Here is a 52,911-nt window from a genome sequence, read left to right on the forward strand (position 1 = left end):
GTAACCCATCTCAATCTACAGCCTGACTTTGACTTTCACTGATAATCAGCAGATATTTTTGTCAGACAAATGCTATGTGATGATTATCTCCAGTATGAAAACCCATTGAGCTTCAATGTCTGAGAAACAAAGGACTGCAGATGCTGGAATCTAGATGAAAAACACTGATGCTGGACGAACTCAGCAGGCCAGGCAGCATCCGTGGGGAAAAGCAGGCAGTCAACGTTTTGGGTCAGTGCTTATTGCTCATCCCTAAGATATGTATTGCTGCCTTAATACATTCCCAATGAGATGCCATCATTGTAGAATTATTCCAATTTAGTGGACAGTGTTCAAGTGGTCAAAATTTGGTCTCGTCTACATTGGAGAAACCAAATGCTAATTGAGTTTGAAAAACACCTCTATTCAGTTCACAAGAGTGATCCTAATCTTTCAGTTACCGGTCATCTTAATTTCAATCCCACTTCCACTCTGAACTCTCTGTCTTTAGCCTCTTCCACTGTTTCAGTGAAGTCTATTGTAAGGTCAAGGAAGATCATGCTTTTCTTTCCAGTTGTCTACAGGACTCAACATTAAGTTCAACAATTTCAGAAATATTCCCCTTACCCCATCCATCCCTTCTCCACCATCTCTGCAACTTAAGACCAACCAGTTTTCACTCATTCTCAATTCTGCTAACTTTTTCTTTCCACGGATGCTGCCTGACCTGCAGTGCATTTTGTTTTCTCAATAGCATCAGTATGAATCTCTGGGTCTTTACGTTATTGAGGTATTACCCTTGTTCTAGATGACCTGAAACTCCAACTATCCATCTCCCTCCACAGATGCTGCCCGACCCACTGAGTTCCTCCTCCATCTAATTAGTTGCTCCAGATTCCAGCATCTGTAGTCTCGTGTCACAAACCTTGTTCTCTCCCCGCTCTCACTTTTCCCTGCAATTTAAAACATGCATGTTTTCTAACTTCACCTAATTCTGATGAAAGGTCATCAACCTGAAATGTTATATCTGGTTTCTCTCCTCAGAGATGCTGTTGGACCTAGTGAGCACTCCCAGCATTTTCTGTTTGTAATGTAGACCGATACAATTGTAATGAAATTAGGACATAGAACAGTTCAGCACACGACCAGTGGCTCTGACATCCACCATCATAAAGTGCTTCAAGAGGCTGGTCATGGCATGCATTAACTCCAGCCTCCCAGACAACCTCGACCCACTGCAATTCGCCTATCGCCGAAACAGGTCTACAGTGGACGCCATCTCCCTGGCCCTACACTCATCTCTAGAATATCTGGACAGTAAAGACACCTACATTAGGCTATTGTTTATTGACTACAGCCCTGACTTCAATACTATAATTCCAAGCAAACTCATCACCAAACTCCAAGACCTGGGACTCAACATCTCCCTCTGCAACTGGATCCTTGACTTCCTGACCAACAGACCGCAGTGAGGATAGGCAGCAACACCTCCAGCACAATTATTTTTAACACTGGTGCCCCACAGGGCTGTGTCCTCAGCCCTCCCTATATACTCATGAATGTGTGGCCAGATTCTGCTCTAACTTCATCTACAAGTTTGCAGATGATATCACCGTACTAGACCGTATCTCAGATAATGATGAGTTGGAGTACAGAAAGGAGATAGAGAGCTTAGTAATATGGTGTCATGACAACAACCTTTCCCTCAATGTCAACAAAAGAGCTGGTCATTGACTTCAGGAAAGGGGGCGGTGTACATGCACCTGTTTACATCAATGGTGCTGAGGTCAAGAGGGTTGAGAGCTTCAAGTTCCTAGGAGTGAACATCACCAATAGTTTGTCCTGGTCCAAACCCCGTAGATGCCACGGCCAAGAAAGCTCATCAGTGCCTCTACTTCCTCAGGAGGCTGAAGAAATTTGGCATGTCCCCTTGACCCTCACCAACTTTTATCGATGCACCACAAAAAGCATCCTATCTGGATGCATCATGGCTTGGTATGGCAACTGCTCTGCCCGGGACTGCAAGAAACTGCAGAAAGTTGTGGACACAGCTCGGCACATCATGGAAACCAACATCCCCTCCATGGACTCTGTTTATACCTCTCACTGCCTTGGTGAAGCAGCCAGCATAATCAAAGACCCCACCCACCCAGGTTATTCTCCCTTCTCCCCTCTCCCATCAGGCAGAAGATACAGGAGCCTGAGGGCACGTACCACCAGGCTCAAGGACAGCTTCCACCCCACGGTGATAAGACTATTGAGCGGTTCCCTTATATGATGAGATGGACTCTTGACCTCATAATCTACCTTGTTTGACCTTGCAGTTTATTGTCTACCTGCAATGCACTTCCCTGTAGCTGTGACACTTTACTCTGTCTTCTGTTATTGTTTTTACCCTGTACTACCTCAATGCACTGTGTAATGAATTGATCTGTACAAATGGTACGCAAGACAAGTTTTTCACTGTACCTCGGTACAAGTGACAAATAACCAATACAAGCCCTTCGGCCCACGATGTACTGATTGGATTTAACAGCAATTTATGAACCGGGCATACCTGAAAAAAGTTCCATGTTAACAAGTAGATGATAGTGTTGAAGCTTTATTGGAATGGATTGGTTAGAGGCACAGTGAGATCTGCATCACATATATTCAGTACAACATCTGAGAAGTCAACTGGTTTCACAACTCTTGCTGTTATCTAGTACTCTCAGCTTCTCTAATGTGAAGTTATGCGAAGAGAATCTCTTGAAGATTGGTTTCTGTGGTTGTGGGGACTGAATGAGCAGACCAAGTTGGATTATCTGCTTGGAAACACAAGAGACTGCAGATGCTGGAATCTAGAGCAAAAAACAAACTGCTGGGGGAATTCAACGGGTCGAGCAGCATCTGTGGAGGGAAATGGACAGTCAATGTTTTAGGTCAAGACCCTTCATCTGCTTGATATTTCTGGATAAGATCATTAGAAATTTAACACACAGAAGGTAGCCATTCAGTATGTTGTATCCATGCTGGCCTAATAGACCAGTTTAATCCTAGGTCTCAGGCTGTAGTTTATAGTTCTCTAACTTCTTTTTAAATATATGAGAATTTTTTTTCTCCAGTACTGTTTGAAGACTGAATTCCAGACCCATGCTTCTCATTGAGTGAAAAAAATATCCCTCCTCTTATCCTTCTATCAACTAACTAAAGAGGGCGGAGAGAGTGTATTCTGCCTGGAGGTTGGTCACCAGTGGTGTTCTTCAGGGACCCCTGCTCTTTGTGATTTTTTTTATAAATGACTTGGATGAGGGTGTGAAAGGGTGGGTTAGTAAGTTTACAGATTAAGGTTGCTGTAGGTTACAACAGGATATAGATAGGATGCAGAGCTGGGCTGAAAAGTGGCAGATGGAGTTCAACCTGGGAAAGTGTGAAGTGATACACTTTGGAAGGTTGAATTTGAAGGCAGAATACACAGGGATAATGGCAGGACTCTAACCAGTGTGGAGGATCTTGGGGTCCACGTCCATAGATCCCTCAAGGTTGCCGTGCAGTTTGGTAGGGTTGTTAAGAAGGCGTACGGTATGTTGACCTTCATTAGTAGGGGTATTGAGTTCAAGAGCTGTGAGGTAATGTTGCAGCTCTATCAAACTAGGTTAGACCACATTTGGAGTATTGTGTTCAGTTCTGATCGCCCCATTATAGGAAGGATGTGGAAGCTTTAGAGAGGGTGCAGAGATTTACCAGGATGCTGCCTGGATTGGAGAGCATGTCTTATGAGGACAGGTTGAGTGTGCTAGGGCTTTTCTCTTTGGAGTGAAGGAGGATGAGAGGAGACTTGACAGAGGTGTACAAGATGATAAGAGGCATAGGTCGAGTGGACAGTCAGAGACTTTTTCCCCAGTGCAACAATGGCCAACATGAGGGGACATAATTTTTAAGGTGATTGGAGGAAGGTATAAGGGGGATGTCAGGGGTAAGTTTTTTTTTTACACAGAGAGTGGCGGGTGCGTGGAACGCACTGCCGGCAGAGGTGGTAGAGGCAGATACATTAGGGACATTTACGAGATTCTTAGATAGGCACATGAATGATAGAAAAAGGAAGGGCTATGTAGGAGGGAGGGGTTAGATAGATCTTAGAGCAGGATAACATGTTGGGACAACATCATGGACTGAAGGGCCTGTACTGTGCTGTTATGTTCTATGTTCTTAAATCCATGCCCTTTAGCGTTGTCCTCTACACTGAGGAAAATAGATTCCTGTTCAACCTGTTTAGGTATTTCATTGTCTAATACACTATAACCAAATCTCTGCTGTCTCCAAAGTAGACAATATCTCCCCATAACCATAGTTCTCCAGTTCTTTGTAAAACTCTGCACCCTCTCTACTGTTATGACATCCTTCTTGTTGTTTGGGGACAGTTGTGCCTAACTATTAGAATATAGAACAGTACAGTATGGACCCTTTGGCCCAAGATGTTGTGCCGTCCTATATAATCTAGTCCATGATCAATTTAACCCTTCCCTCCGACACAGCCCATAATCCTCCATTTTTCTTATATCCATGTGCCTATCCAAGCGTCTTTTAAATGTCAGCCATACCACCACCCCCAGCAGTGTGTTCCAGGCACCCAACACTCTGTGTAAAAAAAACCTACCTCTGACATTCCCCCTAAACTTTCCTCCACTCACCTTAAATGGATGTCCTCTGGTATTGGCCATTGCCAGCCTGGGAAAAAAGTGCTGGCTGTCCACTCTATCTATCCCTCTCAAACTTATACACATCTATCAAGTCACCTCTCAGCCTCCGTTGCTCCAAAGAGAAAAGCCCTAACTCGCTCAACCTTTCATTGTAGGACATGTTCTCTTATCCAGCTAACATCCTGGTAAATCTCCTCTGCACCCTCTCTAAAGCTTCCACATCCTTCCTATAATGAGGTGACCAGAACTAAACACAATACTCCAAGTGTGGTCTAACCAGAGTTTTGCAGAGCTGCAACATCACTCTACAAAACTCGTGGCTCTTTAACACAATCCCCCGACTAATGAAGGCCAGCACAGCATACACCTTCTTAACCACTCTATCAACTTGTGGGGCAACTTTAAGCGATCTATAGACTTGGACCACAGAGTCTCTCCGCTCCTCCACACTGCTAAGAATTCTGCCATTAACCTTGTACTCTGCCTTCGTTTGATCTTCCAAAGTGTTTCACTTCACATTTTTCCAGATTGAACTCCATCTGCCACTTCTCCAACCAACTCTGCATCCTGTCTATATCCTGTTGTAACCTATGACAACCTTCTACACTATCCACAACACCTCCAACCTTTGTGTCATCTGCAAACTTACTAACCCACCCTTCCACTTCCTCATCCAAGTCATTTATAAAAAATCAAAAAGTGCAGAGGTCCCAGAACACATCCCTGCGGAACACCACTAATCAGCGTCCTCCAGGCAGAATACTCTCCATCTACTACCACCCTCTGCCTTCTGTGAGCAAGCCAACTCCAAATCCATGCAGCCAAGTCTCCATGGATCCCATGCCTCATGACATTATGGATGGGCCTACCTTGGGGAACCTCGTCAAACGCCTTTCTTAAATCCATATAAACCACATCCACCGCTCTACCTTCATCAATTTGTTTTGTCACCTCCTCAAAAAACTCAATTAGGCTCATGAGGCATGGCCTGCCGCTCACAAAGCCACATTGACATCCCTTATAAGACTATGCTTCTCCAGATGTATATCTGTCCCTAAGAATCCTCTCCAATAGTTTACTCACCACTGACATAAAACTCACTGGTCTATAATTCCCAGGATTATCCCTATTACCTTTCTTGAACAACATTTGCCATCCACCAATCCTCTGGTACCACTCCTGTGGTCAGGGAGGACACAAAGATCATCGTCAACGCCCCAGCAATCTCTTCCCTCACTTCCCGTGGTAACCTGGGGTACATCCCATCTGGCGCCAGGATTTATCTATCCTAATGTTTTTCAGAAGTTCCAACACTACTTCTTTCTTAACCTCAACATGCTCCAGCACATTAGCCTGTTCTACTCTGACCTCACATTTGTCAAAGTCCCTCTTCCAGGTGAACACTGAAGTAAAGCATTCATTAAGGACCTCCCCTACAAATAGATTGTTTTATACATTCTCCCATAATCTGTTTTAAATTCTTTGGCACATGATTTAGTGCTAAACTAATTAAGCTAATAACATTTAATCCCTTCTGCCTGCACCTGGTCCACATCCCTCCATTCTCTGCATATTCATGTGTCTAATATATGCCTCTATTGTACCCACCTCCACCACTACCCCTAGTAGTACATTCCAGGCACCCACCACTCTGTGTAAAAAAAATGCCCTGCACATCTCCTTTGAACTTTACCTCTCTCACCTAAATGTATGCCCTCTAGCATAAGACATTTAGACTCTAGGAGAAAGATACTGTCTACTTTATCTATGCCTCTCATAGTCTTAATCAGGTCCCCCCTCAGCCTCCACTGCCCCAGAGAAAACAACCCAAGTTGGTCCATCCTCTCCTTACAGCACCTGCCCTCTAATCCAGGCAGCATCCTGGTGAACCTCTTCTGCACCCTCTCCAAAGCCTCCACATCCTTCCTATAATGAAATGACCAGAACTGAATGCAATGCTCCAGATGTGGCCTAACCAGAGTTTTATAAAGTTGCAGCACAACTTCCTGACTCTTGAACTCAGTGCCCCGGCTAATAAAGGCAAACATGCCGTACTCCTCCTTTACCACCCTATCCACCTGCGCAGCAACTTTCAGAGACCTATGGACTTGGACCCCCAGATCCCTCTGTACTTAACACCGCCCTGTCCCCGCCACTGACGGTGCCCTGTCCCCGTACACCTGCTCCCCCAGCGAGCGGCACCCAGCACCGCCCGAGGTGTGAGGGACACTCACTTCCGGCATCTCCGCCCGTGTGGGAGCAGGTTGATGACGTGACCGAACACGAGTGAGCACGTGGGACACGCGTGCTGGCGCGGACTCTGACGCGTGTCCGGTGGTGGCAGCGGGACCCGTCGGGCCGATGGAGCCGCGACCCCCGCCGGCCAAGAGGCTGAGGCTGAGGGCGGCGGCGGGGGGCGGTCGGAGCGGGAACTATGTGTTCGCTCACAACATGGAGCAGCAGCGCAGGGATCTGCCCATTTATCGGGCTCGGGCCAAGCTGATCGGACAGCTCCGTCACCTGGACACCGCCATCATCATCGGTGGGTCAGCGCTGTCCACCCCCCCCCCCGGGCCGCCCCACCCCCCCTCCACCCCCCCCCCCGGGCCGCCCCACCCCCCCACCCCCCCCCCGGGCCGACCCACCCCCCCCCCGGGCCGCCCCACCCCCCTCCACCCCCCCCCCGGGCCGCCCCACCCCCTCCACCCCCCCCTCCACCCCCCCCCCCCGGGCCGACCCACCCCCCCCCCCCGGGCAGACCCACCCCCCTCCACCCCCCCTCCCCCGGGCCGCCCCACCCCCCCTCCACCCCCCCCCCCGGGCCGCCCCACCCCCCCCCCCCGGGCAGACCCACCCCCCTCCACCCCCCCTCCCCCGGGCCGCCCCACCCCCCCTCCACCCCCCCCCCCGGGCCGCCCCACCCCCCCACCCCCCCCCGGGCCGCCCCACCCCCCTCCACCCCCCCCCCCGGGCAGACCCCCCCCCTCCAGCCCCCCCCCCGGGCAGACCCACCCCCCTCCACCCCCCCCCCCCCCGGGCCGACCCACCCCCCTCCACCCCCCCCCCCGGGCCGACCCACCCCCCTCCACCTCACCCCGGGCCGACCCACCCCCCTCCACCCCCCCCCCCGGGCAGACCCATCCCCCTCCACCTCACCCCCGGGCCGACCCACCCCCCCTCCACCTCACCCCCGGGCCGACATCCCCCCCCCCCCCCCCCCCCCCCCGGGCCGGTCCGCCCTCAACCCCACACACCCCCCCCCCCTTCACAGGCCGACTGCACGCCACCCCCACCCCACCGCACCATGAGAGCTGACCTCACGACACCCCCTCCCCACAGGGCCAGGCCAAATCCCACCCGGGGCAGGGCATCACCCTGACATTCTCCACCCCCACCCCCCACCTCTGGGCCAGCATCGTCTCCAACACCTCCACCCCGGCCGGAGCAGGCTGCTCTCTCCCAGCCCACATGGCTTAAACGTGTGGCACTCGCCTGTTCCCAGCTCACCACCCACCCCTCCTGCCACCGCTGATTCCCACCGGCTGCCTGCTCCACCATCGGTACCAGAGCTACCTCTAACTTGGTTTCTCTCTTTCCCAGTTGTGATGAAGAGTCTTGCACTTGAAACATTGACTGTTTTCTCTACACAGATGCTGCCTGACCTGCAGAGTGTTTCCAGCATTTTCTGTTTTTATTCTAGCCCGTGACATAAGAAATAGGAGCAGGTGTCGGCTATCTGGCCTGTTGATCCTGCTCCGCCATTCAGTTAAATCATGGCTGACCTGGCCGTGAATGCAGCTCCTGGGATGCATCCCATCAGGACCAGGTCTACCTTTAGGCCCACTAGTTTGCTCATCACTACCTCTTTAGTGACAGCGATTGTATCGAGGTTCTCACCTCCCATCGCATCCACAGCATCTCTATTTGACATGTTAGATGTGTCCTCCACTGTGAAAATTGACACAAAATAGTCGTTCAAGGCATTGACCTATTTCCACATGACCCAATATTAATTGCCCCTTCTCATCTTCCAAGGGACCTACATTCACTTTAGCCACCCTTTTCCGCTTTATATAATTATGAAAGCTTTTACTATCTGTTTTTATATTTTGTGCTAGTTTACTTTCATAGTCTATCTTCTCTTTCCTTATTGGTTAGTGGTTCTTTGTTGCTTTGTAAAGCTTTCCCAATCTCCCAGTTTCCCGCTACTCTTGGCGACTTTGTATGCATGAGCTTTTAGCTTGATGCTTTCTTTTATTCCCTTAGTTATCCGCGGCTGGCTCTCCCCACCCTTACTGTCCCTGCTTTTAACTGGAATATATTTGTGAGCACTGTGAAAAATTTCTTTGAAAGTCTTCCACTGTTCCTCAACTGTCCCACCATATGGCCCGTGTTCCCACTCTGCTAGCCAACTCCTCCTTCATCCCATTGTGGTCTCCCTTGTTTAGGCATGATACACTGGTTTTAGATCAAACTATTGCACCCTCCATTTGTGTGAGAAATTCATTTGTACTGTGATCGCTCTTTCCAAGAGGATCCCTAACTACGAGATCGTTAATTTTACCTGTCTCATTGCACAGGACCAGATCTAAGATAGCATTTTCTCTTGTAGGTTCACTAACCTGCTGTTCAAGAAAGCTATCATGGATGCATTCTATGAAGTCCTCCTCAAGACTGCGTCGACCAGCTTGATTCGCCCAATCTATGTGCAAGTTAAAGTTCCCCGTGACAACTGCTGTTCCCTTCTTACATGCATCAGATATTCCTTGGTTTATTGCCTGTGCCACTGTAATGTTATTATTTGGTGGCCTATAGACAACTCCCACCAGTAATATTTTTTTTCCCTTTACTGTTCCTAATCTCTATCCGGATGGACTCAACATTCTGCACCTTGGATCTTGTATCATCTCTCACCATCACCCTGATCTCATTCTTAATTAAGGGCACTACTCCACCTCCCTTACTTTCCTATCCTTCCGTATTACCTGATATCCCTGGATATATAATTCCCTCTCGTCTCCACCCTGCAACCACATTTCTGTAATGGCCACTAAATCACACCCCTTTATACTGATTTGTGCCACAAGTTCACTGACCTTGTTTCAAATACTATGGACATTCAAATAAAATGCCCTTACATACATTATCCTTTTAGCATCTAAGAACCTTTGTGTCCTTTGCATTTGACTTTTCTGTACTCCACTCTTACTTTTCTAACTTTTGCTCTGGTGTCTGCTTAGCTTCCCTCTGTCTTTCTACATGGATTCCCATTAGCTTAAACCCTCCCCAGCAGCACTAGCAAACAATCCGTCTTGGACTTTGCTCCACCTTTGGTATTTGTTCCATGTTCCATCCTATGGCTTAACTCCCAGCACATCCCATTTCCAGATGCCAAGATTACCAGATTCCAGCCCACTCGCTAATCTATCCACTCCAATCTGCCATGAGTTCTGGGCCCCCACCATTCCACTCTGCCATTGGGTTGCTTTGCTAACAGCCCTACATATCCAGAGACACAAGAGACTGCAGATACTGGAACCTGGAGCAACAAACAAGATGCTGGAGGATCTCAGCGGGTCAGGTAGCATCTGTAGAGGGAAATGGATACGATCCCTTGGTTGAAGGGTCTTGATCTGAAACGTTGAGTTGTCCATTTCCCTCTACGGATGCTGCCTGGCCTACTGAGTTTCTTCAGGATCTTGTTGCCCTACATATTGCTGTTACTGGAATAAATTTCCCTCCTCCGGACTCTCAGAGCTGCCTTCTTCACCCCATTGCTTATTAGAGAGTCCCTCAGGATCGACATGCTTCCACTCACGTTCTGAAGTTAGTGTGGGAATCGCAAATTCTTCCACAAACGGGACGGGGTGCCTGACTGGTCAGGTGGGTGGATAGTTTGTGAGGTGGTGCACTCCTATTTATTTGGCACTCCTGTGTGCTCCCGATGCATGGACCAGATGTATCTAATACCATCCTGAATGTTCCTTCACTCTGAGTGGTCATGGGCCAAGGATTCCCAGGATTCAGTGGGGATGTTGCACTTTTTTGGGGAGGTTTGGAGATCACCCTTAAATCTTTTGTATACCTGAAGATCTCTTTCTGCGACAATGTTTGGAATAGTGCACTTCGGGAGTCTGGTGACAGGCAAACAAATGGTGTAGCCTCCCAAATAGAATCAGAATCGGGTTTATTGTCACTGATGTATTGTGAAATTTGTTGTTTTGCAGCAGCAGTACAGTGTAAGACGTAAAAATTACTGTAAGTTACCCCAACAAAAAGTTAGTGCAAAAGAGGAATACTGAGGTAGAATTCACGGGTTCATGGACTGTTCAGAAATCTGATGGTGAAGGGGAAGAAGCTGTTTCTGAAACATTGACTGTGGGTCTTCAGGCTCCCGTACCTCCTCCCCAATGGTAGTAATGTGAAGGGGGCATGTCCTGGATGGTGATGCCGCCTTCTTGAGGCATGGCCTCTTGAAGATGTCCTTGATGGTGGGGAGGGTTATGTCTATGATGGAGCTGGCTCTGCAGCCTCCTCTGATCCTGCCTTTGGAGCCTCCATACCAGGCGGCGATGCAACCAGTCAGAATGCTCTCCACTGTACATCTGTAGAAACTTTCAGGAGTCTTCAGTGACATACCAACTCTCCTCAAGCACCTAATGAAGTAGAGCCACTGGTGTGCCTTCTTCATGATTGCATCAATGTGTTGGGCCCAGGATAGATCCTCTGAGGTGCTGATGTTCAGGAACTTAAAGCTGCTCACCCTTTCCACCGCTGACCTCTTAATGAGGACTGGTGTGTGTTCTCCCGACTTCCCCTTCCTGAAGTGAGCTGTAATAAGGACCTTGGTACTTGGGATTTTGGCCTAGGAGAGGACACAGATGTTGGTCCACTTAATCCTTTCAGCCAATTTGGAGGATTTTGTAAAGACAGCCTTGGTGGCAGGGATCACTGCTGCCTGACAGACCATGAGTTTAGTAACAGGGTTAAGGTCTTTATCTTCAGCATTCTTTCCTCAATTGGCCAAATGCTGGCATAGTAAAGGTGATGGTGAACTCTTCATTGATGTTTTCCTTTGGAAAGATGTGGCTCCTGAGATATGGGAAGTGATCCACAGGATGACAGTGGTCCTTTACTTGACTCCACTATACCACACCACTATTCTATCTCTCCACTACTCATGGGACAAGAACCCACACCCGAACCCATCTTACCCTCCTTATCACGTCAGCCTCGTGCCTTCCAGCTGACCCTCCTGTAGCTCAGTGCTCACTTGGAGGACTTTGAATTCTCAACCCTAGGCTACTGCAGGTGTTTGGTCCTGCAGCACGTCAGGACAGAGATTGTTAACTTTGTTTTCCAAGATTGTGTTTGGGACCTAACTTCCACCTATTTTGGACTTCTGAGAAAATGGCATTAAATTTGCTACCAAAATATCCATTTTAGACACAGCATCAAATATGTCAAAAGTGGGCAGATGGGAAAAGTGTGCCTTTGGATATTGTACTGGATGTTTCTGTGACCGTGGTTGATCTGTCAGTGTTAATGTTCCAATGTCATTGTTACCGCACTGACCCTTTTGGTGACCATACATTTCTGCAGATTGGTTGAAAACGCCGCCAGGGTCTCGACTCGTATCCAGGCTGTTCCATTTGGAGGAGATTTTCCCCTCTGTTTCAGACGGTCATTTGTGAAAGAATTTTAATGAGAATGCTTAATCAGAGTAGGTCCTCCTAATTGTTTTGTATTGTTCTAATACTAGGTGAAACGGGCTCTGGGAAGACGACACAGATACCTCAGTATCTTTATGAAGCTAGCATCGGAGGGCATGGTGTCATCGCCGTTACACAGCCAAGGCGAGTAGCAGCAATATCGCTTGCAGCAAGAGTCTCGGAAGAAAAGAAAACAGAATTAGGCACATTGGTAAGGATTGATTTATTTATTAACTTTGAATGTGAGTGTCAGTAGCAAGACAGCATTTATTGTCCATTCCTACCTGCCCTTGACAAGGTAGTGCTGGGTAGTCCTGAAGCACAGTGTTATATGTCGACATTTCTCAGATGTTGTACTCAGCAACTATAAACCAATGGTGATTTTTGTCCAAGCCAGAATGGAATGTGATGTCAAAGTTGTTCTTGGGCTGTGCTTTTCTTTGCAGGTTTAGAATCGTATAAAATTTACAGCTCCGAAGGAAACCATTCTTCACATATTATTTAAGTGTGATTAGGATTTCTGACTCCACCACCCTGTGAGGATGTTAGTCTTTAGGTACAAACACTGTTGATGAATTGGTAAGGTAGGCAGGACATGGCAGATGAAATGTAATCGATGAAGGTGAGATATTGCATTTTGAGAGCACTACAAAGGCTAGGATGTACGCAATGAATAGTAGGATCCTAGGAAGTACTGAGAAACAGAAGGCCTTTGTTGTATATGACCAAAGATCTTTGAAGGTGGCAGCACTGGTAGATAAGGTGTACTTGCCTTCATTAACTGGGGCAGAGACTATTAGAGCAGGGAGGTTGTGATACAATTTTACAACACCCGTCTGAACTACTGTGTCCAGTTCTGGGGAGGATATGGAGGAGTGCGGAGGAGATTGACCTGGATGTTGCCTGGAATGGAGTTCTTCAGGCTGTGAGGAGGGACTGCATGGTAGGTTTGTTTTCCTTTAGGTGGAAGAGACAGAACAGAAAACACAGAACAGTACAGCACAGGGACAGGCGCTTTGGCCCACAGAGTCTGTGCTGACTGAAAAGGGGACCTGATGAGGGGAATAGGTAGTGAGAAACGTTTCCCCTTAGAAGACGTGTCTATAACTAGTGGGTTTAGTTTTAAGATAAGAGTAGAAAATTTAGAGGGGATTTGAGGAATAATTTATTCACCCAGAGCATGGTTGAAATCTGGAATATACTGCTTGTTTTATTACTCATATGTGATACGGAGGCTATCCCAAATTTGCCCAGAATTGGGTTATCTTTGGTGTGATACCCATTAAATTTAAGTATAGTGAATCCACCAGTTCCCCTTTATCCACAGCATGTTGTTTTTGTCAAAGAAGAATAAAATAGTCAAGCATGATTTTTCTTTCATGAAACCATATCAACTTGATCTGCTTGCCATGAATTTTGCATAGTGCCTTGTTGTAACATCTTTAATAATAACTTCTAACATTTGTCATCCCTGTGACAAATGTTAAGCTGATCTGTGGTTTCCTGCTTTGTCTTTCTCCCTTTTTGAATAAAAGAGCTATTTTCCAATCTAACAGAATCTTTCCTGAATCTGGGGTATTTTGGAGAATTAAAACTACGTCACCAGCCACTTCATTTAAGACCAGGGAAGAAGTCTGTCAGGACCTGGGCACTTGTCAGACTGTAACTGCAGGAATTTACTCATGTGAGGGTAATTTTCCTGAGTTTCTCCCTCCCTTCTAATTCCCAGCTTTTAGCTTTTCTGGAATGTTACTTCTGTCCACTATTATGAAGACTGATGCAAAAGACTTGTTTAATTCATCTCTTTATTTCCATTATTAATTCTCCAGGCTCACTTTTTTTTTGGACTGAGTTTCTGTAGAAATTCTTCTTCCTTTTACAATTCTGGCTAGCTTTATATTGTACTCTAGTTTTTACTTTCTTAAACCTGTATTTTAGATTTCCAGCAACTGCAGAGTTCTGTAGCTCACAGTTTCTTTGTTCATCTCTAGACGATCAGCTGTGGTTAGCGAGCCTTCACCACCCTCTGTAGTCTAGTTCCACCAGATTTTATGTCACTCACTCACCATATCATAAACATTGTCTTTGTTTTCACCGTTCTTTGTTTGTGCTCTTCTTCCTCCTCTGCAACTTATGTTTGATTTTTAACTTCTCACTCTGACTTGTTTAATGAAACTGATGTGGTTTAGCAAAAATGTTTTGGAATTGCAAGGTGAGTCTGTATCAGAGCAGAGGGAAGAGACTAGATTACAAGTGAAGGAAGTGGGGTGAGATTCCCAAAGTCTAGGATTCCCTGGAAGTCGAGCATACAGGAAAAGACCAGGCAGGAAAAGAGAGATGACATCAGATGACAAAGGCTCAAAAGTGCAGATAGTCAAGGGGAGCGTAGGTAACAAAATGAGAGCATGAAAATAAAATCTAGAGAAACCCAAAGCTGTTTGCCCTTCTGTATTGACAAGTGGATAACAAAGGAAAAGGTACCATTAACTCAGAAAGGTAACGTGTAGTTGGAAGATGGGTATGATTCCTAATGAGTACCCTGGTTCTATCTTTGCGTAATGGGATGATGCAGAATCTGTAGTTGTGCAGGTGTGTGAAATACTGAGTGGGGAATTAGAATGATTTTGTATTAGTAGTTAACTTGCCAGTCTAAAGGAATTGTATCATGGGCAGGGAAAGTAAAGGAAGAAATAAGAATAATGATTGTTTTCCAATTCTTGACGATAACAGAAGGTAATGGAGTTCTACTGACGTTATCTTAAAATATAAGGATGTAGTCCTAGGTAATTACTGACCAATCGGCCGAACTTTGGTGGTGAACAAACTATTGCAAAAAGGTTAATGAGCACAGGATTAATTTTCATTTAAAAAGGCATAGGTTAATCATGTGCAGTCAACATTAAGGGAAGATATGTAACCGATTTGGCCTTTTTCTTATATGGTTAAAAGGAGGAGGATATTGATGTTCTCTCCCTGGGTCTTTGGTAAGGCTTTGATAAAATTTCACAAGTCAGACTGGTTAGAAAAGTAAAAAACCCATGAGATCCAAAATCAGTGGTAGGAAATATCCATCAGTCAGGTGGTTGTACGACTGAAAAGCTATTTCTTTTCAGTTCTTCATGGCCGGGTACCAGGCCTCCTATTTTCTGGTGTGTGTTAATTATTTACATCTGAGGAGTAATTTAAGAAATGTGCAGCTAATTAAGGAAGTTGCCCATGAGGAAGCAAGTTGTGCTGAATGATGCCTGCAGTGAACTGGGCAGAATAGAACTGTGAGGGAATACTGGTCAAATTCATCTTTCATGATGTGGTCATTGCTGACCGAGGCAGCATTTATTACCAGTCTCTAATTGAGAAGGTGATGGTGAGGTGCTGTCTTAAACTGCCAAGCTGCTCCCATGGTGCTTTTGGGTGGGAAGCTCCAGAATGTGCAGATGGCAGAAATGAAAGGCTGGCAATATATTTGCAAGTCCCAGTAGTGTGTGGTTTGGAGGGGAGCATGCAGGTGATGGTGTTCCTGCATATATGTTGCACTTGCCCTTATTGTTCGGCATCGTGACCTGGGGAGCATTTTGGACTAACCTTGGTAAGTAACTGCAGTGTGTTTTGCCGATGGCCCACACTGCAACCGCAGTGCACTTGTGGATGGGGTGGCAAATCTAACAGGCTGTTCTGTCATGGATGGTGTCAAGCTGGCTCTGTGTCATCGGAGTGCATTCATCCAGGCCAGTGGTGAGTTTTCCACCCCATCCATGACTTGTGCCTTGTAGATGGTGCTTTTGGGTTGACAGCAGCTGAGTCACTGACTGCAGAATACCCTGCCTATGGCCTGCTCTTATAGTTATAGCATTTATGTCAGTGGTCCAGTTGAGTTTCTGGTCAATGGCGACGCTCTGATTTTTGATGGCTGGGGAGTTAACAAAGGTAATACCATTGAATGGGAAGAGCAGGTGGTTAGACTCTCTTGTTGGACGTAGTCATTGCCTGGCTCTTTTGTGACACGTTTTTTTGCCACTTATCAGCCTGAATGTTGTCTGGGTTTAACTTGGAATTCTTCTTTAGTGGAGGAATGTTGTGCTATCATCTGTGAATGTTCCTCTGTCAACAGCTCTCTAAACCACACGAGGCAGGTGGTTAAGAAGATGGACAAAATGTTTTTTTTTACTGAGGCCTAGCATTTAAAAGGAAAATCAGTGACGTTATTATAGAACAGTATAATGTTAACAGTATAAGATTTTATTTTGACTATAGCTAGAGTCACCACATTGTAGAAAGGATTTGATAACACTTGGGAGACTGATGAGGATTTTGCAAGGGGGAGAATTGTAGGTTTGAGGAGACTAGAGTAAACTTGGGAAGATGAGAGGAGATTTAATGAAAATGTATTCAAAGATGGATTAAAGATCGGAACTAGAGGAGTGCGGAGTTCTCAGGAATGACAGGCTAAATAAAGGAGGTTACAGACATGAGTGATTTGAAAACAAAGATGAACGATGTTCACTATCTGCCTGTGACTTCAATCCTTCACCTCTTCCCACCAGTTTCCCAATCTCTTGGTTTTCAGTTTTAATGAAGGATGAATTTCTAAAGCAGGAACTTCATTTTGCTTTTACAGGTACTGACCAACCTTTGCATTCCCAACATTTACACCTTGCCTTCTGATTTACGCGAGTTATTTTTTATTATTGTAAATTGTCCGACAGATTGGATACACCGTGCGTTTTGAAGATCTCACGTCACACAAGAGTAAAATCAAGTTTTTAACAGACGGGATGCTGCTTCGCGAGGCCATGGTAGATCCACTTCTCCGCCGTTACAGTGTTGTGATTCTGGATGAGGCCCATGAAAGGACTGTACAGACAGATGTTCTCTTTGGCATTGTGAAAAGTGCCCAGAAAAAACGGAAGGAACTCGGTAAAATGCCATTGAAGGTACAAAGGCTTGTGGTCTGACCACAAAAAACCTCTGGAAAAACTGAAGTGTCCTCATTATCCACTGTTCTGCCCATCCTCATCCCCATCCCGTATTTCTTGTTGAGGTTTCATGGAATCTTAGGATAGTACTGTACATAGTGGGGCCATTTTCCAGTCAAGTCTGCCAGTTCTTTCAAAAAATACTTAAATTAATCCCAGCCCCTGTAGTTTCCCCATATTGCTACACTTGCTTTCCTGCAATTAGTTATTTACCTCCCATTTTAAAAAGCTATTGTCTAATCTGTATCAGCTCTCTGCATTGCAGATCCAAATCACCTGACATCCCTACCCTCTGGTCATTGATGCTTCTGCCACTGGAAATAATTTCCTCTTTACTTTAAATCATTTAAGCTGTTGAATCTCCTCTCATCCCCTTTGCTTGAAGGAGAACAATCCCAGTTTATAAACTTGATTATAATCCTTCATCCCTTGAATCATCCTTGAAGTCTTTTTGCAGCTTCTGAAAATATTATCACATTCCTAAAGTGTGTTATCCAGAACTGGGTACATAATGCTATCTGGGACCACGACAGCATTTTGTGTTCAGTGCAACCTTCCTTTTTGTGTTTTATGCCTGTTTCTAAACCGTGAAATGCTATGTGCTTTACTAATTGTTTATTCACCCTTTCTGCCACTTTCAAGGATAAGTGTGCATTCACCCTGAAAGTTGTACTATTTAGCTTGACTTTGCTCAGTTTTCTTACCAAAATTTATCACTTTACAGTTTTCAATATTATAGTGTATCTATCATGTTGTTGACTCATAAGTGGCCTCTAATGGCCTAGCTTTGCTGCTACATTTAAACTGAAGGAATAAAAGCAAGTAGAACATCTGGCATTGACCTAGGCACCTTATTCGGACACGGCAAAGTAATTCCAAGCCTCTCAAAAGTAGTAATTGTTTCTTAAATGTCAACCATCTCCTTAAACTTCCCCCTCCACCCCCCTGTCCCACACACCCATACTAAATGCTGTTGTGTCACTAAGACATTTTGACAGTTTCAAGTTTATCTCGCAAACCATAAACATAAGGAAAAGAAGCAAGAGTGGGCTGTTTGGTCTAAAGTATTCTGCAATTCATGGCTGAACATGTACATCACTTTCTGGGCCTTTCCCAATCGTCTTGGGAGGGTTTAAACTAGGCTGGCAAGGGGATGGGAAGATTAGAAGATAGATCAGTTGGTGTAGAAGTAGGTGTGATGTGTACAGAGAAGGTGAGGAAGAATAGGCAGGGGATAGGGCATAAATGCAGTCAGATGGGTTGAAATGTATTTACTTTAATGCAAGAAGTGTTAAGAATAAGGGTGATGAACCTGGAGCACGGATCAGTGCGTGGAATTACAGTTTTGTGGCCATTACAAAGGCTTGGCTGTCGCAAGGGCAGGAGTGGCTGCTTGGGGTTCTGGGGTTTAAAAAGGGATAGGGAAGGGGGTGGGAGGGTGGCATTGCTAATCAGGGATAGTATCACAGCTGTAGGCAGGGAGGTTTGTCTATTGAGTCAGTGTGGGTGGAAGTCAGAAATAGGACGGGAGCGATCACTCTATTGGGAGTATTCCATAGGCCCCCAAATAGCCATCTGGACACTGAGGAGTAGATGAGTAGGCAGGTGTGTACAGGAAGTATTCCTGACACAATATGTAGACAGGCTGACTAGAGAAGAGGCCATTCTGGATCTGGTATTATGCAATGAACCTGGTCAGGTGACAGACCTCTCAGTGGGCGAGCATTTCGGGGATGGTGACCACAACTCCCTGACCTTTACCGTAGCCATGGACAAAGATAGCACCAGACATTGGAAAGTTTTTAATTGGGAGAGGGCAAATTACGATGGTATTAGACAGGAACTTGGGAGCGTAAACTGGGAATAGATGTTCTCTGGTAAGTGCACCACAGAAATGTAGAGATTGTCGAGGGACCACTTACATGGGGTTCTAGATAGGTTTGTCCCGCTGAGGCCAGGAAAGGATGGTAGGATGAAGGAACGATGGTTAACAAGAGAGGTGGAAGATTTAGTCAAGAGGAAGAAGGAAGCATATTTAAGGTTTAGGAAGCAAAAATCAGACAGGGTTCCTGAGAGTTGTAAGGTAGCCAGGAAGGAGCTTAAGACAGGACATGAGAAAGCCTTGGCGAGTAGGGTTAAGGAAACCCTTAAGGTGTTCTATACGTATGTGAGGAACAAGAGGATGACTAGGGTGAGGGTAGGATTGCTCAGGGATAAGTGGGGAGAAATGTGTCTGGAGGCAAAGGAGGTAGGTGAGGTCCAGGAAGAGGGACTTGGACGAATGTGAGGTCAGCGTCGAACAGGCAAGTGTGTTGGAGCATGTTGAGGTTAAGAAAGAAGCAGTGTTGGAACTACTGAAAAGCATTAGGATAGATGAGTCCTGGGATCAGACAGGATATACCCCAGGTTACTGTGAGGTAAGAGATTGCTGGAGGTTAATGATAATATTTGCGTCCTCCCTGGCCACAGGAGTGGTACCGGAGGATTGCAAATGTTCCATTGTTCAAAAAAGGTAAAAGGGATAATGCCGGGAATTGTAGGCCAGTGAGTCTTACATCAGTGGTGGGCAAACTATTGGAGAGGATTCTTAGGGACAGGACTTATGAACATTTGGAGAAGCATAGTCTTATCAGGAACAGTCAACAAGGCTTTGTGAAGTGCAGATTGTGCCTCACGAGCCTCATAGAATTTTTTTGAGGAAGTGACAAGACAAATTGATGAAGGTAGTGCAGTGTATGTGGTATATATGGATTTTAGCAAGGTATTTGACAAGATTCCGCATAGGCTCATTCAGAAGGTCATGAGGTATGGGATCCATGGATAATTGGCTGTGTGGATTCGAAATTGGCTTGCCCACAGAAGGCAGAGAGTGGTTGTAGAAGGGGAGTATTCAACCTGAAGGTCGGTGACCAGTGGTGTTCCTCAGGGATCTGTTCTGGGACACCTGCTCTTTGTGATTTTTATAAATGACTTGGATGAGGATGCGGAAGGGTGGGTTAGTAAGTTTGCCGATGAGACGAAGGTTGGAGGTGTGTATAGTGTAGAAGGTTGTCATAGGTTGCAATGGGATATAGACAGGATGCAGAGCTAGGCGGAGTCATGGCAGATAGAGTTCAATCCAGAGAAGTGTGAAGTGATATATTTTGGAAGAATGAACTTGAAGGCAGAGTACATGGTTAATGGCAGGATTTTTAGCAGTCTGAAGGAACAGAGAGGTGTTGGGGTCCAAGTACATAGACCCCTCAAAGTTGCCGCACAAGTGGATAGGGCGGTTAAGAAGGTGTGTGGTGTGCTGGCCTTCCTGAGTTCAAGAGCTGAGAGGTAACGTTGCAGCTCTATAAGACTCTAGTTAGACCACACTTGAAATATTGTGCTCAGTTCTGGTCACCACATTATAGGAAGGATGTTGAAGCTTTGGAAAGGGTGCAGAGTAGATTTACAAGGATGCTGCCTGGATTGGAGTGGAGTGGTTGAGCGAGCTAGGGCTTGAGCTCTTTGAAGGGAGACAGGATGAGAGGAGACTTGATAGAGTTATATAAGACAATGAGAGGCATGGACAGTGGACAGCCAGCATCTTTTCTCCAGGGTGGCAATGGCCAATACCAGAGGTCACCCGTTTAAGGTGCATGGTGAAAAGTTCAGGGGAGATGTCGGGTAGGTTTTTTGCGCAGAGAGTGGTGGACGCCTGGAATGCACTGCCGGGGGAGGGGTGGGGGGATTGTTTGGGGTCAATACGATAGGGTCATTTAAGAAACTATTAGGTAGGCACATGGATGAAAGAAAAATAAAGGGTTTTGGGAGGTGAAGTAGAGATAGATTGAGTGGGGATAAGGTTTATGGAGGTACAACATCATGGGCTGAAGGGCCCGTACTGTTCTGTCTTTATTCCCTCTTTGTTCAAAAATCTGTTGGTCTCAGTGTGGAATATTCTCAATGATTGAGCATCCCAACACTGTTGGTCAGGGAGGCAGAAAGATTCACAATTCCCTAAGTAAAGAATTGTCTCCTCCGGGTGGTTTCTTTTTAACCTGAGACCAGGACCCCGGTCCACCCAGAGAAGCAACCTCTCAAATCAGTCCTGTCAAACCTTTCAAGAATTTTATGGATTTCAATGAGATCACATTTCAATTTTCTAAACTCCAGAGCAAATGGGCCTAATCTAATCTTCTAGTATAGCATTCTCGTGCAGAAAACAATCAACTTAACTGCTGCTCAAGCATGTGGTTTGTCTCCATAGATAAGATCAAAAATGTACATTGTGTGTCGCTTCAAAATCCTGCATAATTGCAAGACTTCCTTATTCCACTCCAGCATACTTGCACTTGTCTATAAGGCCAGTCCTCAGCTGTGACCCTGATCTTTCCTACGTGTGGTTTCTGACACTCATAATTGGTTGCTTCCCTCTTCACAACATCCTCATATCCTCTCTCTCATCTAAGAAATACACCCACTTTTCCAATCATTTCCTTTCCACAGCCTTTCTCCTGCTTGTCCGTGCCATCTGATTTGTTGTTTTGCTGGGTAGGATTGCACTTGTCCAGTTCTATTGTTCTCAAACAGAGGGTGTTGGCAATATTCAGCCAATTAGACTGTGTGGAGGGAGAAACGCTCAACATTTTGGGTTGTTACCTTCAGTTCTTACTTATCCATTTGTACCCAACTCATCTCCAGGAATGACTCCACACCCTTCTTTTGTATTACCTTGGGGCTCACTTTTCTTCATTTTGCCCTTTGACTTCATGTCAACAGATATCGTCACCGACTTCAACATGTATGTGACACCGTTCTCTCCACCCATCCACTGCTTCTCTGCTGTCAGTTTTTCAGTCTTGCTTAAGTGGTTATTTCTGTCAGTTAAACATTATACACATTAGCTGTAGAACAAGCTCAGCCAGCTGATCTGTGTCAAATAAGTAACTTATTTGGTCTATTCATGTCTGTCTTGTTGTTATACCCACATTTTACTCTAGTTGTCTGCAGGTGGGAACAATTTCTCCACATCCATCCCTCCTTCATGCAAGTGCTATCTTTTTTAATAGTGCAGTTTCTAATTTCCTACACTATTGAAAAGGATCTCTCTCACGACCTCTCTGGCTTCCTTTATTCACCTTGGCTGCCAAACTCTGGCCTACCACAGCCCTCTCCTTTATCCTCTGTTGGTCCTGGTCCTGAATTTACTCGAGGCCTGAGTAGCCCATTAGGCAGGAAGTGCTGCAACCCCTTGATGAAGATTGTTCCATAACTTCCAAGGGGCAATATTTCCCAGTTAAGTTGGGCCTCTTCATTATTAACACAGAACTTGTCCAATTAGGATTTTTTGTTTCTCTTTTCTGACTGTTTATTAGAAGAAAAACCTCGGACCAATTAAAACAGTCTCTAAGTGAATCTTTCTTTATTACAAGGTAATTGTCATGTCTGCCACAATGGATGTAGATCTCTTCTCGCAGTACTTCAACCAAGCACCAGTTTTGTATCTGGAAGGGAGACAACATTCCATTCAGATCTTTTACACAAAGGAACCTCAGACTGACTACCTTCATGCCTCGCTGGTGTCAATTTTTCAGATCCACCAGGTGAGTGGACGTGCGGTAACTGTTCTTCAGTTCACAATGGCCAAATAATTCGTTATTGTTTTTATTATTCAACAGGATTTAAGGTGCAAATGGTTCTTTAGAGCCTTCATTTCTGCAGGTGCATTGACTATGTTAAATGGAATTTTTGCTGGAGATACCTGGGACAGTGAGTGAGGGTGATGGCATGTACCTGGATCTTAGTCCCACATTGACCAGGAAAGGGAAAGACCATGGACTCCAAGGAGGTAGAAGGTTGGATCTAAAGTGGCCTCTGATGGGAATACTGGAAACTGGAGTTGTTGACGTTCCACTGGGCTCAGCGTTAGGTCCCTTGCTCTTTGTAGATCACTGACTGGGTGTTCGTCAAGGCCTTTAAAGTCTGCAGGTGATATCAATATTTAATATGATTGCTATTGAGGAAGACCATTCTAAGCTGCAAGAAGATAGCGATGGATTGATTGTGAGGGCAACAAAGTGGTAAATGTTCAGTCTGGACAACTGCGGGGCTTTGCATTTAGGTTAAGGGTAGAGAATCAAATGAAGAAAGGAAATACACAATCGGTGGTAACTCGTGAAGAAATGCCGACAGGGGTCTTGGAATGAACATTCATAGTGGTGGATCAATAGTTAAGAAAATAAGAAATGGGAACAGGGGCAGGAAGTCTTGGTGGTGGCGGTGGGACTACACATGGAGTACTGTGTACACTCTGGATCTCCCTTCCTACAATAGGATGGACCTGCCAGAGAGGGAATGCAGCAAAGATTCACTAGACTGGTTCCAGGGATGGTGGGTTTGATGCATGAGGAGAGGTGGTGTAGACTGGCACTCTCTCGAGCTTAGAGGAGTGAGAGGAATACCAGGTTAGATGCGGGATACAGGGAGGATGGTTCCCCTGAAGAGGCTGAGCCCAAGAGGACAGTTTTAGAATAATGGTAGCCTGTTTAGAACAGACGAGGAGAATTTTTTCCCCCACTTTAATGTTGGGCCTTTGGAATTCTTCACCCTGGAGGGCTGTGAGGGCTGAATTGTTGCATTCATCCAAAACAAGATTGATAGATTTCTGAATATTGAGGGAATCAAGTGGTAGTGCTGGTAAATGGCTCTGAGGTAGAAAGTCGACCATGATTTGATGAATGACGGAGCAGGCAAGGAGGGCCAGGTTGCTTACTCCTATTTCATGGAGCCATACGGCACAGAATCAGCCCCTTTGGCACACCGTGTCCATGCTGACCATCAACTACCCATCTATATTCATAGCTTGATCCATAGCCTTCTATACCCCGGCAAGTCGAGTGTTGACCTAAGACGTTGCAAGGACTCCTGCCTCTGTCACCCATTCAGGTAGTGTGTTCCAGATTGCAACCACCCTCTGGATAAAGAAATTCTTCCTCAAATCCTCTTCAAATCTCTTGCCCCTTATCATAAGCCTATGTTCTCTAGTTTTATATCCCTCTGCCATGGGGCAAAGTTTCCTACTATCTACTTATCTGTCCCCTCTAAAAGGTCCCCCTTGGCTTTCTCTGCTCCAAAGAAATCAAACCCAGCCTATCGAGTCTCTCCTCATAACTGAAGTGCTCCATCCCTGGCAATATGCTGGTGAATCTCTTCTACAGCCTCTCTAGTGCACCCACATCCCTTCTATAGTATTGCAACTAGAACTGTACATAATACTCACACTATTATATAAAGTTGTACCATCACCTTCCTGCTCTTGTATTCTGTTCCTGGCTGATGAACGAGAGTATCTTGTATGTTGCCTTCACCACCTCGCCTACCTGTGCTCCCACCTTCAGGAACACTTTACACTGAGGTCCCTCTGTTCCTCAATACACACTGGGGCCCCACCATTCATGTGTATATCCAACCCTTATTAGTCCTCCCAAAGTGCATCACTTTCAAGTTGCCAAGATTCTATCTGCCATTGCTCTCCCTATTTTACCACCTAATCAATATCATTCTGTAGCTTAAGACTATCATCCTCATTATCAACACCATCAATTTCCATGTCATCTGCAGACTTACTAATCATACTTCCTTCATTTATATCCAAATTGTTAATGTATATAGCAGTAAGGGTCCCATCAACAATTCCTGTGGTACACCACTGGTCAGAGGCATTCAATCACAAAAACAACCCTCCACCATCATCTTCTGCCTTCTAATACTGAGCCAATTTTTGATTTATTTCCCAACTTGCCTTGGATCCAATGTGCTCTAACTGTTTGGGCCAGTTTTTCATTGGGCCTTATCAAAGGCCTTACCGGTCCATGTAGACTGCGTCAACTACAATGCCCACATCAATTCTTTTTGGTTCCTCTTCCATTAAATTGGTTAACTAGGATCTACCCCTAACAGAACCGTTCTAACTATCTGATTAATCCTGCCCCTCAAAATATTTTCCAACAACTTCCTTATTACTGAAGTTAGACTATAATTACTTGACCTACCCTTCTTGAATAAAGGTATGTTATATTCTTATCAAGGCCCTCTTCATCCTTCTGTAATCAAACCCTCTAGAAATAAAGGCTAACAAATCATTTGCCCTCTTAATTGCGTACTGCACCTTTATCTTGGCCTTCAGTGACTAATGTACAAGTACACCCAGGTCCCTTTGAACATCAACACTACCTGGTCTCTCACCATTTAACAAAACCTCTGCTTTTCTGTTATGTTCACCAAAATGAATAATCTCCCGTTATGTTCCATCTGTCATGATCTTGCCCATTCACCCAATTTGTCCTAATCTCACCTAGTTTGGTATCGTCAGCAAACTTGGCGATATGACATTTGACATCGAACAGTCCAGCACTGGACAGGCCATTTGGCCTACAATGTTGTGCTGATCTTGATGCCAATTTATAACTAAATGTCCTCTTCCTGTGTATCATCCATATCCCTCCATTCCCTTCATATTCATGTGTCCATCTAAAAGCCTCTTAAACTCCTCCAGACTGCCTTCTTCCACTACTACCCCTGGTAACACATTCCAGGCACCTACCACTCTCTGTGTAAACAAAAAGAAAGCTTGCCCCTAAACTTTTCCCCTCTGGTATTTGACATTTTGGCCCTGAGGAAAAGATTCTGACTGTCTACCCTATCTATGCCTCTCACTATCTTTAAAAACCTCTATCAGGTCTCTCCTCAACCTCCAACGCTCTAGGGAGAACAACCCAAGTTTGTCCAACCTCTCCTTAGCTCATGCCCTCTGATCCAGGCAGCATCCTGGTAACCTCTTCTGCACCCATTCAACAGTCCCCACATCCTCCCTATAATGGGGTGACCAGAACTGCTCACAATACTCTGTAGTCTGACTAAAGTTTTACATAGCTGCAGCATGACTGACTTACTCTTATACTCAACACCCCTATCAATGAAGGCAAGTATGCCATATGCTGCCTTTACCACCTTATCTGCTTGCATAGCCACTGTCAATGAACTATGGACCTGGACCCCAAGATCCCTCTGTACCTCAATGCTATTAAGGAGCCTACCATTAACTGTTTACTTTCTCCTTTCATTTGACCTCCCAAAGTGCAACACCTCACACGCCTGAATTAATCTCCATCTGCCACTTCTCTGCCCACATCTGTAACTGATCTATATCCCGCTGTATTGTATGACAATATCGTCCATCTACATTGCCCATTTACTTAACCTGTCCATGCCCACGAAGCCACCCAGCTTTGTATTAGCCAACTTGGAGAAATGACACAATCCTCTCATCCAAACCATTGATGTCAATCGTTAGTAGCTTGGACACCACCACTGATCCCTGCAGCACCCACAAGTCATCACCTCCTAACCTGCTTTGTTTTCTGTCTGTTAACCAATCCTCAATTCACAACAGTGCACCCAATACCTGTGCACTCAAATTTGGTTTAAGAATCTTCTGTGTGGTACTTCATTGAAGAAACTCTTGCTGCAGTTATTTATTCCATCTGAACTGGTTTTGGCATACTCACCTATGGAACAATAAACTTGGATAAGAATGTTGCAGAGGAAGTTCATTAAATTTCTGAGAGGTTGGAACAAGCTGAGGGGAAATTGTGTAGAATGCTTTTTAATTCTGTGACCTCCTAAGAACTGATTTCAATGAAATGCATAATGTTCTGTGATTAGCTGATAATGAAGATAGTGAGAGGGTCATTCCCCTGCTTTGAGAATGAATCATTACCTCAGGATAGAGGGTTGGCTATTTATGACTTGTGTGGAGAAATGTCTTCGCTCAAAGGAATATTTGTCTTTGGAATTCTGCATCACAGAGGCATGTAAATGCTCATTTGTTGAATTATTCAAGTTTGAGATTGATACATTTTTGAGTATGAAGAGATAAAGGCAGGGAGAACAGAAGGGGAATTAACTGTAGAAATTCAACCACTATCTAATTAAATAATGTAGGGATCAAAGGGCCTGCTCCAGTTTATTTTCTGACTGTTGAAACAGTGTTCATTACATTTCCTCTGAGAAGAAGGTTCCATAAGCACCTCTTCTGTTTTCATAAAAACGTCAGTGTCGATATCCAGATGGCCTGTGCTTTCCCACAGAAAACTGAATGGAAGGTAGTAGGGGGAAGAAGGAAGGAAACCCACGAGGGCATCTGAGACAACATTTGCTAATGAATAAATGGTGATTGTTATTCTTCCAACAGGAAGCACAGCCCTCACACAATGTCCTAGTCTTTCTGACGGGTCAGGAGGAGATTGAGGCCATGAGCAGGACATGCAAGCAAATTGCAAAGAACCTTCCACAGGGCTCCTGCCAGATGTCAGTGTTTCCTCTTTATGCATCGCTCCCTCACTTGCAGCAGCTTCGTGTTTTTCAACCAGGACAGAAGGTACTTCTTTTAAAAAAAAGGTTTTAATCTGTTTTTTTTTCCTTTTAAGTTTTTTATAAATTGTAGAAATGTTCAGTCAACATTATGCATGTTAATAAGCAATTTGCATATTTAAATTTTAACCTGGACGCTAGCTTTCTTGCAAAAGATGGCAAGAAACCATGTGGAAAACACGAGAGAAGGAAAAACCAGGCAACAATGTCCACCGTTATTAATAGGGCCCTAGGGAATGTTGAAGAACAAAGGGACCTTGGTGCACAAGTATAAGGATGCCTAAAGGCGGCAGCACAGGTAGATAAGGTGGTGAAAAAGATGCTGGTCTTCATTAGACAGGGTAAGAGCAGGGAGGTCATGGTAGATAAGGACAACAAAATTGCACACAGTACTACAGGTGGTCTCGCTAAAGCCTGTCGTATTGTAATAAAGCATCCCTGCTCCTATATTTAAAACTTCTTGTAATGGCTGCTTGATGCACCTGAATACTTGACTGGTGCACAAGGACCCCAGCTTCCTTTGTACAGTAAGTTTGCCAATAACATGAACATGGGAGTGTGAGCTCTGAGGAAGTTGCAATGACACTGTGAGGTGATTTAGACAGGTTCAGTCTAAATCAAATGCAGATAATCAGACCCTGGAGATTTATTGACTATCAGTCCCATTGATTTCTCCAGTATTTTTTTAAATAATACTTTTTTCCTTTAATTCATCCTTTTCATTTGAATCTTGCATTTCTGGCAAGTTGTGTCCTTTTCCTTGAGGACAGAATTGCTCTGCAATTTCCTTGTTCCCCATCATACATTCTGTTTCTGACTATAAAGAACCTGTATTTGTTCCCACATATCCCTTTTACAATCCTTGTTAAAAACTTTTACAGTCTGCTTTTACGTTCCTTACTCTCGTACATTATTTTTGCTCTCCTAATCTTGGTCTACTTTTGCTGAATTCAAAATTGCTCCTTATTGTCGGGTTTGCCGCCTTTTCTGCCAAATTTATTTGATTTCTTTTTGGTTCTGACTATCCTTAACTTCTATCATCCATGGTTGGGTTGCCTTTCCTTTTGTGTGTGTGTGAAAGGAATGTATAACTGTCACAGTTCCTGCATTCATTCCTTTAGTGTTAGCTATTGCCTGTCCACTGTCATTACCCTTCACTGAAGCTCCCCAATCTACATCGGGTCGCTCCTCCTACCTCGGTTTCCTTTGTTTACATCTGGGAGTGTAGTTTCAGATTAATCTAATACACTTTCTATCTTAGTGAAGCATTCCATCAAGTTACAGTCACTGTAAAGGATCCCCACACAAGATTATTAACTAACTCCTTCTCATTGCACAGTACCCGGTCTGGGATAACCTTTTTCCCTAGGTGCTCCTCAGTGTTGCTCCCAGCACACTAATCCCTTCAGTCCCATTCCCTCTTGCTTATTTCCCTGGATGCCTTCTCTCTCTCATACCCATCATCTTCCTCTTTGATCCTTTTGCCACATACCTACACTAAAGGGTATTTCACAGCAGCCGATTAACCTGCCAGCATATTCCTGGGATTTGGGAGGAAATGGAAGTACCAGGTGGAAACCCAAGCCAGTACTGGGAGAATGTGCAGACTTCACACAGGTTGCTGGAACTGAGAGTGAGTAGTGCTTCATGCATTCAGATACAGCACCTTTATACTTTAGCATTTAGTTTATACCCACACCAATCTTTGAGCCACATACTTATCTCCCTGATGCCATTAACCCTGGTAGATGGAATATAAAGTAGAAAAATGTGAGCTCATCCACTTTGACAGGAAAAGTAGAAAAACAATGTATTTAAATTGTGGGAGATTAAAAACTGTTAATCTTGACGGAACTGGGTGTCCTTCCATACAAATCACTGAAAGTTAACTTGTGTACAGCAAATAATTAGAAAAGCAACCAGTATGTAGGCCTGTAATGCAAGAGGAATGACTGTAAAAACACAGGAACCTCTTCAGATGGCATCTTGAACACTGTTTACAGATCTGGTCTCCCTCATCAAGGGTCATGCTTGCATTGAGAAAGTGCAGTGAAGGTCGACCAGATGGTTTCCTGGGTGGGTGGGATTGGACAAGTGGAGATTGAGTAGACAGGGCCGTACTTGATTTGAGAAAAATGATAGGTGATCTCATTTGAAATGCACAAAATTCTTACAGAAACGGGGTAGGTGTAGGGAGACTGTTTTCCCCCAGCTGGGCAGCTAGAACCAAGTATCACTACCTCAGAGGCTCAGATTCTTGGGACAGAGATGAAAAGAGATATCAACTAAGTATGTTTATTTAAATTCTGGATGAGGGCAGTTCTAATATCCAGAACTAAATGGCTTCTCCAAACTCTTCATCAAAGCTTGTCAATTCATTGTGCCTGTGGCACAGTGACAGGCAAGGAGTTTGTGAAAAAATTGGTTTCTTACGGTTTGTGTTTTATTCTTGTAGGACCGTCGCAAAGTGATTCTTTCAACAAACATTGCAGAAACATCTGTCACCATTCCAGGCATCAAGTATGTTGTGGATACAGGAATGGTTAAAGCTAAACGTTACACCCCTGGTGGGTAATACATAATTTTCCCCCTTTCACCTCCCTCCACGCTCTCTCCTGCTTGCTCTTCTCCTTCACCCTGCTCCCACTGTTCCAGCACTTGGTCAGTAGCCCATTTACAGGGTGCGGGAAGAACCATCAGTCCTTCTGCCAGGTCACAGTGCAAAATAGAAGCCTGGATCCCTCTGCCAGTGGACAGGCAGTGTGATATAATGTGAACCTCAATACCTCTGGCCATAGAGACTTGCAAGCCAGAGATCTCAAACCCTCTGCCCATCAGCAGGGTGAGATGCCAAGCCTCAGTCCCCTGCCCATGGAGCAATCCGGGAGGCTGGAATCCCCTGCGCATCGAATGCGAGACTGTAAAAGCTTCTCTCCCAGCCCATTGGCAGAGAGAGATTGTTGCTCCCTTCACTCATCTACAATGTGAGACAGCGGCTTTAATCCCTCTGTTCAATGACACGATGTGGAACAATAATATTGTTTGGCAGTAGGACCCAATTTTTCCTGCCTAATGGCAGACTTTGAGATAATGGGCCTCAATCCCTTTGCTGCTCAATGTATATGAGACAGTAACTCCGGAACCCACTCCCATCGAGTGTGCAAGATGGTTAATCATGATCCCCAATGTGGGGCAGTAAACCTGGACTCCAGCTCACCCATTTATCTCCGTTCCCTTTCCTTCATGTCCTAGTATTCAAGTTAATTCATGAACACTTCAATGTGAGGGATATTTCACTGGTGTCATCAAGCACACTGTACTGTTTGCTAAGAACTTCAGTGTATCAGTAAATTTTTATCATGCTTTACTTTTGTATTGCATCCTAGTATTCAAAGCTAACGTTAATGCTCTTACTTTTGTCTTGCTGCACTTGCTGTTTCAGGCTCTAGATCATTGAGGAAAGGAGAGCTTGAAACTTTAAGATGGGAGGTTTTCACAATTCTCTTTGGTAGATCAGTGTGCAAAGGGCTAACTGAGCTCCTCATTATCCATGACAATAACTTCCTTCGTGAAGACTGAGTATTTACTATAAAACAAGTCTGAGCCTACCTAATGGAAACGGGTAAAATGGAGTCAGAGAAATCCAGTAAATGTTGTTTTCTAGAGAGTGGATTGGAGGTTCTCGCTGTGCAGCAAGTGTCCAAAGCCCAGGCGTGGCAGCGAGCAGGGCGCGCAGGAAGGCAACACTCGGGAATCTGTTACCGCCTTTACACAGAGGAAGAATTTGAAAAATTCCTCAACATGACTGTCCCAGAGATACAAAGGTAATCTCTTGTGGTGCATCTGTTTAGTAGAATTTGTTGTTTTATTGCTGTCGGTTACTGGGGCCTAGTTTGGTAAATTGTCCAAGACTGATTTAATTCTGTCATTGTCCAATGCTGCCTGTGACCCAGCCTTGCCATTCATGTTGTGTTCCTGTCCACAGGTGTAACCTGTCAAGTGTGATGCTGCAGCTCCTGGCACTCGGCATTCCCAACATTCTCACGTTTGACTTTATCTCCAAACCATCTCCAGGTAAGAGGAACCAAGGGCGGTTTACCAGCCTCTGACAGGCAACTTTTCTGCGGTAGGTTCTAACTGGTGTGACTCTGTTTTCACTTCCCTGAATAATAGCCAAATGAATACATAGTTGGAAAACTGCTGTTTAACACAAAATATTGCTTGTAATGGACTTCAGAAATGTAAACAGAAAATGCTGGATATTCTTTGCACACCAGACAACATCTGTGGAGAGAGAAATGTTGATCTTTTATAGAAGTGGAAAAATTGGAGATGTTATCTATTTTAAGCAAGTTACATGGACAGGGAAAGCTGTAGAGGGTGGTTTGGAATAGAAGGAAAAGGCAAAATGGAGGGTTTTTCCTAAGGTGGGAGTGATCAGCAAACAAAGGAGATACATTGATGGAGCAAGGCAGAGGGTCTGGCAACAGGACACGTGGGTTTGGAGAATCTGTGGAGTGTGACAACAGAATCCATACTGTATAATACTGGACAGGTAATCCCAAAGACACAAGAAGACAACCCGTTGAGGAAACTAGGGAATTCAAATCAATTAATTAAACATGGATTTTTAAGTAAGAAGTTAGTCTCAGTGTGAATAACGTGAGGTAGTCTGGAGGAGATGCAAGCAGGAGAAATCGCCAGCAGAGAGTGCAGGAGGAAAACTACATTGTGGATCGTGCAGAAGATTGCCAAAGGATACAGCGGGATATCGATCACTTGCAGATACAGGCGAAGAAATGGCAGATGGAGTTTAATCCGGCCAACTATGGGGTTGCACTTTGGGAAATCAAAAGTAAAGGGAAAGTACACAGTTAGTGATCAGGCAGAAGATGCAAAAGCCTGAAAGCACACACCACCAGGCTCAAGGACAGCTTCTACCCTGCTGTTATAAGATAAGATGATAAAACTATTGAACGGTTCTTTAGTATGATAAGATGGACTATTGACCTCACAATCTACCTCATTATGACCTTGCACCTTATTGTCTACCAGCACTGCACTTTCTCTGTAGCTGTGACACTTTTCTCTGCATTCTGTATTGCTTTACCTTGTGCTACCTCAATGCACTGTGTGCTCAATTGATCTGTATGAACGGTATGCAAGTCAAAGATCCAGTTGCAGAGGGAGATGTTGAGTCGTAGGTCTCGGAGTTTGGTGACAAACTTGCTTGGTATTATTGTATTGAAGGCAGAGCTGTAGTCGATAAACAAAGCCTAACATAGGTGTCTTAGTGTAACTGGGTTGTATTCCAAGTGCATAAAAAGTTGATGTTGAAAAGCAGAGATTAGCCAAGTGTTGGTATTAAGTGACTTCATGTCACAAACCTAAAATAACTCAGCACAAGCAGATGCATTTGACAGCTCTGTGGCTTCCGATCATAGCTTCGGTGACATAGTAAATTATTGTTTTTTTTTGATATATTTTCCATTATAAAATATGCTTAAAGTTTCTGGCTGCTGACTAAACTCCAAGACTTTCTGTACAGAATCAATCTCATTAAATGCCAGAGACTTTAATGTCTCTGTTAGTGAAGGAAGGGAAGAAGCAGTGTGGGCTGTGAACCATACCCCTTGAAATGAGCAGCAGTGAAACTGCAACTCAACAGTCTCTTGGTGGAGGAAAGGATACAAAAGGGACATTGGGGCAGGGCAAAAATAGTGTAGAAAGCACGAAATTAAAATAATATTGGGAGTTGTTTCCCTCTTTGCATCTATAGCATTGAGGATTACAGAGTTTAAGGGCTTTAGGCTTGAAACCTTGGCTTTTCTTCACCTGTTGATGAAGATTATTTAGAACACAGAAGTCAATCATTAGGTCTGCCAAGGCTCGTGTTTATGTTCCATGCAGGCATTTTCACACTTTGCTCTCTCAGCTTGGCAATGCATCATTGTTAATTGGGTACTGAAGAGATGATTTACCGAATGCATTTAGCTGCTTGAGGGCACATTGCATCTCAGAAATTAATCCCAATGGTGTTCGTTCAATGAATTTTAATTAGCATAAATGAAATAGAAGAGAATTTTTAAAAGTAGATGAATAAAACTAATAACATTTAAAGAGGCCTTTATATTTCTGCATGTGGTTTTTTGTTCTCTTGTTTGCGGTACTGCCTGCCTTGTTGCAGGTATGGTATGTCAATCCTGTGGATGTTGTGTCTTTAATGGGACTTGAACCAGATGTGTGTCTGCAGATGCTGTGCGGGCAGCTATTGAACAGCTAGAACAGCTGGGAGCTGTAGAGTGCAAAGACAACCAGATCAGCCTGACACCTTTGGGGAAGAAAATGGCAGCATTTCCTTTGGAACCCAGATTCTCCAAGGTAACTGGCGTAATTCATAGCTTTTCAAATGAGGCAACCCACACCCTGTGGATATAAATATACACCAGGAGGTGCCCAGACCCAGAAGATTGTCCAAACCTGGTGAAGACTTGGGGAAGGTCCCTAGCTCCAGGACCAGAGAGGTACCCATAGACAGAGGAGACACATCATCCTAGAAGAGTTCTACCACCCTGCCTTCATCGATCTTCTTGGTTACCTCCTTACAAAAAACTCAGTCAAATTAGTGAGACAGGATTTCCCCTCAAGGCCATGCTGAATGTCCCTTTCCTTTCAAATGTACACTAGTCCTGTCCCTTGGAGTTTGCTCCAATAGTTTCCCTACCACTGACGTAAGGCTCACCAGCAAAGAATAGCATTAGCTACCCTCCAGTCTTCTAGTAATTCAGCTGTGGCTAATGAAGATGAAAAATCTCTGTCAAGGCCCCAGCTATCTCCCTTCCTGTTTCCATAGTATTCTGGGATAGATCTCATCAGGCTCTGGGGATTTATCAACCCTTTGTGTCCCATGATGTCTAACATCTCTTTCTTAACACTGACCTGCACCAGATTATCTGCATACCCCTCCCTGAACTCCCCATCTTATACATCCTTCTCCTTGGTGAGTACAGATGAGAAGTATTCATTTAGGACCTCACCTATATTATCTGGCTCCACACATGAGTTAAACTTTGATCCCTAGGGATACCCACTCTTTCCCTAGCTGCCTCTTAGTAAACTCTTTGAGGTCTGTGTCATTGTTTCAATAAGGGGTAGAGTTTCATGGCCAGTGTTCCTTCATTAGCCAACTCTTCCAGAAGTTCAGAAGTTTCATTTACCTTTGTACCCAGGGTACCTGCTGATTTTGCCCTGGTAAGTTACTGCCCCTTCATAATAACTCATTTTAATTTTCAATAATAACCAATAAATATCATAAGTAATGGAAAAGATTCAGCAGGATTGACATCAATGAGTTTGAAACCAGAACCAAGAGATTATAATAACTGGTGAAGTGGGAACAGACTGAGGGTTTTTTCTCTCTAAAATAGGTTGAGTAGTGATCTGATTAATATTGGGAAAGACTGCAATGTAATGGTATCTGAAGGGATTTTTGGGAGGGAACACTGGAACTAGGACTAAATTCAAGCTTGTCCACAGTCATTCCATTGGGGAATTTATGGGGACTTCTTTACTGGGAGGATGGTGGGAATATGGATTGCTCCCATTGGGAGTGGTGGAAACAAAGAGCACTAGGGAGATGGGAAGGATACATGGACAGGGTCAGGTGTGGGATGGGGGTGAGGCTTGTAAAGAACTTAAACACAGCACAAATGCCCATGTCCCGTAATGTTCCAAAGAAACCTGGTAAGGCGTTATATTTGTCAATTTTCTCTTTAACAGACTCTCCTAGTGTCCCCAGAATTTCATTGTACTGAAGAAATCCTGACTATTGTCTCGTTGCTGTCGGTGGACAGTGTCCTGTACAACCCACGAGCACAGCAGGATGAAGTGCTTTCTGCCAGGAGGAAGTTCATCTCCAGTGAGGGGGATCACATGACCCTCCTGAACATATATCATGCTTTCAAAAACATGCGAGGACAAAAGGCAAGGAGGATTCTGTGTTTCCCCTTGGGGACCTTAAACGTGAATGTTGGTTGAAATAAGATTAGGGTTTACCTGATTCACCTATCGTTCTGTAATCAAGTGACGCACGAATAAGCATATCGTCTCATCCTAACAATGTCTGTCGGTCAGTCTCCACCAAATAGGCACAGTGACCCAAATGCAAAAACATAAGGTGTCAGGATTGCCCCTCAGTGTCCTGGTATCAGAGGGGTAATCCTCAGATACCAGGACACAGGACTTTGTATATGAAACCAGGATGTTAGAAAAACCTTCTTTTGGTTCACTAAGTCCTTCATGGAGAGAGGTCTGCGACGTAAACAACAGTAATACGTTTGATTCAGCCTCTCTGAAATGCCCCAGCATGGCCTCATTTCAGAGGGGATCCAATTAATGTCTTGTCCACATTCCACAAATAATTGCCTGTAGCATCACCCTGTGATTATCTGGCCCCAGTTATGAATCCACTGTGAAATATTACTCAAGTTGCACTTCCATTAGTTTGAGTTCAACATCTCTTAGAGAACATTTTGCTGAAATCCAAGTCTGCACGTCCATGGACTGACCTCAGTCAAGTTCTTTTCATCGTGTCCGCAAAGAAAATGAACAAGTTAGATTAGCAAAGCTTCCTCTTCGTGATTCCACATCAGGTTGTTTCATGCTTCTATTTCTACTCTTACTCCATAATCCTAAACTTTAATAGGGGTTCCCATCATCCCGTCCACAATTGATGTTGGACTATGGGCTGTAGTTTCCTAGTTGTTTCAGGTACCTGCTTTTGGAAGTTAGAGCAGCATCTACCATTGGGCTCCCACTGAAAGCTGGAGATTTCTGGAAGATTTATGTCTGAGTCCCTGCAGATTCCTCCTTTTTAAGCATCTTCAGACACATCTTCATCCATCTTTTGAATCTGAAATTCAGTATCCAGAGCTGATGTAAATGTGCTGAAAGTGATGCATCTGGTGCTGTAACTTGGCGAAACCCTTCTAGATTTACTTTGTTGAGATCTAAGGCAAACAAAAAGTTATTGAGCACTTGTTCAACATGTGTGACAGTGTCATTTGCTTCAGTGAGTTCATATTCTGTTTAATATTGATAGTCAGGTCTATGACTTGACCAGAAGAACTGTTAGTATCCAGTTTGTGACAGTACAGGTGGCACCTCAAGTCCAGGCTTACAGAGAACAGTCACTTGCTGCTCTGGGAATTGTGAATACCTTGAACTGCTCAAAAGGGAAAGAATTAAAGTAGCCTGTAAGGTGTGGTTGCTTCTGAGATGACTGAATGTCTGATCTGTGTCTACCAAGTATTTCTAATGTTGCATTTCTGTTTTGTCCAACGTCTGGTGTTCAGGAATGGTGCAGAGAGAACTTTGTCAATAGCCGAAACATGACAATGGTGGCAGAGGTTAGACACCAGCTACGGGACATCTGTGTGAAGGTAAAGCCCGTTTCTCACCCAGTTGCCTACTCCCTGTCACTGGTGATCAAGTTGAATGTCCATCCTGTTTCCTTATGGCATGAGCTGGGATGTCCAACAGGGACCAGGAAGTGCCTGGTCTGTTGGACAGTCAGTCAGCTTGAGGCTGTGCCACCTTGGCTGTTAAATGGCAAATTAATTTCAACATGTGCTGAGGTGGCAGGTTTTGGAGGTTTGAGACCAGCCGAGACAAAGCAGCCCATCTGAATGTCACTCAGTCTGCAACAGAAACATTCTGTCCGTCACCTCGGCACACAGTGGCTGCATTGGGTTGCCATGGTCGAGCTTTAGACAGCCCCTCTGATACCCAGCCAGAGGACTGAGGTATGCGGATGCATCATCTTCTCTCAGCTTTTTGGGGGTGGGGTGAACATCAAAGTTAACAAAATTTAACACATCACAATTGTTTGCTTAACTTCATCTGCCACATGCCTGCCCACTTCATGTTGTGTGGCTGATGTCTGTAACTATCCTCTTCACTGTTTTCTACGTTTCTGGGTTTGGTCACAACTGCACAAGTTGAAGTTCTGAGTCATTAATGTGTATCAAGCTGGACCCTGGGGACTTCACTGGGTGTACTTGCCTTCAGTAATCATTTACCATGCTTGAAAATCAAAAAGGCTGCAGATGTCAGAAATCTGAAATAAAAACAGAAAATGCTGGAAACACTCAGCAGTTCAGGCAGCATCTGTGGAGAGAGAAATGGGGTTAACACTTTGAGTCAATGAAGCAGGGAAGTGAGAAAACCAGTTAGTTTTAAGATGTGGAGAAGGTGGGGAAGGGATAGAAAGGACAAAGGGAATATCTGTAATAGGGTGAGGCCAAGGTTGCTGTGAGAATAAGTTGCAACGGTCTCTGGTCAATAGTTAATGGGGGCAGTTAGAGAGAGAGAGAGAAAATGGAACAAAAGCCATGAGTTGAGGGCTGTTAGATTGTGAGAATACAGACAAAGGTGAAAGGGTGGAGTCGAGGGGTCTAGGACATACCAGCAGGTCACGTGCTAATGTCAGGACGGATGATTTGGAGCAGAAATGGTTAGGCAGAGAAGGTGGGTTACTGGAAGCTGTAGAGTTTGATACTGAGTCCAGAAGGCTGCACCGTGTCCAGGCAGAAGGTAGGGTGTTGTTCCTTGAGCTTTGCTAAACACTGGTTGAGCTGCACTGGGGGTATTGTGTGTTGGTCTGATCACCACACTGTAGGAAGGATGTGATTACACAGGAGAGAGTAAGAAGCATTTAGCCGACATTTAAATAGTCAGAGCGTAGAAGGGAACGGTGCTGATGAGGGCAGGTAGGATTAGTGTAGATGGGCAAAAAGGTCGGCATGGATGTGGTGGGCCGAAGGGTCTGTGCTGTACAGCTCTTGTACAGTGCAGGAGGCCACAGATGGATGGGTCAGTGGGATGGTGAGTTAAATGGCAGATCACAGGGTGCTCGGTTGCCCCTGTGCCTGAACACAGTTACTCCAATATAGAGGTGACATTGGTGAACAGCGAATGCAGGAAATCTAATGAGGATGGTGGTTGTTGGGGTGGAGCTGCAGAGGGCATGGTTCCTTTGAAACACTTAAAGGGGATGTCCCTTAGTCAGTTTTATACAGCAAGTGCAATTGTTAACCTGCTGTTAGTGAATAAAATAATCCATTGACATAGTCAGTGTTTGTTCATATATTAGGAGTTGTTTCAGGCACCCATTCTTCATCAACAGTCTTAGTGGGGAAGGTGTGTCTGTTGAGGAATAGTGAGCTTGTGCTGGATGTCTCCCAAGGTTGACGTTCCAACAGTGCTCACTGGGCAGTGGTGAGCCCAGCCATTCTGGGTGAGGTTCCTCTGCCATTTCCCTCACTGTAGCTTTGCACAGTGGGGATGTTTGTTTTAAAAAAACAAATGGAAAGTTGCTGTGATCTAATTTGTTTGTTTCTCTTTTAGTTCGGAGTTCATTTGGAGTCTTCCCGTTCGGACACGGGCAATATCCGGCGGTGCTTGGCGCACAGTCTGTTTCTGAATGCTGCAGAGCTTCAGCTGGATGGGACCTACTTAACCCTGGATTCTCGGCATCCAGTGACAATCCATCCCTCCTCGGTCCTTTTCCACTCCAAACCTTCCTATGTCTTGTATAATGAGCTGCTGCACACCTCCAAGTGTTACATGCGAGATTTGTGCGTGGTGGATCCCGAGTGGTTGTACGAGGCAGCCCCGGAATACTTCGGGAGAAAGTTAAAGGGAGCAAAAACCTAATGGATCCCGTTGGTCCCAAGTGCAGCGTCGGACTTCACCCTATCTGTTGTAATGATGAACGCTGTGGGTTTCTGGAGGACTGACATCCTCCCGGTTTAAGCTGAACAACCTGCCTAGTTTTTTAAATCAATTTTATACGTTTTGCAAAGTGAACCAATACAATTTGCTGTGTTGAGCTTTTCTAAAGCAGCATCCGATAACGACAGCGACACAAAACTGAAACTACATCAGGAGGAGGTGTGTTCTGCCCTGCTGCCTGTGGTGCTTTGTGTTGCTGCGGCCTTTGGTCAGGACATGGAGTGGGACCTGGACTCTGGAACCACTTCAAGCGCAGCTGGAAGGGATGTAAACAGCATTGGCTTTTTGTCATCTTTTGAATTGTTTGGTCTCAGGGAAGTATGTGTGTGTGAGAGTGTCTGTGAATTGCATGGTCATTCTTGTGTGTCTGAGAATTTCATGTTGAACCCAGTGGCTTAGGGGAGAAAAATTAAATGATCACTCGCTGGACTTGTTCACTCTTTGATTCTTTATCCGAGCATTGTGTTTTCAGCTGTTTGCTTTGTTTAATTTGAAGGACATAACTGAGCTTATTTAACCCCATTGTCAGACTGGAAGAAGCTGGAGTAGTTTTGCTGCCCATGGATTAGGAAACAGGAACAGAATCCTGATGCAGAGGATTGAGAGGCGCTCCCTGCAGTGTGGCCAAGTGCAGAGGATTGAGAGGTGCTCCCTGCGGAGTGTGGCCAAGTGCAGAGGATTGAGAGGCGCTCCCTGCAGAGTGTGGCCAAGTGCAGAGGATTGAGAGATGCTCCCTGCAGAGTCTGGCTAAGTGCAGGCTGTCCCTGTGAGGATGCTGGGTTAACCCATGTGGGCAGTGTGGAAATGCTGAGTGCTGATGTCAGAAGAGGAAAGTTAGCCTCACACATCACTGGTTTTCAGTATTAATCATTCAGGAAGGATGTCTTTTGGGGAATTCTAAGCTTCTGAAAATAAAATAATCAGCATTCTAGGAGAACTATCCAAACAGAAGCATCTCCTGCCCTCCAGGTTAACATCAATTTTTAACAGAATCTTTAGTTTCATTTTTTTTTGCCACAATTCACTTGTCTGTTCCCCTTCAGGCACCTGTTCTGCCGAGGCATTGTTTCCTGATGCTGCTCCTCCTGAACAACTTGAGGAACTGCAGTCAAACGTGATCCTGTGCCCTGGTGTCTGTGTATCCAGGCCACACCGGTCAGCGAGATAACTAGGACTTCCTGTAGAAGGGGTGTACAAACCCTAACTCAGCTCTCTCCAAAACCACAAAGAGCTGTTGCAATAAAACTTCCCAGAATGCGATATTCTCTGTGCTTGTCCACTTTCAGCAGCGATTGTCAACCTGTGGGAACTGGAACTGTCTGTGGTGAAACCTTTCTTCAACAAACAGTTATGGAAACTCTATCTGTATTAAATTCTGAGCTTGGTCTCTTTCCATTTAGCCTGCAGTGCAGTTTAGTGGGAATGTCCTGTCAGAGAAGGTAATTTTGAATGCTACCTAAAATCGCCCCTCCATCCATAGTCTCAGATAACACGCACAGGTTTCAAAGAGTAGTGGAATTATTGCTGGTGTCCTGCCCAGCCTTCGGTAGTATCACTCAAATATTTATCTGATCATCAGCGCACTGCTCTTTCTCTGAGCTTTTTGTGCCATCTTTCCTGCTGTAAAGCACTTTGCAAACCTGAATTCATCAGTGGTGTTTTATGAATGTACAGGGTTTCTGAGCTGTGCTGATTTGTATACAAACTGTTGTCCTGCCAAAACTACTTTTTTAGGATCCCATTTGTGTGATGCAGCTTCTGACAGGTGACCTGAGGTTTCTGAGCATTAAACAGATCGGGACCGCTAGTGTTTGGGTTGCAGTAGTCGGATGTGTGTGGAGATGAATCTTTGCCGCAGGGCCAGCAAACTGTAATGGGTCAATAAGCATTTGTTGCCATTTATCTCGTTTTTCCACAGGTCGAATAGTCACAAATGGACCAAAAACCTGACACATACATTGTATAAAAGTTATGCCTTAACGTGCCTTTACTTAGTACAAGATGTCAGATACAAATTTAACATTAACATTTCCTAAATATTAAATATTTGGATACAAATGCTTGATCTTTGTATGTTTTTTGTTCAGCCTCTGTTTTCTGAAGCTGGGGTGCTTCCATCCGACGGGGCGCAGGTTGTTCTGACAGAGGGCTTGGGACCTGAAGCGGTTCTCTTTCCACAGATGCTGCCTCATCTGCTCAGTTTTACCAGCGTCTTCTGTTTTTGTCCCAGGATGTAAGCCAGCCTACTGCGGAAATGTTTACTGTACAGCTCCGGGTATCCGCCGTGTGCAGGGGTGACGGAAGCTTGCTGCAGTCAGATGAGGGAATGGTGTGTGCACTGTACCAAAGGGCAGGGTGTCTCAGCTCACCTGCTGTGTGAACCTACAGGCTGAACGTTTGCATTTCACAACTGCTTGCTAAAACTAAAACACTACAGAAACTGAACTATGTCGACATTCTTATGTTCTGCAGATTCGTTTTCTTTATAAAGATCACAGTGAGCACAGTTAACTGCACACTACCATGAGAGACTACGTTACAACAATCAGTGAGCTTCGTGAGTAGCTTCCTGCTTTCTGTATGAACTGAAAAAGGGACCTTCAGGAAAAATAAAGGGTCGAAAGCCAAAAAAAACAAACCTGTCTGCCTGGTTGGCTTTGCTTCGGGCCTAGGTGCCCGTTTGCACCTGTAATTTACTTGGAAACATTTAGTATTTTCTTGCAGCAGCTTTTGTAATCTGTTCAATGACATTTATCATGTTGTTGTCTGAAAGCTGTACAGAATACAGCTCTCTTTGGTCAGAGGAGCAATGGCCTTTTAAGTTTGCCAATTTATTTAGAATTTCCTTTGAAATTCATGCAAAATGTAACCCAAATTCAGAATTTAAAAATCCTGCCTTGCGGCTGCTCTGTATACTAAGTGCGCGTGTAAATATCAACAGTAATCTGGGAAGATGCTGATATTTGTATTCAGTGATGGGGTGTAGACATCAATGGTCCCAAGTTGCTACAGGCCGGAGCAGTAAGGTTGGCAAATATCCTTCCGTCAAGGACGTTAGTCGACCTGATGGGCCTTAATGGTGGCTTCACGGCCACTGACATTAACTCTTTTAAAACCACTTAAATTCAGTTGAAATGTGGGGTTTGAACTTGTGGCTCCGGTTTGAGGGCCCAGGAATCTGGGTTGTAAAGTACCCTCTATACCTGGTAGCAAGGACACCGCAACTTTCAGAAGCAAACACGCATTATTTTTTCAATTCATTGGTAATGAAATATTTTGAGAATGTGGACAATCAAATATGAATGCGTTTTAGGCGATTACTCTGGCATTGAGCAGGCTCCGGACTCTGTAACCCTCGCTGAACAGGAGGGGCGGGTGGTTGGGAACCAAGTTAGATGCTAGAAATCTGAAATAAAACCTGAGTATTTGCAGGTCAGGCAGCATCTGCGGAGAGAGAACCCGCTAAAGTTTTGTCAGAGCCGGTTCTCCCACCGAGCAGCACTCGCGGTCCCCTGTCCCCTCACCGTGCCCCGCCAGAAACAAACCGCTCCCGCACTCGGTGAACCGACCAGATGTGATTTAATTCCTCATCTCAGACCTCCCGCAGTGGGAATTCTATCTAAGGTCGCTGTTCCCTTGTCCTCAGCATGAGCGGCGCACATCGTGTGGGAAACGGCAGGAAACTGGACGGTGGACAATCCGACCCATCTGTGGGGGCAGAGCACAGAAATCAACTCCTCAGTCCGCCCGTGGGCTGGGATCTCAGACCTTGGGTGGACGGCAACGGGCAACCGGTTGGAGCCCAGCCCCGGACTGGGGGACGGAACCACCTGAATGGGCAAGGTTCACGGGCCGGACTTGGTGTTAAATCGTTCATCCGCTTCAAAAGGGCGATAGCGGCAGACGGAGGTTACGGGGCGGGGAGGGGAGGAGGCTGTACACACCGGGGTGCAGCGAGACGAAGTGGCTTCAGAGGCTGCACAGCTGGAGCAAGGGACTGCACATCTGGGGACGGCACAGCTGGAGCGAGGGACTGCACATCTGGAGCGAGGGACTGCACATCTGGAGCGAGGGACTGCACATCTGGGGACGGCACAGCTGGAGCAAGGGACGGCACATCTGGGGACGGCACAGCTGGAGCGAGGGACTGCACATCTGGAGCGAGGGACTGCACATCTGGGGACGGCACAGCTGGAGCAAGGGACGGCACATCTGGGGACAGCACAGCTGGAGCAAGGGACGGCACATCTGGGGACGACACCGCTGGAGCGAGGGACTGCACATCTGGAGCGAGGGACTGCACATCTGGGGACGGCACAGCTGGAGCAAGGGACTGCACATCTGGGGACGGCACAGCTGGAACAAGGGACGGCACATCTGGGGACGGCACAGCTGGAGCGAGGGACTGCACATCTGGAGCGAGGGACTGCACATCTGGGGACGGCACAGCTGGAGCGAGGGACTGCACATCTGGGGACGGCACAGCTGGAGCAAGGGACGGCACATCTGGGGACGGCACAGCTGGAGCGAGGGACTGCACATCTGGAGCGAGGGACTGCACATCTGGGGACGGCACAGCTGGAGCGAGGGACTGCACATCTGGGGACGGCACAGCTGGAGCGAGGGACTGCACATCTGGGGACGGCACAGCTGGAGCTGGGGACGGCACAGCTGGAGCAAGGGACTGCACATCTGGGGACGGCACAGCTGAAGCGAGGGATGGCACATCTGGGGACGGCACAGCTGGAGCGAGGGACGGCACATCTGGGGACGGCACAGCTGGAGCAAGGGACTGCACATCTGGGGCAGACGGTGCCCCGGGGCGAGGTTGGGGAGCTGGGTGACCGGCCGGGGCGGCCGTGAGGGCGCAGGTTACCGACCTAATTCCGGAGCCGCTTCCTCTCCAGTTCACTGTTGTACAGTGTCTCGGCGACCTTCCTCCCGCGGCCGGCCGCCCTGTGCCGGCTGGTGCCCTGACCCAGCTCCCTCCTGCTCCTTCCCTTCCCCCCGCCGTTCGCCGGGTAATCCGCCAGGTTGTAATACTCGTACTCGTCATAGTGCGCGTCCTCGAAGGACTGCAGGCTCTCGCTGGACATCCCGCCGGTGCTTGTGTCTGCCGGGGCCGGGGCCGGGGCCGGACCGGGACCCATCCTCTGTGTCCTCACCCACTCACCGTGATGTCAGCGCAGGCGGCAGCCGCCGGTTTCTGGGAGTGCCCGGGACACGGTCTGAGCTGCGGGTGGACCCGGTGAATCACCAGCGCACAGACCCAGTAAACTGTTGGTGATTCTTTGCAGCCCTTCCTTGTCATAGGTTGTAGACAATCACACGAAGACACGGGCTCCACTGTCCCCACACCCACCAATTCTGGAACCTCCTGGGCGACGGACTGGCCGGGAATCCCAAAGGGCCGCCATTCCCCGGGTGACCAAACCTCCGTCCTCAGTCTGAGACACAGCCCTGGTTGTGGTTACCCCAGCAGGGGGAACACCACCCTGCATCTGCCCTCTGTAGCTCCAGGACATCTAGACAATTTAATGAGACCGCCCTCATTCTTCGACTCTCCTCGTCAAACCAAGATCCGACCCTCAAGCTGCCGGGTCAATGTGTTGGTCGCTGATCCGCGTCTGGTCTCAACCTCTGTCGGTTCTACACAGCCCCCAGTCCCCCAAACTCTCAAAAAATTACCTACCTCCTCACCCATTCTCCACACACCCCGAAGTAACGAACTCCAGGCTTCACCTCCCTCAGCGAGAGAAATTCTTAACGCCCCAAAGGTTAAAATGACCGCCCCTTGTAGCTACTTCCTCTCATTCAAGCCTCTCCCTCCGGTGGAAACATCTCCACACCCGCCGCTTAGATCTCACGCCTTTCACTAAGATCACCCTTCATTCTTCTCAACAAAAGGAATATAGGTCTAACTTCTTTAGCTGTTCACATAGAGCAGCGCTGCCATCCCAGGGATTGGCCATGTGGACCTTTCCTGGATGGTCTCCATTGCTGGTCCATCCTTTCCTAAATCACTGGACCAACTCTGTGCCCAGGACTCACCACCCGTGTACAGTTGTAACAACACTCTGCTGTTAAAATCCAGACGCTCCCAGTAAAGGCCAAAACATCATTTGCTGCAGCTGATACTCCCTCCTGTGTGATTCCCGCAGGAGAACACCGAGATAATACTCCTCACTTTTCCAAATTAGGCTCCAGCTGTGGAATTTCTGCCCACTCACAACCTATGGAGTTCGCACTGCAGGGTTACAATGTCCTCATTGCAACTTGCCCTACTTTCATCAGCAAACTACAGCCATGAAGTCACACAGCACAGAAGCAGGCCCTTTGGCCCACCGAGTCCACATGGACCATCAAACACCCATCTGCACCAATCCTACATTAATCACATCCTCACCCTCCCGCACATTCTCATCAATTCCCCCCAGATTCTACCCCTCACCTACACATTAGGGGCAACTTACAGTGGCCAATTAACCTTCATGTCTTTGGGATGTGGATGGAAATCTGAGCACCCAGAGGAAGCCCACACAGTCACAGGAAGAATATGCAAACTCCACACAGACAGCACCCGAGGTCAGAATTGAACCCCGGTCTCTGGTGCTGTGAGGCAGCGGCTGTACCTGCTGTGCTGACCTCACTTGGACACCTTACACTCTGACCCTTCTCCAGGTTGTTAACATGATAATTGTAGTCATGGACTGATCCTCGGGGCACTCCACTAGTTACATCTTTCTGGTGACCCACTGATTCCGACTTTCTGCCTTCTAGCACACTTCCCCCCCCCACCCTCCCTCCCACCCACCCCAACACTGAGCTTCTATTCCTGTGCACTAGTCCTTAATGTGAAACCTCATGGGACCCCTCTGGACATCTCAATACCGTGTACTGTCCACCCCTCAAAAAACTCGAGCAACTTTGTCAACTCTCACTTCTCTTTCAGGAAAGCTTGGTTTGAGTGCACTAAGCTTCTCTAAGTGACTGTTTCTTTCTTGATTACAAACTCCAGCATCTTCCAACAACAGATGTTAAGCTGCCCAGCCTACAGTTCTAGCCTTTTGTCTTCTTCCCTCACCTCAAGAATTAATCTGGTGAACGTTCACTGTACAGGGGTGTCCCAGATCTTGGCCTATGAAGTTGGGAAAGAAATCTCCAATCAATTCCTCTTCAGTCATTGATGTACAAAGCCACACAGGTCAGTCCAAACACTAATACCTTTCAATCTCTCACCATTCAATAAGAAATACTCTTGTGTTTCTACTTTTTCTCCCAAAGAGAACGGTCTCCAACTTTCCCACATGATGTTCCATCCGCCATGCTTCACCCAATCACGTGGCAGGTCTGATGTTCCTGAAGCCTGTCTGCACACTCCTCACTTTGTATCATCAGCAAACTGCTTCCTGCAATTAAATCATTGATGTAGATTGTGAACTGCTTGGGGCCATTCTATTTGCAGCCTTCAAATCCAAACTTAACCCATTTACTTCTACTCTGTTTACTCTGCTTTGGCCAGAGTCAGTCCACATCAGTGCGTAGTTCCCAGTCCCATATGTTCTAATATTGTTCCATAACCCCTTGTGTGCCACCTCATTGATGGGCTTCTGAAAGCCTAAGTACACAACTGGTTCATCCTCATCAATTCTGCTAGTTACAACCTCAAACAGTTCTCACAGATTTGTCAAGTATCATTTCAGTTACATTGACTCTGCCCAATCCAATTACTATTTTCAAAGTGCATTGTTACCACTTCCTTAGTAATAGATTCCAGCTTCTCCCCAATACAAATGTCAATGTTTAGCTGAGTTACAGTTCTCTGTTTGCTCTCCCTCCTTTCTTAAACAGTGGGCTTATATTTGGGCCCTTCTGAAGAACCAAACTGGAATCGATGGAACTTTGGCAGAAGATGCATCTAATTCATTGGGATGCAGGTCATCAGGTCCTAGGGCTTTTCCACTGTTTAATCTCACTATTATTAGTTTTTTTAATCCAGTGGAACATGAAATAATTCAACCACGGATGTATGCTTTAAAAGTATCCCATATTATCCCACTGGAGATTTTTTCTGTAAAATTAGTTAAAAAGAAAAATGAAATCTGTTCTTTAATAAACTGGACAAAATCTGAGTCTTGTAATAGAGAAGGGTTAAATCACCATTGTCTGACACCAAAGGATACATCTGGTAATTTAATTGATAATCTCAATGGTGCATGATCAGAACTGGCAATTTGCAGACCATAGTAAGTGGAGCATCAATAAAAAAAAAATCAATCCTCGAGTAATTATGGTAGACATGAGAAAAAAATTAAAATTCTTTATCATATGGGTGTAGAAATCTCCAAATGTCTAAAATTCCAGATTCAACTAAGAAGGAATTAATAAAGACAGCGGATTTGTTTGGAGGTGCAGGATTTGACACAGATCTATCCATTGAAGGGTTTAAACAGCAATTAAAATCTCCACCCATAATCAAAGTGTATTCATTTAAGTTAGGAAGGAATGCAAACAGATGTTTAAAAAATTCAGGGTGATCTACATTGGGTGCAGAAACATTAACCATAACAACTTTTTTTATTATGAAGTAGACCAGTAATTAATAAAAATCTAGCATTTAGGACTGATATTCTCTCATGAGGGACAAACGAAATTGAGGAGTCTATAAAAACAGAAACTCCTTTCACCTTTGCTTGTGAATTTGAATGGAACTGTTGACCCCTCCAAAATCTAAAGAAATGTTGATTATCTTTCCTCCTGATATGAGTTTCTTGGGCAAAAATGATCTGAGCATTTAATCTGTGAAAAACTTTAAAGATCAGATTGTTTAAACCGTTAGTATTCCATGAAATAAAATTAATAGTCTTATCCATTTTAACATTAAAAAAACATATGGTATGTAAAGGGTTAATCTTGATATATAAGAGGTCATAAACAGGAGGAAGTAAAAAAATTCAAAGAGGAAGCAGATATGACAGCAATTTAGAGAAATTTGTAGTTCATCAGTTCAGAAAAAAACCTAGAAACAGCCCCACCCCCCCAACAGCCCGAAAACTGGCCAATAGGCAGCCAGAAAGCTACCCTCTAATTGAACTAACCCCAGTTCTATTGGTGGCAGATGTCCAAGTTAAATGGATATATAAACCACCCTTGGTTAGTCTAAACAGTTTATCGACATAGACAAAACAATGTTACCAAACTATCAACAAGAGTTGTGAAATTGAAACAGAGCCAAAGGGCATTAACAGTCGATAATTAAAAAGTACAGTTTTATAATTATTTCGAAAAGAAAACAAATGATCAGTCATTTAGTTAAATTCTTAATTATTATTAAAACAAAACATTAGAAATATTAAAAGAAAGAAAAGGAAAGGTTTAGATCTAAAACTTAATTACTTAATAAACCAAGTAGGTAGTAAATCAAAGGAAGAACACTGTCTCTTCCATATTTCTTAAACTTCTGAAGTTAAAAGCTAGTTCATAAGAAATTCTTTGACCTCTTGGACGGATTTAAACCATTTACTAGATTTATCAGGCAGTGTAATTCGCAGCCTTGCTGGGAATAATAATGCAGGATGATAATTGCTTTGATAGGGATGAGCCATAATTGGTTTGTAGGTCAGCCTTTCTTTCATAACTTCTGGGGTGTAATCTTCAACTATTCGGAACTTCCATTGTTTAACTTGAATCATTCCTCATCCACAAGCGATACGAATCAAGAATTCCTTGATGTTAACATAATGAAATCTCAATATTACTGGCTGTGGTGTTTGGTCTGAAGAAGGTTTGGATCTTAATGCACGATGAGCTCTATCAAGGATAGGCTGAACAGGGAACATTTCGGGACCAAACCCATTGACCAGAAGTTTAGAGAAAAAATCCGTAGGGTTACCAGTCTCGGTGTTCTCTGGAAATCCAATAATTCTTAAATTTTTTCGCCGGCTGCGACCTTCCAGGTCACTGATCCTCGGTTGTTGCTCTTCCAGGTTTTGCTTGGTCGTAATTAAAGCTTTTTCAAGTGAGTGGAGTTTGACATCTCTCTCTTTACCAGCTCGGTCGAGTTCAGCAATTAATTGCTTTTGTTTAGCGTTTTCTTGGATAAGTGTATTTTGTCTGTCTTCAAAGTCCTTTAAAAGGGACTTCAATTTGGCAAAGCTCCGGTCAAACGTTTTATCCAGGTTAGAGATAGCTTCCAAAGTAGGTTGGTCTCCATTACCTTTGCCGTTAGCTGACGCTTTAGATCTGGTGTTCATTTCAACAGTTAAAAATCAAAATTAAGCTTGTACCAGTATTATAAAAGACTTGTTAAAGGGTGGTATATGAAAAATTAAAAAATGACTGGAGCGAAGCCAAGTTGTGACTTACTCCATCGAGTGCCACCAATAGTACGTATATTAGCTGAAAAGATTAAAGAAATCGATAAAAAATATTCTGATACTCCTAATCTGGATCTTTATAAAAAGAGAACAGAACTCCAGTTACAACACAGTTTATTATTATCATATTCAATTGAAAATTTATTACTTAAAACCAGAACTCAATTTTATATACATGGTGACAAATCTGGTAAATTATTGGCCAACCAATTGAAAGCTACTATACCTAAACATCAGATAATAAAATTCTTAAACCAGATGGTACCTACACAACAGATCATGTTCAAATTAATAATTCCTTTCAAGAATTTTATACTTCTTTATACCAATCAGAATCCCCTGAGGATTCTACATTAATGAATGAATTTCTAAGAGATTTGAAGATTCCCCAATTATCTTTAAATGAACATTCTATATTAGATGCTCCCATATCAGAGGAAGAAATAAAGAAAGTAATATTTTCAATGAACTCGGGTAAAGCACCCAGCCCTGACGGATATACAGCTGAACTTTTTAAATCCTTTTCTGATATTCTTGTTCCCTGGTTAGCAAAATTTTTAAAGACGCCCTATCAGTGGGTAAACTACCACAATCTTTCTATGAAGCAACTATTTCTTTAATTCTTAAAAAGGATAAAGATCCCACTGAATGTGCATCTTATAGACCTACTTCTTTATTAAATGTTGATTCGAAAATATTTTCCAAAATATTGGCCTTTAGATTGGAAGAGGTTCTTCCACAAATGATCTCTGAAGACCAGACAGGATTTATTCAGAATCGTTATTTACATTTTAATATTAGGAGATTAATGAATATTATATATACCCCTTCATCCCAAATTCCAGAATGTGTTGTCTCACTAGATGCTGAAAAGGCTTTCAACAGAGTCGAATGGGAACATCTATTCATTACACTTCAAGAATTTAATTTATATCTGCGATCAAACTGATTTATTATACACCTATGGCTTCAATACTTACTAATAATCAAAGATCCCCATTGTTTAGGCTTTCTGGAGGTACTAGACAAGGTTGCCCTTTAAGTCTTTTATTATTTGATATTGCTTTGGAACCCTTGGCTATTGCACTCCGGGATTCTTCAAACATATGTGGCATTACTCGTGGACAGAAGATTCATAAGATATCTCTTTACGCAGATGACCTGTTACATTATATTTCTAACCCGGAGGAATCTATCCCCGCAGTACTATCACTACTAGATCAGTTTAGTGTTTTTTCTGGCTATAGATTAAATCTTAATAAGAATGAACTTTTTCCATTAAATATGCAAACCCCAATTTATAGGCAATTACCTTTTAGGTTGGTAACTGACTATTTTATGTACTTAGGTGTTAAAATTACTAAGAAACTTAAGGACTTAATTAAAGTTAATTTACTACCTTTAATTGACCATGTTAAACAATTATTTACTAAATGGTCCCCACTGTCTTTATCATTGGTAGGCTGAATTAATGTGGTTAAGATGAATATTTTACCAAAACGTTTATATTTATTTCAAGCGATTCCAACTTTCATCCCGAAATCTTTTTTTGACACTATTGATTCTAAAATTCTTTCATATATTTGGCAGAATAAAAACCCAAGGTTAAGTAAGAAATATTTACAAAAACTAAAAAAGGATGGTGGTATGGCCCTGCCTAACTTTAGATTATATTATTGGGCAATTAATATCAGATATTTAATTTTCTGGATACAAGATTCAGATGTAATTCAATGTCCCAATTGGATACACCTTGAGCACCAATCAGTACTTGGATTTTCATTAGTTTCTATTTTAGGAGCTTCACTCCCTTTTGCACTTACCAAATTAAGTAAACATATGATTAACCCAATTGTTAAACATACAATACGAATATGGTTTCAATTTTGTAAATTTTTTGGATTGAATAAATTTAATTTGTCAAGTCCCATTCAATCTAATTTTTTCTCTCATCCATCCAGAGTTGATTCAGCTTTTTCCATATGGAGAAGGAAGGGAACAGTATGTTTTCGTGATTTATTCATTGATAACTGTTTTTCATCTTTTGAACAATTGTCTAACAAATACAATTTGCCTAGATCACACTCTTCGATATTTGCAGATTAGAAATTTTTTGAAAGCTACTATACCCTCTTTTCCCACACATTACAAAACTGAAATTACGGAAAAAATTTTAGGTCTTAATCGTTATCAGAAGGGCTTGATAGCAATAATCTGTGATTTAATTATGAAAATACGTCCAGAATCACTGGACAAAATTAAGAATAAATGGGAAAGCGAACTCCAGACATCGATACCTACAGAGACATGGAAGAAAATTCTTCATTTAGTTAATACATCTTCAATGTGTGCCAGACACTCGTTGATACAGTTTAAGGTAGTTCACAGGACCCATATGTCCAAAGATAAGCTAGCCCGTTTTTATCACCATATAAATCCTATATGTGACAGATGTAAATCGAATGTGGCTTCTTTGACACATATGTTTTGGTCCTGTCCTCTTTTGGAAAAACATTGGAAAGACATTTTTAACATTATTTCAACTGTATTGAATATTGATTTACAACCTCACCCTATCACTGCAATTTTTGGATTACAGTGATATTATCTGCTTCCGCTAACCGTATGATTGCCTTTGTCACATCAATGGCTAAACGATCCATTTTGCTTAAATGGAAGGATTCAATCCCCCCTACTACTTTTCAATGGTTCTCTCAAACTATATCATGTTTAAACTTGGAAAAAATTAGGAGTGGTACTGTTGATCCTACGCTTAAATTTGAAGATATTTGGAGTCCATTTATTCAATACTTTCAAATGATATAGATCCCATTTTCAATAACTTTTCAATTTAAAGGAACGGAGTTGACGACATAATATTGCTCTGTTTTTACTGAGAAATTTCAGTCCAGTTTTTTCTTTCTTTTTTTTTCATTTCTTTTATTTTGAAATTTTCTTTATAGTTTAGTTTGTTATATTATTTACAATTGTTTTTATT

General features: G+C 44.4%; 1 protein-coding gene across 1 annotated transcript; it reads left to right on the forward strand.

The window, feature by feature from the left end:
• Positions 1–6,823: 6,823 nt before the first annotated feature.
• On the forward strand, positions 6,824–41,587 carry dhx33 (DEAH (Asp-Glu-Ala-His) box polypeptide 33). The gene is made up of 12 exons (XM_052035654.1): positions 6,824–7,200; positions 12,421–12,581; positions 17,074–17,301; positions 22,746–22,916; positions 27,566–27,751; positions 30,200–30,311; positions 31,409–31,568; positions 31,730–31,818; positions 33,998–34,125; positions 35,524–35,727; positions 37,098–37,184; positions 39,151–41,587. The coding sequence occupies exons 1-12, from the start codon at positions 7,020–7,022 to the stop codon at positions 39,457–39,459; spliced, it is 2,016 nt and encodes a 671-aa protein (XP_051891614.1). The 5' UTR covers positions 6,824–7,019; the 3' UTR covers positions 39,460–41,587.
• The last annotated feature ends 11,324 nt before the right edge of the window (positions 41,588–52,911 follow it).

Source organism: Pristis pectinata, chromosome 21, assembly GCF_009764475.1.
Source record: "Pristis pectinata isolate sPriPec2 chromosome 21, sPriPec2.1.pri, whole genome shotgun sequence".
Classification (NCBI taxonomy): Eukaryota; Metazoa; Chordata; class Chondrichthyes; order Rhinopristiformes; family Pristidae; genus Pristis; species Pristis pectinata.

What these genes read in the sequence shown, in the direction of transcription:
- dhx33 (XM_052035654.1), top strand. Translation starts at nt 7,020, where the DNA reads ATGGAGCCGCGACCCCCGCCGGCCAAGAGGCTGAGGCTGAGGGCGGCG. An exon ending in AAACAGAATTAGGCACATTG is followed by an intron (nt 12,582 to 17,073) that starts GTAAGGATTGAT and finishes ATTGTCCGACAG; the next exon opens with ATTGGATACACCGTGCGTTT. An exon ending in ACTGTCCCAGAGATACAAAG is followed by an intron (nt 31,569 to 31,729) that starts GTAATCTCTTGT and finishes TCCTGTCCACAG; the next exon opens with GTGTAACCTGTCAAGTGTGA.